Genomic DNA, 72089 nt, shown 5'->3' on the forward strand with positions numbered 1-72089 from the left:
TTTAAAACAATATCCAAATTTGAAAAATGGGTCATTTTATACCTTGTTAATATTGAAGACAATGTGTTCAAACGGAAAACGAGCCATATTTCAGGAAATAAACTTGTTTGATTCTATTGAGAGACTTCCAGCTGACAGCGGGGTCCGTGAGCATCACTGGCCGGCCGGCGAGCAGGCGATCCTGGCCGTCCCCAGCTGGCTGTCACGTCAGACTGGAGCTTCTCGAGTCTGACAACATCAAAGAGAAAATGTGAAATTGGGCCATCAGTTTTTGTAAAACTGCCCTACACATACTCTACACATAGTCAATTTTTTGCATGAAAAAGTCTCAGAAGTGATTTTAGTGGTGAAATTGTAAGACGAAAATTGTAACAAAAAAAAAAAAAAAAAAAGCCATCGATTCTAGAATCTACATTGGGATTTTTCTGGAGTAGCAGCAGCCAACAACTGCAAACTTTTTACAATTTTTCTAAGGTTTTTTTTCACAGCTCTGTGTCCTCTGATAACAGCTGACAGTAGGTTGATGAGAAGAGATGGAGAAGCAGGAGAGAGAGAAAGAGAACAATGGAGGAAACGGCATCGATGATCTGGATCGTTAAGAGAGAAGAAAAGAGAAGACCACAGTATTTACACCACTACGTTTCCCCCTCTCATTCCCCCTGCTCTAGTGGTTCCCCCTCTCATTTCTCTTGCTCTAGTGGTTCCCCCTGTCATTTCTCTTGCTCTGGTATTCCCCCCTCTCATTTCTCTTGCTCTAGTGGTTCCCCCTCTCATTTCTCTTGCTCTGGTATTCCCCCCTCTCATTTCTCTTGCTCTAGTGGTTCCCCCTCTCATTTCTCTTGCTCTGGTATTCCCCCCTCTCATTTCTCTTGCTCTAGTGGTTCCCCCTCTCATTTCTCTTGCTCTAGTGGTTCCCCCTCTCATTTCTCTTGCTCTGGTATTCCCCCCTCTCATTTCTCTTGCTCTAGTGGTTCCCCCTCTCATTTCTCTTGCTCTAGTATTCCCCCCTCTCATTTCTCTTGCTCTAGTGGTTCCCCCTCTCATTTCTCTTGCTCTAGTGGTTCCCCCTCTCATTTCTCTTGCTCTGGTGTTTCCCCCTCTCATTCCCCCTGCTCTGGTGTGTCCCCCTCTCATTCCCCCTGCTCTGGTGTTTCCCCCTCTCATTCCCCCTGCTCTGGTTGTGTTTCCCCTCTCATTCCCCTGCTCTGGTGTTTCCCCTCTCATTCCCCATTCCCCTGCTCTGCTGTGTCCCCCTCATTCCCCTGCTCTGGTGTGTCCCCCCTCTCATTCCCCCTGCTCTGGTGTTCCCCCCTCTCATTCCCCCTGCTCTGGTGTTCCCCCCTCTCATTCCCCCTGCTCTGGTGTGTCCCCCTCTCATTCCCCCTGCTCTGGTGTTCCCCCCTCTCATTCCCCTGCTCTGGTGTGTCCCCTCTCATTCCCCTGCTCTGGCATTTCCCCCTCTCATTCCCCCTGCTCTGGTGTTCCCCCCTCTCATTCCCCCTGCTCTGGTGTTTCCCCCTCTCATTCTACAGTAATGTAGGTTTGTAGCATGGTTGTCCTGTAGAACCATGTATCTGTTTTCAGCTTTGTGACAATGCATTTGACAGCTTATCCAAGAGGATTTTTTAAGACTTTATTTATGTTATTTAGGATAAGTTTCTCAACACATAAAGGAATACACTGAATCCTTCAGTTCATCACAAACATTCAACATCAAGACTCCCGGGGGTCTCTAAGCAGCCAGTGTTTGTGGCAAAGTCTTGATAAGTTGCATAGCTTGTAAATACTCAAAGTATAAGTACCTTGAATGTGTATTTTAGTAGCTAAGTTCACACGTTCACATTCCCCGTGGTGTAGAGGCAGTAAACATAACCTTTTTGCAGACACAACAGAAGAATACTTCTATAGTTCTCTTTTATACTTCTATGGTTCTCTTCTATATTTCTATAGTTCTCTTCTATACTTCTTTAGTTCTATACTTCTATAGTTCTCTTCTATACTTCTATAGTTCTATACTTCTATACTTCTATACATTTATAATTCTATAGTTATCTTCTATACTTCTATATTTCTATAGTTTTATACTTCTATAGTTCTCTTCTATACTTCTATAGTTCTATACTTCTATAGTTCTCTTCTATACTTCTATAGTTCTATACTTCTATACTTCTATACTTCTATAGTTCTCTTTTATAGTTCTATACTTCTATAGTTCTATTCTATAGTTCTATACTTCTATAGTTCTCTTCTATAGTTCTCTTCTATACTTCTATACTTCTCTTCTATAGTTCTGTTCTATACTTCTATAGTTCTATAGTTCTATAGTTCTCTTCTATACTTCTATACTTCTCTTCTATAGTTCTGTTCTATACTTCTATAGTTCTCTTCTATACTTCTATACTATAGTTCTCTTCTATACTTCTATACTTCTCTTCTATAGTTCTGTTATATAGTTCTATAGTTCTCTTCTATACTTCTATACTTCTCTTCTATAGTTCTGTTATATAGTTCTATAGTTCTCTTCTATACTTCTATACAATAGTTCTCTTCTATACTTATATAGTTCTCTTCTATACTTATATACTATAGTTCTCTTATTCTCTTCTATAGTTCTCTTCTATACTTCTATAGTTCTCTTCTATACTTCTATACTATAGTTCTCTTCTATATTTCTATACTTCTCTTCTATAGTTCTCTTCTATACTTCTATAGTTATATAGTTCACTTCTATACTTCTATAGTTCTATAGTTCTCTTCTATACTTCTATTCTTCTATACATCTATACTTCTATAACTCTATAGTTCTCTCTATACTTATATAGTTCTATACTTCTCTTCTATACTTCTATAGTTCTATAGTTATCTTCTATACTTCTATACTTCTATAGTTCTCTTCTATACTTCTATACTTCTCTTCTATAGTTCTCTTCTATACTTCTATAGTTATATAGTTCACTTCTATACTTCTATAGTTCTATAGTTCTCTTCTATACTTCTATACTTCTCTTCTATAGTTCTCTTCTATACTTCTATAGTTATATAGTTCACTTCTATACTTCTATAGTTCTCTTCTATACTTCTATTCTATACGGCTATACTTCTATAACTCTATACTTCTCTTCTATGCTTCTATAGTTCTATAGTTCTCTTCTATACTTCTATACTTCTCTTCTATACTTCTATACTTCTATAGTTCTCTTCTATAGTTCTCTTCTATACTTCTATAGCTCTATTATAGAGAACTATAGAACTATACTTCTGTAGTTATATAGTTCTATAATTCTCTTCTATACATCTATAGCTCTATAGTTCTCTTCTATAGCTATATTATAGAGAACTATAGAACTATACTTCTATACTTCTATAGTTCTATAGTTCTCTTCTATACTTTTATAGCTCTATTATAGACAGAACTATAGAACTATACTTCTATACTTCTCTTCTATACTTCTATAGCTCTATTATAGAGAGAACTATAGAACTATACTTTTATACTTCTATAGTTCTATAGTTCTCTTCTATACTTCTATAGTTCTATAGGTCTCTTCTATACTTCTATAGTTTGTTCTGTGGATAACTGACATTAACGCTGAACATGTAATGCACTTTGTTATTTTAACTACATCTTTGGGAAATTACAGGATTTTAACTTTAAATACATTTCTGTATTTTAACATTTGCAGTTTTTGAAATAAATTATCATATTTTGCAATAAGTGTGTGTGTCTGGATTACAGATTAATACTTATGTAGGATATAAGTGAAATACATTTTTATAAAATCTTTATGGTTTGGTAATATAAAGTAAAGTATTATAAAAAATAGATTAACTGTATTATTACCATCAGTAATTATTATTATGAATAAATAGTGTTAAAGTGATTCTTTGTTTGCTGTTTTGTGTAAAGCTCTTTGTGACTGTTGTTAAAAGAAACTAGTTTTATTTATTATTAAAATTAAAAAGAGACACAGGTAAAGGTAATTTCTGTTTAAATAAACTCATTAAATACCTAATATAATACATATAATATATATTTTTAAACAGCATTACTTAAAATATGTTTTATTCATATTATTAATGAGATTAGGAATCGTTTTGAAATCCTTTTCATTAAACTTTGCCTCACCTGTAGATCGCCCCGCCCCCTCTGGGTTTCCGTAAGTCTCCTTTATATAGCCCCGCCCCTTCCTCCTGCTGTAACTTCAGAGCCGCGAAGCCAAACGGCCATGCTGCAGCACGCATCATTCTCCCTCCCTAAATTACCGTTTTTTTCAGACCAAACGGAGCCGCTGCCCGCTGGAACTGTGGACACACTAACGGAGATGTGTCGGTGTTACTGTGGAGGCAGAAACGGAGACGTTTCGGGTGAGTTTTCTTTGTTTGTGTCGACTTCAAACAAAGTTAGATTTCCCTGCTGAGTGAGCAGGTGATTTCAATCAGCAGTCATGAAGTTCCAGTTCCTCTACAGAAAGGAGAAACTGGTCCTCCTCCATCTTAACTTCACTTACCAATACTTTATTAGGCTATATATTTCAATTTGTTATAAATAATTTACACTTTATTTTTAAATTTAGTATGGCCTATTCTGATTGGCTATTGCTTTTTTTAAACGTAATGATGCAAAATATTTCGTTGACGTATGGCCTTAGTTCCTTTTCAATCTAATGATGCAAGGTGTTTCCGGTGACGTACCCCCTTATAACCGTTAGTATGGCCTATTCTGATTGTCTGTTGGCTTTTTTTTTAATGTAATGATGCAAGGTATTTCAGTGAGGTATGCCGTTAGTGCCTTTTTTAAATATAATGATGCAAGGTGTTTCGGTGACGTAGGCCTATCCCCTTATAGCCGTTAGAGCCGTTAAAGCCGTAACGTCTCTCCAGCCAAACCTGGAGGCCTGAACCGTCCTCCGCCTCTCTGCTCCATCGGTACTGGTAGGTCTACCTCCTGTTTTAAAAAAAGAACTTAAAGTTCCAAAAGTTTTTTTTAAAAAACAAAAGAAATTCTTGTTAGTATTGTCTGTGTTTGTGTGTCTGTGTGTGTGTGAGTGTGTGTGTGTTAGAACACACACATGGTTATTGTGCTACTTAAACCCTTAAGAAGTGAGTATTTTTGTCTTGCGTTCTGAATGACATGCGCACATCCGCCCCCCCTGAAGCCAGTCAGGGAGTCAAGTCGTGTGCATATCATCCGCTCGAATTTAAAAACTCAGCGCGAGTAAAGATGGCAGCAGCGTTTGGTGAGCAAAAAAAGGCAAAACCATCTCAGTTGCCTGGGAATGGGATGATATTTTGGCCCAATGTTTAGTAATGACAGTAGTAGTGGTCATAGTGAGTGAACATGTGATGATATTTTGGCCCAATGTTTAGTAATGACAGTAGTAGTGGTCATAGTGAGTGAACATGTGATGATATTTTGGTCCAATGTTTAGTAATGACAGTAGTAGTGGTCATAGTGAGTGAACATGTGATGATATTTTGGCCCAATGTTTAGTAATGACAGTTAGGGCTGGGCGATATGGACCAAAAGTCATATCCCGATATATTTTGGCTGAATATCGATATACGATATATATCCCGATATTTTTTTCCGCAAAGTGAGAGCAAATGTTCAGTCAAAGCCAAAATCAAATATGACATGTCACAAGTAGTTTCATAGAGACAGTTGCAAAATCAAATAAATAATAAACCGGTTTCTTCACCTGGTTCATGATTAAATGCTCAGCTGTTCAAATAACAATAAAATGTAAACCTAAATACTGTATAACAGGAGTACCTTTTTTGAAATCAAAGCTCCATATTTGTGATTCGTTTTAAAGGTCAATTAAGCTTTTGATATTAATATAATCTACTTTGTTCAAAATGTAATGCCTCATGCCTGTAAGCCTAGGTTTATAGTCCCATTCTTCCACTTGATACTGCTTCCACTTAAGTAAACTAAAAGATGAACTATCGACTACAAAACAAAGAAACTAATTAATGTGTTAATACAAAGAATATTTATTATGATCGGTTCACAGATCTGAGTCCAAACGGAAACTTCACCCTTCTGAACTAAGAGTTTCTGCTTCAAGGTGAAGTTTAAAACAGACTGAAATGTCCAGGCTCATTCCTCCACTATTTATTTCTGTATGTATTTATGCGTTACGTGTCATTTTAACGGGCACTGAGCTCCAGATCCTGGAGCCGCAGACGGTCTCTGCTGCCCCGCTGTAGCTTCTCTCCGTCCGCCTGCCGCCGCAAACTTAGTGGAACTTTCCGCCCGATATCGACATACAGGTCGTCCTGGACTACGTGTAAGATCCTACCGATCACCACTCTGTCTTTGGCTGGTCCGATCTGGATCAGCAGGGACCCGGCGCAGCAGCGAGGCGGCCGTGTTTTTCCCGGGAAGAGACGCTGCGGCCGGCCACGGAGCTCTCCGCCTCCCGCTGCCGCCGAGCTCAGGTTGCTGGTCGAAGGCGGCATACATAATCATAAAACTCATTGTCACCTGTTAAATGTTATTTATTGCTGTTTGTTCTTTTCATTTCCTCTATCGAACATAATTAAGCAGTACAAAAGTCCGGCATCTTTAGCGTTGATCTGAATGCTTCGGACCCCTGTTCCAAGATGGCGGCGGTTTTGACGTATGTTTAGAACCTCAAGGCGACATCTGTGTATATATCTATGGGAGCAAGGATCACATTTGAACTATATCGATATATGCGATATGGTCTAATTCCATATCTCATTTAAAAATATATCGATATATTTTTAATATCGATATATCGCCCAGCCCTAATGCCAGTAGTAGTGGTCATAGTGAGTGAACATGTGATGATATTTTGGCCCAATGTTTAGTAATGACAGTAGTAGTGGTCATAGTGAGTGAACATGTGATGATATTTTGGCCCAATGTTTAGTAATGCCAGTAGTAGTGGTCATAGTGAGTGAACATGTGATGATATTTTGGCCCAATGTTTAGTAATGCCAGTAGTAGTGGTCATAGTGAGTGAACATGTGATGATATTTTGGCCCAATGTTTAGTAATGACAGTAGTAGATGTGATATTTTCAGATATTCCATAAAAAGCGCATCTGCGTTCCCATTGTCTTTACCCGCTCTGTAAAGGATCACATACTCGTATGCTCTTAGTAAGACAGCCCATCTCATTATCCTCTGTGATGCCATCTGTGGCACAGCTTTCATCTCATGGAATAAGCTTATCAATGGTTTGTGATCTGTTTAGATCACAAGTCTCCTTCCATACAAATACTTGTGAAAATACTGTACTCCAAAAATGACAGCTAATCCCTCTTTATCTAGCTGGGAATAGTTCTTTTCTGCAGCTGAAAGCGTTCTTGATGCGAACCCTATGGGTTTCTCCTCTCCGTCTGCCATACGGTGAGCTAGCACCGCTCCCACCCCGTATGGAGATGCATCACATGACAGAATCAGTTCCTGTGTTGCGTCACAGGCTACATGTATTTTTGCTGTGAAGCCCTTTAACATCCCTAGTTCATCCTTAAACACTGTTTCATATTTTGAAAGCACCTCCTGTAGTGAGTCCTCACTTTCCTCCATTTGGTTTACAGGTTGCCAATCTAGCTTTTATCCACCCTCGCCCTACTAAACTAGTCCCTGAACCTTTGACCACCACTACTGCTAACATCTTGGTGATGCCTTCGCATTCCACTTTAACCTTAGCTGCTCCCATCACTGGCACTCTATGGCCACCATATGTTCTGAGTTTTATCTTACACTTGGATAGCTTGGGTTTGCCGATGTCACTAAATAACCTATAAAATGCCCTCTTTGACATAATGGTATATCCACAACCTGTATCTGCCTCAAATGTTACATGTTGGCCATTTACTTTTAGCTCTTTTTTAATAGGCTCTTCTCTGGGGATGACTATCTCTTCATCTATGCTGTACATGGTCATGTTACTAGCCTTGATGTGGTATACCGTCAAAACCTCTTCAGTTTCACTATCTTCCCCTTGTATGAAATTAGCTCATCATATCACATCCATACAGGGATAGTAGTATACAGCTGTTATACATCATATCACATCCATACAGGGATAGTAGTATACAGCTGTTATACATCATATCACATCCATACAGGGATAGTAGTATACAGCTGTTATACATCATATCACGTCCATACAGGGATAGTAGTATACAGCTGTTATACATCATATCATCATACAGAGATAGTAGTATACAGCTGTTATATATCACATCCATACAGAGATAGTAGTATACAGCTGTTATACATCATATCACATCCATACAGGGATAGTAGTATACAGCTGTTATACATCATATCACATCCATACAGGGATAGTAGTATACAGCTGTTATACATCATATCACGTCCATACAGGGATAGTAGTATACAGCTGTTATACATCATATCACATCCATACAGAGATAGTAGTATACAGCTGTTATACATCATATCACATCCATACAGGGATAGTAGTATACAGCTGTTATACATCATATCACATCCATACAGAGATAGTAGTATACAGCTGTTATATATCACATCCATACAGAGATAGTAGTATACAGCTGTTATACATAATATCACATCCATACAGGGATAGTAGTATACAGCTGTTATACATCATATCACATCCATACAGGGATAGTAGTATACAGCTGTTATACATCATATCACATCCATACAGGGATAGTAGTATACAGCTGTTATATATCATATCACATCCATACAGGGATAGTAGTATACAGCTGTTATACATCATATCATCATACAGAGATAGTAGTATACAGCTGTTATACATCATATCACATCCATACAGGGATAGTAGTATACAGTTGTTAAAACATAATAAATTATGACACACTGGTATCAGATCAGTACTCTGTATCGGCTGATACGCAAGGTCAGGTATGAGAATTGGTATTGGGAAGCAAAAAATATCGGGCCATCTCTAGTCACAATCAGTTTATTACCTTCTGTTTACTAAGATAACAGTTTCTATCGATCTATCTATCTAGCTATCTATCTATCAGCTGTGTTCACTTCTGTTTATGTATTGAATGTGTTTGTTGTTGAATCCCACAGAAGGAGCTCCAGAAGAAGATGAACACTAAACCTGTCTGATAGAAGAAGTTCACCAGACAGCAGGATGACCTTCTTTAATCCCCCCATCAGGTAAGAAGACCTCAGCTGCTCAGTAATGCTGCTCATATTTCTGGTTATTAATGACATCAGCTGCTCAGTAATGCTGCTCATATTTCTGGTTATTAATGACATCAGCTGCTCAGTAATGCTGCTCATATTTCTGGTTATTAATGACATCAGCTGCTCAGTAATGCTGCTCATATTTCTGGTTATTAATGACATCAGCTGCTCAGTAATACTGCTCATATTTCTGGTTATTAATGACATCAGCTGCTCAGTAATGCTGCTCATATTTCTGGTTATTAATGACATCAGCTGCTCAGTAATGCTGCTCATATTTCTGGTTATTAATGACATCAGCTGCTCAGTAATGCTGCTCATATTTCTGGTTATTAATGACATCAGCTGCTCAGTAATGCTGCTCATATTTCTGGTTATTAAAGTGCCCATATTATGTCTGTTTCAACAAGTTAAAATAGGTCTCTGAGTTCTTACCTCCCTCTGTTACCCTCTGTTTTAGTCCCTTTCAGAGTGTGCAGTTTCTACTGCTCATTACATATTCATGAGCTGCTGCTCATTTGCCCACGCCCCACTCATTAACTGTTACTGTGGTAACGGGGAGAGTGTAGAGTAACTGTTGGTACCCGATCTGTGCTACCTGCACAATCCATCATGTGCAGATGATAATCCTGTTTTTTACGTGGATTTACGACACTGTACGATCATAGTTGTAGCAGTCTCCCGTTAGCCTCCACCGGGAAGCTAACGTTATTTTAGCTAACAGCTAATTTGGATAACCGCTAGCTGAGACAGCATGTAATAACTTTAAAAGACATTAAATTACATTACATGTCATTAAGCTGACACTTTTATCCAAAGCAACTTACAATTACTACCTATGTCAGAGGTAACACACCTCTGGAGCAACTAGGGGTTAAGTGCCTTGCTCAGGGACACATTGACATATGTGAGAATCAAACCAAGCTCATCCACACCAAAGACATGTGTCATATCTACTGCCATCACCAGCCCTAAATACACTCAAAACCTGAAAATAAAATACATAAAAGCTGTTACATCAGTTCTACTTTAGTTGTGCTCAATTTAAAATCAATCAATAGTTCAAGTTCAAAGAGTTTATTGTCATATGCACAGACAGAAAGCATGTTTCCCTGCACAATTAAATTCTTACTTTTCCGTCAACACTAAATGTCATACAATAAATACAATATCATACAAAAAATAAGGCAATAAAGTTAAAATTGAAATTTTCTTAATAAAAGCAATACAAAGTGAGGTAGTGCAGTTCTAAATAAGGCAATAAAATTAAACGGTTATGTTCCTGGTTGCAAGCTCCTATTGGCTGTTTAGGAGTCTGATGGCAGAGGGGGAAAAAAGAGTTTTATAATCTTGAGGTCCTGCATTTCACACTTCTGTACCTCCGTCCTGAGGGTAGAAGTGTAAACAGTCCGTGCTGGGGGTGGGAGGGGTCTTTGAGGATGGAAGCAGCTCTCCTGTGGACTCTGCAATGGTAGATGTTCTGTAGAGAGGGCAGTGGAGTCCTGGTGGTCTTCTGTGTAGTCTTCACCACTCTCTGCAGGCGTTGGCGGTCCATGGCAGTAGTGCTGCCGTACCACACAGTAATGCAATTGGTCAGTACACTCTCGATAACGCAGCTGTAGAAGTTGTTGAGGATCTTAGGCGACATGCCAAACCTCCTCAGCCTCCTCAGAAAATACAGCCGCCGTTGGGCCTTCTTGACCAGCTGTGTGACGTTAGGTGTCCCAGTGGGGTCTTCACTGATGTGGACACCCAGGTATTTAAAATTGCTTACCCTCTCCACTTCAAGCTCCCAGATGAACAGTGGCTGATGCGTTCTCCTCTCCTTTCTCATGTTCACTATCATTTCCTTCGTCTTGTCCGTGTTGAGGATGAGATTATTGTCTCTGCACCGTGACACAGGGCTCGAGAGTGCCACCAATTTGGTCGCAAATGCAACCAAAATTTGTAAGGGTGCGACTAAGATTTTTCCTAGGTCGCACCGGTGCACCTAAAGCCTGGTTCAGACGGCAGGATAATTATGCCGATTTTAGCCCCGATTCACCCCTCCCGACAATCCTAAGGATTACGATTATCGTAAAATAATGTGATCAGATATTCCTGCCGTGTGTGGTGTGTTAAGACTGCTCTCGTCTGCTCGGAAGGACCTCGGGACCTCTCCCATCTCAAACCGGGGATATCCAACATGTTGGATTTTTTTGGCCCGATTTCTCCTCGTGTGTGGTGTCCCCCGGAGACAAACAAGCACGCAGCCTGTGTGAAATAAATAAAGTTGATGGGCACAACTGCAGTCCACCAGAGTACATGGAAACGAATATATGAATGTTTATTTCAACGGTAATTAATCTGTGTAATACGTAACAACATTTCTATGTCCATGCTCGCGTTGTCTTCTTTGTCCATCGCCTTTTAACTACAAACTATCGCCACTGCATCCTCTTCGTCCGCCATGATGGTTTACTCTGAAGTCACGTTTGATCTCGAGGGATTTTTTTGAGATTTCCCGTCTGACCCGGGAATGCTCGGGAGTCAAATCAGTTTGCGTGTGATGTGTTGATTTTGCGGTGTGCTGCGCACCACACACTGTACCACCAAAACTGTACGACCCGTGATTTTTCATCACCGTGTGTGGGGTCTCTCAGGATTGGAAAATCGGCCGACAATTTTAAAATCGTTCCGTGTGAAGCAGGCTTAACGTCCTCGCATCCGCCGCCTCTCCACTAACAAAGTAATGTCGTTCATATCGATGTGGTTTAATGTTGCGTTACATGACCCATTCCTTCGGTAAAGCCGTGCCTGTGTTTGGATCTCTCCTCCGCACAGCCCCCCCCCTTCACTCACACACTACTCCCCTGCAACATGGAGAGACGTAGCGCCTACGGTCCAAACTCCCAACATTTGTCTACAGTTTTAATTATTATTAACACAGCTGTATATTGTTAAGGCTGAGAGGAAACCTGTGTTATTAACACAGCTGTATATTGTTAGATATGAGAGGAAACCTGTATTATTAACACAGCTGTATATTGTTAGATATGAGAGGAAACCTGTATTATTAATACAGCTGTATATTGTTAGATATGAGAGGAAACCTGTATTATTAATACAGCTGTATATTGTTAGATATGAGAGGAAACCTGTATTATTAATACAGCTGTATATTGTTAGATATGAGAGAGAAACCTGTATTAACACAGCTGTATATTGTTAGATATGAGAGGAAACCTGTATTATTAACACAGCTGTATATTGTTAGATATGAGAGGAAACCTGTATTATTAACACAGCTGTATATTGTTAGATATGAGAGGAAACCTGTATTATTAACACAGCTGTATATTGTTAGATATGAGAGGAAACCTGTATTATTAACACAGCTGTATATTATTAAGGATGAGAGAAACCTGTATTGGTACCAGTGTTTCCGCTAGTAACTCTGTTACTGCGGCCGCCACGGCGAAAAACACATTAGAAGTTATTAAATGCGACTAACTTCAGTTGGTTGAGTAATAGCGTGTAAGACGGAGCCGGCTGGATCATAGTTCATAAAAATGCAGCGCAGTGATGATACAGACATTTCATAACCTACACTAGACAGGTGTAACGCTGCTGATGAGTCAGCCGTCACTCTGAATAGCATATGCTTCAGTCCATCGCACTTCCTCTGTCTTTTGGTCGTTATATATATATATATATATTTTTATTTTTATATATCCTAGGCTATTTATTTTAGATAACTTTCATTTACATGTGTTGCAGCTGTATATTTTCAAACTGGTAAAGGAAACCCTGTCTTTGCATTTTATTTTAATCACAATTTGTTTTAATAAAAGAGCTTGTGAAAAGTGGCTTTGACTTAATACTGAACATTTAGTAAAAAAATCCAGAGCTATATATCGTGTTTCGCCATTCAGCGTTAACGGCGATGCGAGGAAAAATTTGGGTGCACCTAAATTTTGTGCTGGTGCACCTAAATAAAAAAAGTTAGGCGCACCAGTGCAACCAAGGCAAAAAGTTAGTGTGGAGCCCTGTGACACCAGACTGGCCACCTCCCTCCTGTAGGCTGCCTCATCACCACCAGCGATACGTCCTATCACTGTGGTGTCGTCAGTAAACTTCAGGATGATGTCCTTGTGGGAGGCGACACAGTTGTAGGTGAACAGGGTGTAGAGGATGGGGCTGAGTACACAGCCCTGTGGAGTGCCAATGTTTGTGGTGATACTGGCTGATGTCCTATTACCAATCCTGACAGACTGAGGCCTGCCAGTCAGGAAGTCTAGGAGCCAGTCACAGAGTGTGGGGTGCAGACCAAGTGTGGACCGTTTGAGTGAGTTTATGGGGGATGACCGTGTTGAAGGCGGAGCTGTAGTCGATGAAAAGTATCCTTAGGTATGAGTCCTTATTTTCCAGATGAGCGAGGGAATAGTGGATGACAGCAGCAATGGCATCCGAAGTGGACCTACTTGTCCTATACTTGTCTTTATTGTTATTACTGTAAAGTCTTAATTTAGCTGTAGCCTGCTTTTCCCAGTGTTTAGTTTGACTTAATGTTATTTTAGACTGAATCAAGCTGTCAGCTTGAAAACCTGTTTCATATACACAGCCACAAACTTAAAGACAGACAAACCAATTTAATGCATTTGTTTTTTAGAATGCCAATCTCTAATATAGCAAATAATCTATTCATCTCTCTCCATCTCCTCCTCCTCATCGCTCCATCTCCTCCTCATCTCTCCCTCTCCTCCCCATCTCTCCCTCTCCTCTTCCTTACCTCTCCCTCTCCTCCTCATCTCTCCCTCTCCTCATCATCTCTCCTCCCCCTTATCTCACACTCCTCCTCATCTCTCCCTCTCCTCATCGCTCACACTCCTCCTCATCTCTCCCTCTCTTCCTCATCTCTCACTCTCCTCCCCATCTCTCTCTCTCCTCCTCCCCATCTCTCTCTTCTCCTCCCCATCTCTCCCTCTCCTCCCTATCTCTCCCTCTCCTCCCCATCTCTCCCTCTCCTCCTCATCTCTCCCTCTCCCCCTCATCTCTCCCTCTCCTCCTCATCTCTCTCTCTCCTCCTCATCTCTCCCTCTCCTCCTCCTCATCTCTCCCTTCTGGGGAAAAAGATGTTTACCGTAATATATATATATTTATTTATTAATCTCTAGGCCTTTATTTCGACAGGACAGATGAAGACATGAAAGGGGGGAGGGAGGGGGGGAATGACATGCAGCAAAGGGCCGTAGGCCGCTGCGTCGAGGAGTAAACCTCTATATATGTGGGCGCGCTCTACCAACTGAGCTAACCTGGCCTGAAATAAATACATATAAATATGTAAATACATGAATAAATAAATAAATATGCCTTTGAAATACATAATGAAATAAATGCATAAATGATTAAATAAATTTAATAATTTCATGGTACTTTTATTTCATAAGTCCACATTTATTTATTTCAAGAGACTTATTTTCCTAATGCCACATTTATTTAATTCACTCTCTATTTATTTCAAGTTCTTATATGCAAATCAGGGGGCGTGGCTATCTCTCACATTCAGAACAAGGTGAATGGGACTTCTTTGGCAGACCAACAACAGGACAATTTTAACAATTTTCACCATCTTATTCATCACTAAATTCACTTCTGAGAACATTTTAGGCGAGAAATTAACGGTTTAGATTTTGAATATAGGCAGTCTTGTGAAAATCGTTGCCGAATTGACAATGTGCTTAAAAGTTTTCGGAGTTGAGAAGCTCCATATAGTGACGCGACAGCCAGCTAGCGTCTGCCGGGGCTGCTAGCTCGTCACTCGGAGAACCAAATGTAAGCTGGAGGTCTGTCTCTCTCTCTCTCTCACACACACACACACACACACACACACACACACACACACACACAAAGCGCAGCAGGCACAAGCGGGGGAGAGAGATACCTGTTTCTCTTCGAGAAAAGGTATGGTCGTCTAGTTACCCCAGAATAGGTGACTGTGGGCTCTGTTCTGAATGTGAGAAATAGCCACGCCCCCTGATTTGCATATACAAACTTGAAATAGAGAGTGAAATAAATAAATGTGGCATTAGGAAAATAAGTCTCTTGAAATAAATAAATGTAGACTTATGAAATAAAAGTACCATGAAATAATTCAATTTATTTATGTATTTATTGCCTCATTTATTTATTTCATGATGTATTTCAAAGGCATATTTATGTATTCATGTATTTATGTATTTATTAATTATGCATTTATTCATTTATTTAATTGTGAATCAAACGGCATTCCATACGGTTGTGGGTCGAAATATTGAAATTAGTTCTGTCAAACGTTTAAAATATTTAATCACAATTAATCGCACATTTCTATATATTCTAAAACGTCCCTTGATTTCATTTTGTCACATTATTTATTTACTCATTTTAATGCTCTTATCAACTAGGGGTGCACCGATCCGATATTTGGATCGGGTATTGGCCCCGATATTGACAAAATAGCTGGATCGGTGCATCGGAAAAATTAACAGATCCATGGGCCGATCCAGTTATTTATTTATTTTTTTTCACTCTTTCGCAGCACTGGGACCCCTGTTAACTGTATACCCTTCTCACTCACGGTAGTAACTTCATAACACAATTAATAACACACAACTAACTCTCTTTAAAAGGATAAAACCCCAAAGCATATAACAATTTGAGACTTAAACAGTTTCTAACATTACTAATTTTACATTTACAAATGTAGCTACACCGCCGAATGGCATGCTGGGTAACGTTACAGCTGCTAGCCTAGCTAGCCAGGTAGCATAACAGTCTGTTAAGCTGGGAGAGGCTCCGGTCGCTACTGCACATTCAAGAACCGAGAAGAGAGTTAGCTAGAGGATGAAGAGAGTTAGCTAGAGGATGAAGAGAGTTAGCTAGAGGATGAAGAGAGTTAGCTAGAGGATGAAGAGAGTTAGCTAGAGGATGAAGAGAGTTAGCTAGAGGATGAAGAGAGTTAGCTAGAGGATGAAGAGAGTTAGCTAGAGGATGAAGAGAGTTAGCTAGAGGATGAAGAGAGTTAGCTAGAGGATGAAGAGAGTTAGCTAGAGGATGAAGAGAGTTAGCTAGAGGATGAAGAGAGTTAGCTAGAGGATGAAGAGTGTTAGCTAGAGGATGAAGAGAGTTAGCTAGAAAATGAAGAGTTAGCTAGAGGATGAAGAAAGTTAGCTAAAGGATGAAGAGAGTTAGCTAGAGGATGAAGAGAGTTAGCTAAAGGATGAAGAGAGTTAGCTCGAGGATGAAGAAAGACCGGAGATACACCAGAACAACGTGTGCTCAAGAGAGGAGCCGTCTGTTGTTCCCAAGTTTTTTGTTTCTAACAAATTGGACATAATTTAGCCACTGTTGTTGCCCGTCGCTCTAACGTTACTCGGCCGTGCTAACGTTAGACCTGTCACTTCAAGCATGCAGCGGAGCAACATTATGAACGCAATCCACCTCCGGTCCCTCTACAGACCGCTGAGAAAGACGGGTTCAGAGCAATGATTAAAACTCTGGATTAAAGATGTCTCGCCTCGCTGAAATACGTCCGCCAACCTGCTGACATTATTCAAACAGAGAAGGAGGCTGACAACAGAACTACGTTCAGCCGCCCACTACAACCACACTACAACCTAACTTACCTGTGGCCAAGGTAGTGGTTATACAACTAGCTTACAACTATTTTGTTTTAAAAGGGAAACAATGTTAAAGTTGTTTGTATTATGTGTATTCATTAGTTCATTAGTTTATTTGACTACTTTGCAGTTTGTACAATACAAATAGTTTAGCTTCTATAACTGTTTGATGGATTCTCCTTCATATAAAGTTATTGGTGGAGCCAAACCCTTTAGGAATAAAAGCTTTTAGTAAACATGGTGACATTGACATGTTTTTGAGATATTCTATGTACTCCTGACAGTAGAATAAGCCATTATAAACCTATATAAAGGTGGCCCATTATTATTTATTTAAATTTATTTTAAGAAGTTTGATTACATTATATTTTCGATTTGAATGCACAGTTTTTTAAATAACAAATAAATAAGAATTCAATACATCTGTTATTTTGTCTGAGTTAGGAAAGTAATGTTTAGTTAGGAAGGTCTGGTGCCTTTAGTCTCTTCCATATGGTGGAAGGAAGGTATAAGGTGGAAGGTATACAGTTTATTATTAATTCAGCAACGGTATCGGGTATCGACAGATACACAAAGCCCTGGCATCGGTATCGGGACTGAAAAAGTCGGATCTGTGCATCCCTATTATCAACATGGAAAAGTGGATCGGCTTGCTTTGTGCAAATGTTTTTTTATTGAAAACATTAGTATATACTTTAGTGTTCAATTTCACACCAACATTCTCACTTGGAGCAAATAATCTCTCACAATGTACCCTGTCCATCAATAAAAGGGTGAAAAAAATACTTTGTCACACAAACAGCCCCTTCAACAGCCCTTTATAATGGATCAAAACAGGGCGATATAAAATAACAAAGTGCACATGTAAGGTAAACTGTTTTTCTCAAGTTTGCTGTGAACATAGCAGTCAGGCTACTGCTCTTTATTCACCAGAGGCTCATCAACCCAGCCTCTTATTTCAGAAAGAATGAACAGTAACGGTTACCAATAAAAGGTAAGCCTACTACTTCTTTGCTTTGTGCCAGTTACTCAAACCGAGAAGCCTGTTGACATTTTCAGACAACAGGGAAGCTCGCTTCTTTTGTACAATGTGCCCAGGCAGTGAAAACAACCTTTCAGAAGGTACTAATGTGGCCGGTGTTGCTAAGTACTTGCGTGCAAGGCGGGCCATTTGACAGGCTTTGACGACGGGGCGGAGAATTCACATCAGCTGTGTGCTTGGCCATCAGCTGTGTGCTGTGTGTAGTTTCTGTAACGTTACTAGTTGTTGCAACAGCATGTGAAAAAACTACAAAGTTTGCTAGGCCAAAGAGAACGTTAATCTCGCGATAAAAAAATTGACACCGTTAAAATGGGTTTGCCTTAACGCCGTTAAAGGGGTGGTAGAATGATTATATAGGGTATTTCACACTGTTCCTTAGGGTCTCCTAATGGGGTATGTAACAGGGCTCCAGACTAACTTTTTTCACTAGGAGCGCAGTGGCCCCCAACTGAAAATTTTAAGGGCACAACCAGAAAATTTAGGGGCACACACCGTAAATCAACATGCTGACCAAATATTCACATTTCTACTAATTTCCACTGTTTTACTAATAAATACTTTGATAATAGATGCAGAAATTACAATTTGCTGTTTCAAATTCAGTGTCACTTTTGAAGATGCAACATAGAAGGCACCATTGCTGTCATGACAGTAAACAAAATATTTAAAAAAATATACCAACTCTAGTCTACAATTACAATGAATTCACCATAACATTAAACATGCATTGTTTAGGCTACTTCCCTTAGGGTTGGGTACCTTTCGCATCTGAACCAATATTGGTACAAATACCTGAAATGATGTTCCAGTACCCAACGGTACATTTTTTCGGTACTTTCCCTCTGTATTTACAAAACGATTATTTCAGTTGTAAAATAATTCCAAACCTATTTATCCTATGTAGTTAGAACATTATGTTATTTTATTAGAATATGTAACACTCTAAAGAAATTAAACAAAAATAAAAATAAAACCCCTCCCTCTCTCCTCCCAAACCCGTCCCTACAACCTATTAAATTGAATAATTGTTCATTTCTTACTCACTGTAACTTTTTTAGCCCGTTGTATTTTCATCGTGACAGTTTTTAATTGCTCTTTAATGTTTCATGTAAACCACTTTGAGTTGCCTTGTTGCTGAAAGCTGCTGTAGAAATAAAGTTGCCTTGCCTTAAAGCCTCAGCCTGTCAGTCAGTCACCAGGGCACAGTTGCACACTGTTGAGCCTGCTGCTTGTCTCAGAGGAAGTGTAACTTCAACAGCACCGTGACTGTTTTTAATATCATATAGCAGCAAACGCTGTCTGCGTGAAGTTTTTAAAAACTGTAACCATACTTGAAACCACTTTATCGGCATCACTCACTGTGACTTCAACAAAACGGACAATGTAGTTTGCGCCGATCGCAACTCTGCGAGTGTGTGTGTTTTGTTTTTCAGAGAGGACAGATAAGCTTGCGTTTACGCGTTCAGGTACCTACGTTTCGACATTTAACATGTAAAAAGAGGGGGCAAATTTACTGGTTGCACATGTGCGACTGGATGTAAAATTCAGTTGCACACTCAAATTTTGGTCGCAGTCTGGAGCCCTGTGTAACATTGGTTGGGCTGAAAATGGCCTGGTTGATATTTTATTGGCCCTTATGCATCCCTGTGTTTTTCTATTTGTAACTAGAGCTTTTTTTCCAAATATGGTATGCTCATGAATATTTAGATGAGATGCGTGCTGATTGGTTGAGCGAATTGCCATATGCACACATTAGAGACGCGCGCTGATTGGTTGAGCGAATCCCTAATACACACACATTAGAGACGCAACAGAATCTCATATTTCAGACACTGCAATGTTTCGTTACCAAATTCACTTCTGAGACTTTTTTTATGCGAGAAATCAACTATATAAAGCTCAAATATGGGCCGTTTTATGAAAATTGATGGCTAATTGCAAATTTGGTAAGATTGTGTGTCGGAGTTCAGTGACCGTTGCTGCCTGTGTTGCTGCCTCGCCGACCAGCCTGCTTTCCTTCACAGACCCCGGCCTGCTGTGAGCTCGATTGAGCTCCGTTACGGCACTCCATACCCGTGCAAAGTCACCGTTTTGTGGGCTAATGGACTACTAAATGCCGCTGCTCTGACAGAGCTCCATGTCCTGCAGCTCCCCTCTTCCTGCTAGCTAAATGGCCTGTTGTGTGAGAGTGATAGCGCGGTCAGCGAGCTTGTTACACCAGCAATCTCTTACCACATGTTACACACATGTCACGCCACTTATACAACATCTACCTAAATGTCTTATAAAGCTAACAACGGTGTCCGATTTCAAGTTTATGAACATTTGTGAAGATTAGAGGTTTCGTTAGCTGCGACTGTCCTTTCAATCCTAACTAAGTGTAGCTACAAATCACGTATAGTTAGCTTCATTTTCGGCGTAATTCGAGTATATTTACAGTTTGAATTTCGCCACGCCACTTATACAACATCTAACTAAATGTATTATAAAGCTAATAAAGGTGTCTGATTTCAAGTTAATAATTTTTTTTGAATTTCAGAGGAATTCTAAGAGGAGGCTAGCTAGCTCTCATTGATAGAGCTACATCCAGCTGCAGGTTCTATCAATGAGACTCGCGGACAAGAGGCGTATATTTCACCGACCATTTGTTTAAATAACTCAACACATTATAATTACACACATTATAAGATTAACTGGAACCTGTGGTAACAGATTGCTGGCGTAACAAGCTCGCTGACTGCGCTCTCACTCACATACACCTGGCATTAGGAAGAGGGGAGCTGCAGGCCCTGGAGCTCTGTCCAGGCAGCGGTGTTTGGTAGTCCATTAGCCCACAAAACGGCGACTTTGCGCTGGTATGAAGTGCCGTGGGCTCCCAGCCGTAACGGAGCTCAATTGAGCTCACAGCAGGCCGGGGTCTGTGAAGGAAGGCAGGCCGGGCGACGAGGCAGTAACCCAGGCAGCACTGGCCGCTGAAGTCCGACACACAGTCGGACAAAATTTACAATTAGACGTACATTTTTGCAAAACGGCCCATATTTGAGCTTTACGTAGTTGATTTCTCACATAAAAAAGTTTCAGAAGTGGATTTTAGTAATGTAATAGAGATCTGCGTGACCTAGATTCAGAAGACTACCTGATCTCAGGTCAGTTGTGTAGCCTATATAAATGTTGGGGCGTGACCGTTCTCTTAATACACCCATGGGCTGACAAAGGTTCAGGTTTTGAGATGCTTATGTAAGCAAGTAACTTTGTTGAGATTTGCCCGTTTTCAGCGGCAGTTTCAAAATATGAGATTTTCATAGTAAAGGGGTATCAATGGGATTTTGAGCTTCTATGTATGTCCTATTTACCCACCGAACTGTTGTTATTCAACTATGACAGGGTAAAATCGGTTTTGCATTCTATCACCCCTTTAATAACTCGTTTAACTAACATTAAACCTGAAATGTTTGGGCCGATGACTTAGACGGCCCTGCCGATTCGGACCTGCTCACCTGGAGACTGAAGGCAGGATACATTCAGAAACCGTATCTCACTCTAAACAGCATGGATGGATTTTTTCATAATATGGGCACTTCAATGAAATGATTTTGTGTCAAACCAAACGTGAAACCATATCTGAACATGTCTCATCTTGTTAATTTCAGGTAGATCTACAAAAGTAAGTTTTTATTTTCTTTGTCTGTCGTTTTCTGAGTTGGCCACCGTTCTATATCTATCTCTCTCTATCTAGGCTGCTATGTGTTACATTAACGTATCTTTTGGATGTTACATCTCTACATTGCACACACTCTTTCTACTTCAGACTGACAACTTTTGCTCATTCCTGCAGAAGCTGTAGTTTTCTCTCCTCTAAAAACATGATCTCTTATTTTATTCTGTGTTGGGCTTTTGGCCGCCGTGCCTTCCTATCCGTGTCATCATTACTATCATCTATCGGTTTATCAGCTTGGATCAATGTTGGTGCTATAATGTTTTATTTTTCAGGTAGATCTACTAACAGTAAGTGCTATTTTTATTGTCTTCATGTATTTGTGTTCTTGGCTGCCGTGCTGCAACTATCACGGCCACAGCGCCACATGTATCACTCGGAGTCTTTCATGGCTGCTTGTTTTATTTTAGATGAAAATGTCATAATCATTAACTATAAAAAATACCACATAACTTATCATAACCACTCTATGTGCTCACTATTTCATCTATATACAGTGAGAGGAAAAAGTATTTGATCCCCTGCTGATTTTGTACATATGCCAACTGACAAAGAAATGGATCAGTCTATAATTTTAATGGTAGGTTAATTTAACTAGTGTGAGACAGAATAACAACAAATAAATCCAGATAAATACATGTCAAACACGTTATGAATTGATTTGCATGTTAATAAGAGAAATAAGTATTTGACCCCTCTGCAAAACATGACTTAGTACTTGGTGGCAACACCCCTTTTGGCCATCACAGAGGTCAGATGTTTCTTGTAGTTGGCCACCAGGTTTGCACACATCTCAGGAGGGATTTTGTCCCACTGTTCTTTGCAAAGTTCTCCAAGTCATTAAGGTTTCAACGCTGACGTTTGGCAACTCAAACCTTCAGCTCCCCCCACAGATTTTCTATGGGATTAAGGTCTGGAGACAGGCTTGGCCACTCCAGGACCTAAATGTGCTTCTTCTTGAGCCACTCCTTTGTTTTCTTGGCTGTGTGTTTTGGGTCATTGTCATGCTGGACTACCCATCCACAACCCATTTTTAATGCACTGGCTGAGGGAAGGAGGTTCTTACGCAAGATTTGACGGTACATGGCCCCCCTATCGTCCCTTTGATGCGGTGAGGTTTTCCTGTCCCCTTAGCAGAAAAACACCTCCAAAGCAAAATGTTTCCACCTCCATATTTGATGGTGGGTATGGTGTTCTTGGGGCCATAGGAATCATTTCTCCTCCTCCAAACACTGCGATTTGAGTTGATGCCAAATAGCTTGACTTTGGTCTCATCTGACCACAACACTTTCACCCAGTTTTTCTTCTGAATCATTCAGATCTATAATGGCTAACTTCAGACGGGCCTGTACATGTGCTTTCTTGAGCAGGGCGACCTTGCGGGCGCTGCAGGATTTCAGCCCTTCACAGTGTAGTGTGTGACCAATTGTTTTCTTGGGGACTATGGTCCCAGCTGCCTTGAGATCATTGACAAGATCCTCCCCTGTTGTTCTGGACTGATTCCTCACTGTTCTCATGATCATTGCAATTCCACAAGGTGAGATCTAGTATGGAGCCCCAGACCAAGGGAGAGTGACCGTTCTTTTGTGTTTCTTCCATCTACGAATAATCACACCAACTGTTGTCACCTTCTCAGCAAGCTGCTTGGCGATGGTCTTGTAGCCCGTTCCAGCCTGTTGTAGTTCTACAATCTTGCCTAATCTCAGCTTTTTACCTGTAGAAAAGACACCTGGGAGCCAGAAATCTTTCTGATTGAGAGGGGTCAAATACTTATTTCTCTGATTAAAATGCGAATCAATTTATTACGTGTTTGAAATGCGTGTGTTTTGGATTTTTTTGTTCTTTCTCTCACTAGTTAAATGAACCTACCATTAAAATTATAGACTGATCATTTCTTTGTCAGTGGGCATACACACAAAATCAGCAGGGAATCAAATACTTTATTCTCTCACTGTATCTATCGATCTATCTCTCTTTATCTCTCTATCTCTCTCTCTCTCTCTTTATCTCTCGCTCTATAGAGGCTGCTGTGTGTTACATTAACACATCTTTTGGATGTTACATCTCAACATTGCACACACTCTTTCTACTTCAGACTGACAACTTTTGCTCATTCCTGCAGAAGCTGTAGTTTTCTCTCCTCTAAAAACATGATCTCTTATTTTATTCTGTGTTGTGTTTCTGGCTGCCGTGCTTTCCTATCTTTGATTATCTCTCTCATGGCCGCCGTGTCATCATTACTATCATCTATCTGTTCATCAGCTTGGATCAATGTTGGTGCTGTAATGTTTTTTTCAGGTAAATCTACTAAAAGTAAGTGCCATTTTTATTGTCTTTAAGTATTTGTTTTCTGGGCCGCCGTGCCGCAACTATCCTGGCCGCCGCGCTACATGTATCACTCAGTCTTTCATGGCTGGTTGTTTTATTTTAGATGAAAATGTCATAATTATTAACTATAAAAAAATACCACATACTTTATCATAACCACTCTATGTGCTCACCTTCTCTGCATTAATCAAGGTTTACAGCAAATAATTGCTAACATTAGCTAAGGTGCTAAGGCTTGTGACTGATGGTAATTTTTGATTTTGTTTAGATGTGCCAAATTGTAATTATATAAGTGATTATTGGTCAGATTGTCGAGCTAAAGTTATGCTTTTTGTTGGTTGTTGGGATCTGTCCCTTTACACATTCATAGCAACAAAAATAAGGTTAGGGTTAAGTGCTTAAGTCGGATGTCCGTAGGGGTACCGATGGCTGTTCAGAGTGCCAACAGGGCATCCCTATATATTATACTATGGTTTTCACTTTGTATTTACACCCCTCTACACGTACTACTCCGCAGCAGTGCAAAATACATTTTTTAAAATGGTGTTTTTTTGGCATATTCTGATAGCTGAGATCATGACGAACACGGGAATGTATAATACTTACTGTTTAATTGCTGAGAAATAAGCAGTTTTGTTAGAAACAATGCTAGCGCAAAGTATGGTGTGAAATGAGGCAACTTTTGAGCTGTATCTTTAGAGCAGAAGGCCGTCGAGACTTAAAAAAAAGTCAGGCCCCCCCATTATCTACGGGCTTTCTAACGGTACCAGCCCAGATTCTGTAGGACTTGCAGAGATTGGAGATAAGCTCCCTATTTTTGCATAAATTTGCTGTATCTCAAGAACGGAAGGTCATAGTGACTCAGGACCAAGACTTGCGTGTTCACCGCCCTTGAAAACCATGGTACAGATGATGGTTGCATGTTGCTCCTGTAACGACGCTCAGTTGCACTGGCTGGTTTGAGCAACCCCTCGACTCTGCGTTGTGTGTAGAATGACAAATGTTGAGCGGGAGACTCGTTGATCTTTATGACGCGATGGGCCCATTTTATTATCTGAATAGGAACAGATTATGTACTGGTCAGTCATACAGTTGGCTCACAGTAGATTACACTACACACTCAGGGCTTAAAGTATTCCGGCATCGTGCCGGATCTCCGGCGTGCGGCCGTGAGGAAAAAACTAATTTGGGAACTTACATGCGTTTTATTATTTTTGAGTCAATTGATTTCACCTACAAATCATATGAGAGGAACGCTGCTGTAACTAATGCAGGGCTTAAGTACTCGGGTCTGGTGCCTGATTTCTGGCATTTGACTATTTTAGAAAAATAAATACATTAAAAAGTCCACATGGGATTTGTTTTGATGTGCTGGATTTAACCAATCATCGAACTTCCACCTACCAATGAAAATAGTTCTAGCCAATCAAATGCAAAGTAGGGCGGGCCGAAATGTGAGAGTGCAGTGCCGGTGTGCACCAAGCACGTAAATCCCAGGGGGTCAGGACCCCCATCTAAGGGTTGTCCCCCCCCCCTAGAAAACCATGCGGTGTATTGTAAATAACCTTAAGATTTATACTTAAAATATTTTTAAGTAGTAAAACAACACAAACCCCAAAAAATGCTTTTTAAGTTTAATAATAATAATAATAATAATAATGCATTTTATTTATAGGCGCCTTTCTAAACACTCAAGGTCACCTTACAAAATCAGCGATAAAACACTCAATACATTAAACAAGCAATCAGAGAAACAAGCAATAAAAATAACATGATAATACTATTAATAAAAGAATTCAAGAGAGTAAGCCTGTCTGAAAAGATGAGTTTTTAGGTAAGATTTAAAAGTGGTTATGGACGTGGAGTGTTGAATGTAGTGGGGCAGAGAGTTCCAGAGGTGGGGGGCTGAATGACTGAAAGCTCTATACCCCATGGTGACCAGACGAGCAGGTGGGAGGATGAGCTGGATGGAGGAAGATGACCTGAGAGAACGGGTGGGTGTCTTGATATGGAGGAGCTCGATGAGATACCGAGGGGCAAGATTGTTGATAGCTTTAAATGTAAGGAGGAGGATCTTGTAAATGATGCGGTATTTCATGGGGAGCCAATGAAGTTGCTGCAGGACATGTGTTATGTGACTGATGTAGGGGGTTCTGGTAATGATGCGGGCAGCAGAGTTTTCGACTAGTTGTAGTTTATGGATGGATTTGTCAGGTAAACCATAGAGGAGAGAGTTGCAATAATCTAGTTGGGAGGTGACCAGGGTGTGAACCAGAATTTCAGCACTGTTGGGGGAGAGAGAGACGTGCGCAGGCGAGAGATATTACGTAAATGGAAATATGCTGACTGAGTGATGTTATTGATATGGGACTGGAATGACAGAGTGCTATCTAGGATGACACCCAGACTCTTAACTAAGGGGGAGGGGGACACAGATGAATTGTCGATGAAGATAGAGAAGTTATTTATTTTTGAGAGGATTGATTTGGTGCCAATAAGGAGGAGTTCAGTTTTTTCACTGTTGAGCTTGAGAAAGTTTAGGGAGAACCAGGATCTGATTTCCTGGAGACAATTTGATAGAGAGGTGGGAGGGAGGGATGTGGTGGGTTTAGTGGATAGGTAAAGCTGGGTGTCATCTGCATAGCAATGGAACTGAATGTTATGTTTACGGAAAATATGGCCAAGAGGGAGAAGGTAGATAATGAACAGAAGGGGTCCAAGGACAGAACCTTGGGGAACACCAGAGGAGAGGGGGGAAGAGTGGGATCTGAAAGTTTTGAGTTGGACAAACTGAGTACGGCCAGAAAGATATGATTTAAACCAGTGCAGGGGTGTATCAGATAATCCAATGGAGGCTAGTCGGTCGATGAGGATGGTGTGGGAAATTATATCAAAAGCCGCACTTAGGTCCAGAAGGATGAGGATTGTTAAGAATCCAGAGTCCGCAGGCGTGAGGAGGTCATTGGTTATTTTAACAAGAGCTGTTTCGGTGCTATGTAGGGGACGGAAACCTGATTGGAACTGTTCATAGAGATTATTTTGGGAGAGGTGGTCATGAATCCGAGAGGCAACAGTTTTTTCAAGGATTTTTGAAAGGAAGGGGAGGTTGGAAATTGGGCGGAGATTGTTGAAGTTGCTGGGGTCAGCTCCAGGTTTCTTGTGAACGGGGGTTATTGCAGCTGATTTGAGGGATGACGGAATAATACCAGTGATAAGATAGGAATGGATAATTGCAGTTATAAGAGGGGTCAGGGAGTGAATACAAGCTTTAACCAGTGTAGTCGGGAGAGGATCTAATTGGCAGGTTGATGGTTTAGATTTGCAAACAAGGTTGGTTATTTCAGCAACAGAGGGAAGGGTGAAGTCAGAAAAAGGATAACCAGAAGATATTTGAAAATCAGAGGATGTTTTGAGGGTTGAGATCTCCGGGGCTAACTGTTCATGAATACGGTAAATTTTAGTATTAAAAAAATGTCACTAGAACTGCAAACAGTTATGAACGTGGCCCAATCCTCCGACGCCACTCGCCTCCGACGCCACTCGCCTCCGACGCCACTCGCCTCCGACGCCACTCGCCTCCGACGCCACTCGCCTCAGACGCCAGTCGTCCGCAACGCCCCGGGGAGCCGCGCCAGTCGCCCCCGATGACCCGCGAAGCTGCACCAATGCGGGACCCGATGCATTACGTAGGGGGGAGAAATGTCGGTGAATATCGAGAGGTTTGATGCACGAGGTCTGGGGTACTCTGCCTTTGCAAATGTAGTGGTTAACAGTGCCTCTCCATGCATATACAGAGTAGCTTTAACAATTCTCTACCATAAACAAACTTCTTAACCCCCCTGACCACAGGGGACAGCAGATAGAATTGAGAGAGTGACTGAGAGGGTGGGGAGGGGAGGCAGGTGTGGTGTTTGAAAGAGCAGGGGAGGTGGTCAGGTTGTTGTAAATGGTGTCGTAGGCGCCGATTGATGTTTTCCTCTGAGGGTGCTCACAGTCGCACGTCGTTTAAAAAAAATAAAGAAGTCAAAAGTTGTTTGCATTTCAGAACCTTAGGAAATGGACAGCGGTCGACACGAACACACGCACCTTTTAAGTCTATAATAAAGCCGTAAAGCAGGCTTTCAACTCAGGACAGAGCCACTTCTCACAAATACAGATAGGACTGGAGATCAGGGCCATTTGTAATTTGCAACATAGCGGTTAGACACATTTCAAATACAACATTTATTCATTACTGACTACTGACTTGGTTTCATCTCACTATTTGTTTGTTTGGTTAATATAATTTGATTAATAAATTCATATTTTTGTTAAAGTCCAACCTTTCGACTCCCTCTTTTGTTGTGGTCTCACCTTTAGGTAAAAAACTGATATGGCCCTTGATGTTAAAAAGGTTCCCCACCTGGGATTTAGGCCTTTAATTAATGTGTGTTTGTTTTCTGTCTAAGAATCATAACATTTGTAGTTATGGTTTAATTTGATACAAAGTTTTACCGCAATTTGTCACACAGTATGATGCTATGTTTGGGACAACAGCCCCAACTTTAATCAATACAGTACAATTTTAAAGTCAACAGTGTTTTCTGAAAATTAAACATAAACATATAAAATCCTTTATAAATTAAAAAAATAAAATAAAAACATAAACCTATAAAATCATTTATAAATTAAAAAAATAAAATAAAAAACCTAAGTTCTGATTTATTGCTGCTCTGTCCCGGGATGTCCATCAGTAACATCTGCAGAAAAGATAAAATACATACATTGTGACTTTGCCTTTTTTATTACAATAATTTTCTTATAACCCTATCAAGAAATCATTATATTTGACTTGTCCATATTGCTGTCCCAAATGACACACTACATGTGCTAAATTGTGGGTGAATTGTAAGAGAGAGTTAGTTTTGTTTATCTATCTATAATTTGAGGAACGTCTGGGTGTTAAGCGCATATCTGTTGAACTGTTGGTCTGATGGAACTTGACAGGTGTCTTGCTATGGGCACGAGTAAGTGCAGTGGCAAGTTTGTTGTTTGGATTAGAAATGCAAAAGATATTGTTAAATATATAGGTAAAAGAAGCACACATTGTTTTTTGCCGCTCTAGCTGCTGGCCACTCCCCCTCTCACACTGAGGACACAGAGAGCAGCGGACCTTTCGCAACTATAATGTGACATACACCTCAGACCCACAAAAATGTGCAAAGTAGCACTACTTTGGACTGTCTTTGACTTTGAATAAACAAACGACAATTTCCGAATTTAAGGATGTATCTGAATCCCACACATGCAAGGTGCAATCACACAACAAATGTGACCCTAACCCAAGTGCTTGATCCCACTTATAGGCAGGCTATCTATCTTATAAAGCGAGACGTATTTGTGTGTGTCCGTGTTTGGGGAGGGGGGGGGAGGTAACCTACACATCAGCAGACGCCACTTTCAGAACGCTTTAGAACAGCGGGGGGACTTTTTTCTTGCTGTTGTATTAAATTGCTGTGAGCTGACAGAATATAACGTAGCCTAATCTTGGAGATTATTCCTTCACATAGCGGTGCAATGCGATAAAATGTCAGAGTTGAACCAGGCATATGCATCAATTTTCATCAGACTCACCCTGGGTCGGGTTAATAAGTCGCCAAAATAATTCCACGAATCAAATCCCTTACTTCCCTGTTAACCGTCAAGCCAATAAACCTGTATGGAAATGAACACCTCTACTGAAATGTTAAATTCGTTAACGATCCAACAAAAGACAACACTGTCTCTCTCTCTCTCTCTCTCTGTCTGTGCACACACACGGTCTGGTTCTGGTGGTTAATGAACCAGATATGTGCTGTTTAGTGCTTATAACGGGCTGGGTGGGTAGCGCACTGCCATGAGTCCATGACGCTAATGTCTTATTACTATCTGATAGTTTGTGATTACATTCTGCTGAATCTGCAGCGTTCTCTCTCAGGTAAATGTAGTAGTACAATGTCTTCCTCTGATGTAGAAGTAGCCTACACTGTAAGTCAGTAGTAGGTTATAGAGTGGAGTTGCATATTAAGTGGTTTGGGGTCCTTTTGTAAGTCATTTTGGGGTACAATTTGTTTTTTATGAATTCTACAAGCAGCAATACCGCAGACCAAGCAATTATTGGTTCCAAACGGGCACTGCACTAGTAATGTGAATTCCAGGATGGTAAATTAATTTTCACCTCTCTGTACTGTATTTTCCTCCTCTTCTCTCTGCTCCGCCCCAGTCTGGGCAACATCTGCAAGAAAGATACAAAGTATGCCTTTTATAATCACTATAATCTTATAATAACCCTATCAAGAAACCATTATATTTCACACACTACATGTGCTAAATTGTGGGTGAATTGTAAGAGAGAGTCAGTTATGTTTATAAATGTGAATTCCAGCATGGTAAATCAATTTTCACCTCTCTGTACTGTATCTTCCTGCTCCTGTTCTTTCTGCTCTGCCTCAGTCTGGGAAATGTCTGCAAGGAAAATAAAAATATGCCTTTTTTAATCACTATAATCTTATAATAACCTTATCAAGAAACCATTATATTTCAAACATGTGTTTTAACCCTGTGTTCGATGTGTGTCTATGTTACTCTTGCAGCAATTTCTCTCTGTCCAAAACAAATTTCTCCTTTGGGAGACTAATAAAGAGACTTTGACTTTGACTTTGACTAAATTGTGGGTGAATTTTTACAGAGATAGTTGTGTTCATAATGTCAATTCCTGAACAGAAAATCTTTATTTTCACTGGTCTTTGTTGCTGCTAGTAATATTTGTTGTTAAGCTGGTTTTGATGCAAATTAACCCCTTGATGCCTGAATTTATTTACAATTATATAAAATGTAATATGTGTGTTTCTGGCTCCAAGCTGATGCTAAATTAAGTTGAGATTGTTAATTTGTCCATAGCATATAGAATAGATATAAATTTAGGTATGATGCAAATTAACGACAACAGGCATTTATGGTAAAATCTTTTACAAAATGGTAAAATTAATAAAACACATTTTCCCATCTCAGATAGGTAGATTTTATTCAGCAAGAAAGAAAAATACTACTCCTACTACTCCCTAACATTGAAAGTAGTTTTTATACATTCCATGTTACATTCTGTTTAACTCTTTCCTTGTTTCTCCAGTGCATAAGTGAACAAGAAAACACACTATAATAAGAATAACACTCTGTCAGTTTAACTCTGTCCTTGTTTCTCCAGTGCATAGTGAACAAGAAAACACACTATAATAAGAATAAAACTCTGTCAGTTTAACTCTGTCCTTGTTTCTCCAGTGCATAGTGAACAAGAAAACACACTATAATAAGAATAAAACTCTGTCAGTTTAACTCTGTCCTTGTTTCTCCAGTGCATAGTGTACAAGAAAACACACTATAATAAGAATAACACTCTGTCAGTTTAACTCTGTCCTTGTTTCTTTAGTGCATAGTGTACAAGAAAACACACTATAATAAGAATAACACTCTGTCAGTTTAACTCTGTCCTTGTTTCTTTAGTGCATAGTGAACAAGAAAACACACTATAATAAGAATAAAACTCTGTCAGTTTAACTCTGTCCTTGTTTCTCCAGTGCATAGTGAACAAAAGAACACACTATAATATGTAAATTAACAGGTCTGGAGAGAGGGTGGATTGCCTAATGTGCTTATTGTGAGATTGATTTGTTTAGCAGATACATGAAACAGTTAGTGTGCATGAGTCACTTGGGCAGGGTTTCTCAAACTTTACTGGCCTGCTTTTAGATTTCAAAGTTCTCAGGATAAAAACAATTACTGAACTTTTCATCTGTCATGTGAAACTGGGTCATGTGTAAAGTGACCATGTCACTTGAAGTGTCTTTGCGTAAAACAGTCTTACTTGTGGAATTCACGAAAGCAGTCCTTGTTTTTGTTGAGGCACAGGTGAATGGTGCACTTTGCACATTTAATTACAGTCTGGCCCTTGCAATGTGGGAGTTTGCAGCGTTGTCGCTCACTTTCAACCACTGGCCAGTGACCCACACCATCTGAACGGACTTCCTGTGTCGGCATAACCGTAGCTGGACCTCGATGTTTCTTCTTCTCAAGCTCCCTTTCAACATCCATTGAAGGCCGCCCCCTCTTCTTCTTTGACAGATCCTTCCCTTGCATGCGGAGTGCCTGTGCAATAGATGTTCTGAAAGCAAGCAAATCCTTCTGCTTCTTTCTTGGGACTGTCAGTGACTCGCAATCCCGCCGATACAACAACCAGCTGTTGACAATGACCATGTCCACAAAGTGAAAAAATAGTCTATGGTAGTACTTTTTTGACCTTATGTGGATGCGATAATATGCAATCAGTGCATCAAGAGCATCAACGCCGCCCATGAACTTGTTGTACAGGCTGATGATACTTGGGCATTCCACAGTCACTTTCTGTTTCAGATTTTTATCCCATCTTTCAATGTTGGAAACAGGCTGTGCACTGGCAAAAGTGCTTGCAACGATCACCCCTCTGTTGTCAAACCATTTGACTGCTCTTATTTCCACATTGTCAACAACAACCTGTTGCTCTTCAAGTGTGCCTCTTCCCTTCTTCTTCATTTCTGCGTCTGCACTGAAACTGCACCCTCGCAGGCGACACTGCCGTACAGTCCCAAGAGCTGGTATCCCATTGTTTGCAAGAGCAACAAACAAATCCAAGGAGGAAAACCAGTTGTCAAAGTACACCAGATGATTGACAGCACCATGGATAACTTGTGCAAGCTTTAGCACAATGTTTTCACTTGCCCCAATGTCTGGTAGTCCTGGTACAGGCTCAATTTTCCCTGTAAAGATGTCAAATGATTGCACCAGGCCTGTTGTGTCACAAAGCACAAAGATCTTGTATCCCCATTTGTATGGCTTATTGGGGATATATTGCTTGAGACTCGATTTTCCTTTGAATGGCACCATTTGTTCATCAATCGATAACATTTGGTCTTGAGGGAGAGCCTGAAATTTGGGGAGGAGTGAATCAATAAGAGGCCTGACTTTGAAAAGTTTATCACTGTTGTTGGGTGCCATGTTGTCATTGAAATGAAGGAAATGTTTTATTTCTTCCCATCTGTCTCGGGACATCACATCAGCAACATGCGGTACTTTTCATGCACTGGACCAGTACATTCTTGACCTTGGTAAATGGAAAACACTCATGTACACTACAGTGCCAATAAACTGCTCCAGTTCATTCTTATCCAATTTGAGAGCACCATTTGGATTTTGTTGTGTGCAATAAAGATTGCTTTGTTCCACAATAGTATCCAAAAGATCAGAATCAACAAAGTCTCTGAAGTATTGAATGGGCAGTCTGATTGCATCAGCATCTGGAAGAGCACCTTGCCAAACTGGAATGTCTTTTGCAGACTTATTTTGCTTGACTGTCTTCCATACTACCTTTTGTCTTTTTGTAGTGGTAGCTGATTTCCCTCTTCCCGCAGTAGCACTGGTGGTAGGATGTACATCATGATTTCCTTCGGAGTCTTCATCATTGTTGCTGTTGTCAGTACTCTCACCATCGCTGCTTTCATTGTTGCTTTCATCAACTGGTGTAGGAGTGTAGTCTTCATCAATATCCCCACTGTCACTGAGACAGCTGTCATCACTTTCGACTGATGGAATCCTGATTTTAAGTCCACCTGGTCGCTTCCCATAGAACGTTGTTGTATTCATTATATCTGTGTTAAAGGACAGGAATTGCTTTTATATCCTGACATGCAATTTTTATATACTTTTATATCCTAACATGCTATTTTTATATACTTTTATATCCTAACATGAAATAATCTGCCTAAATAAAATGCATGTGAGTGCTGAAAGCGATCTAAATACAGCATTATTATAGGTAGCCATTATAGCCGAATCCAGACGTTATGGACGAATGATGCGAATTTGCTACAAACATAAATCTACAAAGTACGTAAAAAAATATTCGTCACATGAAGTCTATTTGAATAACATAGCTATAGAAGCGATCAATAAGCTGGTACATATTTTTATCTTAGCTCAACTTACCTCATTTTGGGCAATTTCTCCACAATTGCGGCCTTGATATGCGGATTTTGCTAACCAAAACGTTAGCTTCCCTGAACCGGATGTAGTTCCCACTCCGACCAGTCCTACGAGAAACCACTGCGTGCAAAAGGTTCCTAGGTATGGATCGAATGTAAACAAACCGGCATTGGGGGAATACACGCGCTATCTGGCCTGCAGTCGGAATGGAAGGGGTTTGATGCAAATTAGCGACAGTCGGCGTTAAGGGGTTAAGGACTGCTTTATGTTAATAGCCTATCCTTTTAAAAGAGTAACAACCAAGTAACATGAGCTATTACTTGAGAATATGCTGTACTATGCATATTTATTCATGTATTACAGACCACAATTTGCATATACTGTATTTTGACTTTACTATATCTCAGCAGTGATAGAGATTGTCTATTCATGTCTGTGTTATTACTTTATCACTTTCACATATCCTGTGACTTACTTACACTTCACTTTGCGTTGACCTTGTAATGTCGACTTAATTCGCATTTTATGTAGCCTTTTGTATTCTGTATTGTATTGAATGTGAAACTGTGTTGTCTTCCACGTTTGTTTTTCTAGGTTGCTTTTACAAATGACAACCTGATCTCAATGGTCTAACTGGTTAAATAAAGGTTAAATAAAAAAAGTTATCATAATACTTCATGTATAATTTTCTTATGTCTACTTTTATGTGCATTTTTCTTATTTTGATGTGGATACATTTATTTTGAGTTGCTGTAACAAAGGAATTTGCTCAGTGTGGAATTAATAAAATCTATCTCATCTTATGGTTATTGGTCTGGCCACCCAGTTACCTGACTCTAGTCAAAACTTTTTTTCTTTTTTTAACAGGTAGTATTACACAGTCATACCATCAGTCATAGCTGTGACATTATGCGGCATAACTAAACCCTTACCGTCGTTATTAAAAGCTGCTGTCAAGTGGAACAGCTCAAGCTCCTGCTTGAGCTGTTCCACTTGCTCACGTAATGCGTCTCTCTCCCGTCGACGGGCCTCCCGCTCCTGCTTCAATGTTCGCCGGAGCCATCTTTCACGGGATTCAACAGCCCTCCTGAGACTATGCTCCCGGCACACCACATTCATTATGCCAGTGATGGCAGCCATCACTTGGGGGAACAAGGTGTGCCGGGGTGTGGCAGGGTCTCTGCAAGCATACTGCAATTACAAAAGAAACACTGTCATACAACTGAATGATCAAACACTTTACACAATTGATAGAGACATGGAACAATTTATTGAATGAATTATATTTTTCATTGTTGGATGTGTTTGTTTTATGGTTTAATCAGATTTAATATCATATTTCATTATCAAAGCTGAGAGGGGGGGGATACAGTTTCAGAGAAACACCTTTTTATTATAATAAAGAGGCGTGGTTTATGTCATAGGCTGTGTACCTGTGTTATTACATTAGTGTTACATGACAGTGATATAACCAAAAGATATACCCTGGAATTCATTGAAAACTTTTAATTTGCTTGAAAAACTCCTAAATAAAGTTGACTGAAAGAGACTATGAAATGTAAATGGTAATTATTTCTGACACAATTTATTGTACAGCTGAATATTGAGTTGTTGGTATTATGCATGTGTCATGCAGGCAGTTTGCATGCTCTAACTTGTTAATATGGAAGCCGAAATAAAAACTGACAGTTAACACGTTCATGACATGCAGACATTAATCCAAACACAAAAACACTATTTAGCCTACCGCAAAGAGCTGTAAGGCTTGTCGAGCCCTCTCTATGTCGTCATCTGCAACTCCTGGGATTTGCATTGGTGAAGCCATCTGAAGAAATAGAGGCAAAAATATCATGTATTTTAGCCATTATGCTAACCTGCCATGTGCTTTTTGGATTAGTCAACCTTGATCTAATGGGCTTTCAGAAAGTCTGCAATTAGGTTACACACAGTGGAACAATACAAGGCTAAGCCGTATGTTTAATAACACAAAGAAAAAAACATAAAACATCTATAAAAAGTGCAATATCTAGACATTTTTACTTACTTTAGTCGCAGTAGTCCAAATGAATGTTAATTGGGGTTTTACGATCCGTATCACCTTTTTTCTGTGAGATGTCACGTGATCAATAGCAGCAGCAGAGAAATGCACGGAATTTTTTATTTTTCTAGGATTTAAAGTTTAACTAGACATACTTAAAATATTTTAGTAAATGGCTTACTTAATTTCTGAAGCAAAATAAAAGAGAATCTTTATAGGAAAGTAAATGGGTATAAAACATTTGTTTGTGGATGGTGAGACCAGTCTTTCTATAGAGGCGTTCCAGTTGGAGACCTCTGGCTTTCAGTTGCCGCTGTTCAGAAGTAAACCAGGGTGCAGACTGGGAGAAGGAAACAGTCCGTGTTTTTAATGGGGCCAGGGTATCGAGGGGATGGTGTAGGCCACAATCTTAGTGACTGAGCAGTTCATCAGGGGTGGATGTGAAGTCGATGTTGGGAAGATTGGCAATACCAGAGTCTAGAGCTGCTGGGTCAATGGACTTAATGTTGCGGAAAGAGATTGTACGTGACAGTTTTGTTTTGAACAGTGTCCCCTTAGCATTAAATGAGATAAGTTTATGGTCAGAGATGGGAAGGTTAAATGCAGTACAATTTAAAAGGAGTGACACCAGAGCAGCAAAGTAGATCCAGCATATGGCCTTTTGAATGGGTAGAGAAATTAATAAACTGCTGCAAATCAAAACCGTCAAGGCATGATATAAAGTCTTTTGTAAGGTAGTTATTGTCTTTATGAATATGAATGTTAGTCACCAAGGAGAATAACATTAGGGGAAAAGGGAGAAATAAGTGTAAGAAAAGTAGAAAATTCATTGATGAATTCTGAATTGGGCTTTGCTGGACGATACACGGTGGCTACAATGATAGGGGATGGACCATTTAGTTTAATGACAAGGCACTCAAATGACTGAGAGTGGCACAGAGACAGGAAAGACTTTCCAGCTCTCGCGATAGATTATCGCGAGACCTCCTCCGTGACCTGTAGCACGGGGTTGACAGCTGTAAACAAACCCTGGGGGAGTTGCTTCGTTCAACTGAGAAAAGTCATTTGGTTGCTGCCAAGTCTCTGTCAGACTAAAGAAGTCATACTTGCGGTAATTTATGAGGTCCTGGAGAAAAAGTCCTTTGCCTGAAAGTGAGCGGATGTTGTATAATCCAAAGTGGAGATCACTAAGATTGTTCTTGTGGGAGACAGAGCTAGCGTTAGCCGACCTGGGTAGACTGGCTAGTACACTATGGTCCACCCTCCTGCTGGATGATCTTGGTTGACGGCGAGATGAGGAGCAGAAGGAGTTGATTGGAGTCATCGATGTTAAAACTCATTTGGGATCCACAGTGAAGATATCTCCGATGAGGTATGCGAACATTTTCCGGGCCAGGGTGCAGCGTCGGCTGCAGAACCGCTGGGGCAGTCAGATTGAAGCGGAGTCTGAGAAGCTCAGCAGCCGAGTATTGGAGCAGTAGAGAGGCAGAAAAACCAAGTGTAGCTGGTATGAACGCAGCAATCTGTGACGGCCAGGGCCTCAGACAGGTGAGCAGCTATAAGCAGGTGAGCAGCTACAAGCAGAGCTAAACTGATAGTATAATGTGATATCAGTACCAGTATATCAGCAGGGCAATAAACGGTTACAAGTTCAGTAAAAGACTAAGTTAAAAAAGCCCAATAAAAATTGGAGAGCAGCCGGAGAGCAGCGGCAGCAAGTCGCGCCATCGTTCACTCATTAGGAACATTTTGAGTTCCCCCTCCTTTGCCTCACAGTGGTTTGGTCCACTGTCTGCTGTACATTAGGAATCGGATCTGCACTCGACTCAGTCACATCGGTAGTGACATAATAAAAAAAAATTATTCATATATAGATATATATAGATAGATATAGATATATAGATATATAGATATAGATAGATAGATAGATAGATATATAGATATATATAGATAGATATATAGATATATATAGATAGATATATAGATAGATAGATAGATAGATAGATAGATATCTATCTATCTATCTATCTATATCGGGTGAGTAGATGATCTTTACCAGTGGCTCACTAATTTACATTATGATCAGCTAATTTAACAAGTGTACAAATCATTGTATTTCTTTTATATGGGGACACGTTTTCAAAATAAGTCATTTAGGGCTGAAACAATTCCTCAAAAAACTCGAATAATTCAATTACAAAAATGACTTGCCTCGAAGCTTCATTAAATCAATGTTACCAACATTGTATGCTGATGGACGGTGTTTCCGCACGGATCATTATTACTGTCGCACACCAGACGCTGCTCAGTCTGCTGCTGGCAACACATGCTAGAGCGTAAATAGCGAGGGGCTAAGAGAAGAGCCAGGCTGGAGAAAACTACAGAAAGTTTTCAAAGTTTGGAATCCGTTCAAACATAATTAAAACAAACTCTGTACGGTATGTCTACAGCAAAATTGAACTAGCTTACCACAATAATAGCACGATGTCAGTGCTTCAGCATCTCAACAGAAAACCTTTAGTCTAACTTCATCCTCCATTCCACAAAGCGGACCCGACAAAAGTAAATAACAGAATCGTGTGGACGATGGAACTACACCAAACACAACTACCAAAACCAAAGACAAGGAAATAGGTAGTGGTGATCACAATTTGATCTAAAGAGCTGACGCATTGACTATCCCTTCGTGAAAACAGCTGATTGTTGCGCACCACTTTCTCTCTCGCTCTCTCTCCATGGAGAAACAGCTGATCAATGACCTACTAGCATAAGTGTAACAGAGCTGTTTAGCATTGTAATCAAATATATAAATGAAAATAGGTTTATTATAACTATTTTACATATAGGCCTATATACAGATCAGTCTCAGGTTGAAACTGGAATTTAAGTTGCACAACTTAATGTAATGTTTATGTATGTTTAATGTATGCCTTAGTTTGAGGTTATTTGGGAAAAAAAAATCTTTAAAAAAAACAATGTAATATGGCACTTGAATGCACTTAATGTTTAGTTTTTTGAGATATGATATTGTAAGCAATGTAGGCAATACAAATTTAGCTTTTTCCGAAAATTTAACCAAACTATTGTTTATTATTGCTCTTCAATAAAACAAAAGTATTTTTTTATCCGATTAATCAATGGAATAATCGGTAGAATACTGGATTACTAAAATAATCGATAGCTGCAGCCCTTATCTTGACCACTCGCCATTACCTTGTTTTCCTGACTGTGTTGATGCGACTTGTACATTACAGCCACTCAAACAGGACAGTGACACGGCAGATATATATATATATATATAAAAAAAATATAATATTATATATAATATATTATATATAATATATATATATAATATATATATAATATATTTTTTTTATTTTTTTTATTTTTGAATACTTAATTAAGGCGGCAGGTGCGTGTTGTTAAGACGGGCCGCCTAAACTGGAAAGTGCTGCGGGAAACACTGCAATGAATATACGGACATAGAGCTGGGCAATATATCGATATTATATCAATATCGTGATATGAGACTAGATATCGTCTTAGATTTTGGATATCGTAATATGGCATTTGTGTTGTCTTTTCCTGATTTTAAAGGCTGCATTACATTAAAGTGATGTCATGTTCTGAACTTACCAGACTTTTGTAACTGTTCTATTATTTGTCTTTACCCACTTAGTCATTATATCCACATTTCTGATGATTATTTATGAAAAATCTCATTGTGTAAATATTTTGTGAAAGCACCAATAGTCAACACTACAATATCGGTGCGGCATCTATCGAGGTATTTGGTCAAACATATCGTGATATTAGATTTTCTCCATATCGCCCAGCCCTATACGGACATAAATACACAATTTGTATTCCGTGCTGCACTAGGCAACTCACCTTGGGCACGTCTCTGACAGTGGAATTTAACTTCTGCAGAGAGGTGGAGCCCTTGAGCCAATAATTCTACATAGATATTAAATAATAATAATGGACAACCAGTAAAACATGTCCTGTTCTCTTTATTTATATATTTTATACTGTCCAACCAGTCAAACAAGTCCCGTTCTCTATGTATTTTATACTGTATAACCAGTAGAACGTGCCCTGTTCTCGTTATTCATTTATTTTACACTGTACAACCAGTAAAACATGTCCTGTTCTCTATATTTATTTATTTTACACCGTACAACCAGTAAAACATGTCCTGTTCTCTATATGTATTTATTTTACACTGTACAACCAGTAAAACATGTCCTGTTCTCTATATTTATTTATTTTACACTACAACCAGTAAAACATGTCCTGTTCTCTATATGTATTTATTTTACACTGTACAACCAGTCAAACATGTCCTGTTCTCTGTATTTATTTATTTTACACTGTACAACCAGTCAAACATGTCCTGTTCTCTGTATTTATTTATTATTTTACACTGTACAACCAGTCAAACATGTCCTGTTCTCTGTATTTATTTATTTTACACTGTACAACCAGTAAAACATGTCCGGTTCTCTGTATTTATTTTATATTGTACAACCAGTGAAACATGTTAAGTTCTGTAGGCATGGTCTATATATATATATATATAAAAAAATAATACTGTACAACCAGTACAGCATGTCCTGTCCTCTTTCTGTCTTTTCTGTATTTATTTTACACTGTACAACCAGCAAAACATGTCCTGTTCTCTTTATTTATGCATTTTATATTTTACAACCGGTAAAATATGTCCTGTTTTCTTTATTTGTATATTTTATACTGTACAACCAGTACAACATGCCCTGTCCTCTTTATGTATTGATTTTACACTGTACAACCAGTAAAACCTGTCCTGTTTTCTTTATTTTATACTCTACAACCAGTAAAAAATGTCCTGTCCTTTATTTATTTTATACTGTCCAACCAGTAAAACATGTCCGGTTCTCTCCATTTATATATTTTATACTGTACAACCAGTACAGCATGTCCTGTCCTCTTTCTGTATTTATTTTACACTGTACAACCAGCAAAACATGTCCTGTTCTCTTCATTCATTTATTTTATACTGTACAACCAGTAAAACATGTCATGTTCTCTTTATTTATGCATTTTATATTGTACAACCAGTCAAACATGTCCTTTTCTCTTTATTCATGTATTTTACACTTTACAACCAGTAAAACATGTCCTGTTCTCTGTATTTATTTATTTTACACTGTACAACCAGTCAAACATGTCCTGTTCTCTGTATTTATTTATTTTACACTGTACAACCAGTCAAACATGTCCTGTTCTCTGTATTTATTTATTATTTTACACTGTACAACCAGTAAAACATGTCCTGTTCTCTGTATTTATTTATTATTTTACACTGTACAACCAGTCAAACATGTCCTGTTCTCTGTATTTATTATTTTACACTGTACAACCAGTCAAACATGTCCGTTTCTCTGTATTTATTTATTATTTTACACTGTACAACCAGTAAAACATGTCCTGTTCTCTGTATTTATTTATTTTACACTGTACAACCAGTCAAACATGTCCGTTTCTCTGTATTTATTTATTATTTTACACTGTACAACCAGTAAAACATGTCCTGTTCTCTGTATTTATTTATTTTACACTTTACAACCAGTAAAATATGTCCTGTTCTTTTTATTTATTTTATACTGTCTAACCAGTGAAACATGTTACGTTCTGTAGACATGGTCCATATATATATATATATATATATATAATACTTTCCAACCAGTAAAACATGTCCTGTTCTTTTTATTTATTTTATATTGTCTAACCATTAAAAAAAACATGTCCTGTCCTCTTTATGTATTGATTTTACACTGTACAACCAGTCAAACATGTCCTGTTCTCCATTTATTTATTTTACACTGTACAACCAGTAAAACCTGTCCTGTTTTCTTTATTTTATACTCTACAACCAGTAAAAAATGTCCTGTCCTTTATTTATTTTATACTGTACAACCAGTACAACATGTCCTTTTCTCCTTATTCATTTATTCACACAGTACAACATGTCCTGTTATTTTTTTATTTATTTATTTTTTGATATTTTATACTGTCCAACCAGTAAAACATGTCCGGTTCTCTCCATTTATATATTTTATTCTGTACAACCAGTACAGCATGTCCTGTCCTCTTTCTGTATTTATTTTACACTGTACAACCAGCAAAACATGTCCTTTTTATTTATTTTACACTGTAAAACCAGTCAAAGATATCCATTTCTCTGTATTCATTTATTTTACACTGTATAACCAGTAAAACATGTTGTGTTCTCTTTATATATTTTAAACTGTACAACCAGTGAAACATGTCCTCTTCTCTTTATTTATTTTCCACTGTACAACCAGTAAGACATGTCCTGTTCTCTTTATTTGTATATTTTATACTGTACAACCAGTAAAACAAGTCCTGTTGCCTTTATTTTATACTGTACAACCAGTAAAACATGTCCTGTTCTCTTTATTTTATACTGTACAACCAGTAAAACATGTTACGTTCAATCAGGCCAATGCAATAACTAAAGCAATTGGTGTTTTTAACAAGAAACAAGCCTACTTTGCAGCTGGTGAACGAAGAGGTTACCTTATACAAGTCTGTGGACTGCATTTCACTGGATTCCAACCCACTTGAATGGTGGAGGACCAATGAGCCCACACATCCTCATATTGCCAATTTAGCAAAGCACTACCTTGCTGTACCTGCTACCTCGGTCCCAGCTGGAAACATTGTAACTGCCAGCAGATCTGCCCTTTCCGTAGACAATGTGGACAAGTTGATTTTGTTTTGACAAAAAACATGAAAGTTGAATGAATCTGAGCAGGCCTTCAGCCTGGAGCTGTTAATGCTGCTGTGATTTTTGCATACCGTTACACCCTTAATATGTATATACACACACAGTACTGTGCCAAAGTCTTAGGCAATTGTGAAAAAATGCTGTAAACTAAGAATGCTTTCAACAATATAAATGTTTTTACAAAATGCAAAGTTAGCGACCAAAAAAAAACATCTAAATCACATCAATATTTGGTCTTACTACCCTTTGCCTTCAAACCAGCATCAATTTTTATATGTACACTTGCAAAACGTCAGGGAAAGTTGAGGTCGTCAGCCAAGGAAACTTGGTGCAGCAGATGAAAAACAAATCAAGCTTATATCCCTTTAACAACTGAAGATTTCCAGCAGTGCCATCAGCTCAGAACTGGCAGAAACCTGTAGGACCCGGTACACCCATCTACTGTCTGGAGAAGTCTGGCCAGAAGTGGTCTTCATGGAAGATTTGCAGCCAAAAAGCCAGACCTCTGACATAGAAACAAGGCCAAGCGACTCAACTATGCCCGAAAACACCGGAACTGGGGTGCAGAAAAATGGCAGCAGGTGCTTTGGACTGATGAGTCAAAATTGGAAATACTTGGCTGTAGCAGAAGGTGTGTTGTTTGCCGAAGGGCTGGAGTGTGGTACAATGAGTGTCTGCAGGCAACAGTGATGCATGGTGGATGTTCCTTGCAAGTTTGGGGCTACATTTCTGCAAATGGAGTTGGAGATTTGGTCAGGATTAATGGTGCCCTCAATGCTGAGAAATACAGCCAGATACTTATCCATCATGCAATACCATCAGGGAGGCGTATGATTGGCCCCAAATGTATTCTGCAGCATGACAATGACCCCAAACCAGTGCCAAGGTCATTAAAAACTATCTTCAGCATAAAGAACAACAAGAACTCCTGGAAGTGATGGCATGGCCCCCACAGAGCCCTGATCTCAGCATCATCAAGTGTGTCGGGGATAACATGAAGAGACAGAAGGATTTAAGGAAGCCTACATCCATAGGTTTGTGGTTAGTTCTCAAAGATGTTTGGAACAACCTACCAGCCGAGTTCCTTCAAAACCTGTGTGCAAGTGTACCTAGATTGATGCTGTCTTGAAGGCAAAGGGTGGTCACACCACATTTTGATTTAGATTGATTTTCTGTTCATTCACTGCTTTTTGTTAATTGATGAAAATAAACTAACACATCCATTTTTGAAAACATTCTTATTTTACAGAATTTTTTCATACCTGTCTAAAACATTTGCACAGTACTGTATATTATAGGAAATAACCCTAATCCAGAGCTCAACTACAATATAATCTTAAATAAAATGCACATTATATTCAAACAAATACAGTTAGCAGTGATTCTTACCGAGTGCAGCAGATATCTTGGCCATGCATGGTGAGTTGCTTTCACCACTGCCTCTGAAAATTGAAATGCAATTTATTATACATGTGTTCTGCCTTTTATGATTTGTCAACAAATAGAGGTGGGCGTTGTCATCTTACACTTACTGGACTTTCTGCTGCGCTGGGCCAGTTGTTGCCCTACCACTGCTCTCGACACGTCCCTCATCCTTGCCCAGAGTAAGGCATTTTTTGGCCTATTTCAACACCTTCTGGAGCCATACTTGAACAATATTTTATGAATGCAACGACTTCTGTCAAGTAGCTCTTAACTGTCGTCAGTTTTAGGTTTTGGTCGGCCAGATCTGCTGTAAATCTTGAAATCCAAAAATATAAATTAGGTCATGCCTTCTACTCTTTTAAACACTGATAATCCTTACAATTTTGTACTTACTTCCGGATTCGTCTGTACTCTTTAAGGAACAGATGGTTAACATGTGGAACAGCTGGCTCAGACATGAATCTCAGGAAGATACGAACGTGGTTAGCTCGCTGCCGGGCATTCTCTTGTATTTTCCGTGTGGAATTGTAACCTTCAGAGTTCTTTCTGAATTGCTCCACCGGTTTTACTAAAAATACAAGAATATACTTTTACAACACACAACTGAATTAAAAATGTAAAATAAATCTCATCTTATTTAATGACACGTAATAAATAAGAAAATATATTTCATTCATTTTTCATCCCTGCTTTATTTTCAATGTCTGGACCTGACACCACAGTTTTACTTTAAGTGCTTTTACTTTGAAGACGTACTAATATTGTCTCTTAGCTCAGGCTTTTTTTGGACAGATTTTGTCCAGAAAACCTCAATGTTTATAAACGCAGGCCCTATTGTATCGGCTGACTCTTTAGCGGCGTTACACCTGTCTAGTGTAGGTTATGAAATGTCTGTATCGTCGCTGCGCTGCATTTTTATGAACTATGATCCAGCCGGCTCCGTCTTACACGCTATTACTCAACCAACTGAAGTTAGTTGCATTTAATAACTTCTAATGTGTTTTTCGCCGTGGCGGCCGCAGTAACAGAGTTACCAGCGGAAACACTGGTACCAATACAGGTTTCCCTCTCATACTTAATATACAGCTGTGTTAATAACAATTAAAACTGTAGACAAATGTCGGGAGTTTGGACCAGCGGCGCTGTGTCTCTCCATGTTGCAGGTGAGCCGGCCGGTGTGTGAGTGAATGGGGGGGGCCTGTGTGGAGGAGAGATCCAAACACAGGCACGGCTTTGCAGAAGGAATGGGTCATGTAACGCAACATTAAACCACATCGATATAAACGACATTGCTGCGTTAGTGGAGAAGCAGTGGTTGCGAGGACGTTAGGTGGACCGGTGCGACCTGGGAAAAATCTTAGTCGCACCCTTACAAATTTTGGTCGCACTTTCGAGCCCTGTTGGCAATAAAACCCTTTTTGATTCTGAATAAGGTTATAAAGTGGCAGCGATCAGCCTCTTTCTAGATTGCAACGAAAGGCAGGATTTCATTCTGAAATCAGGCTGTCAAACGCTTCATTTTTTAATCACGATTTATCGCCAAATTTGTATAGTTAATCACAAGTCATCGCATGTTTTATCACATGAATACAATTCTATTATTTTGCATTTCAAAACTTTTTTTAACTACATATTAACAACGGAAAGCAATTCTTACCAGTGTGTCTCGGTTGGTAATCAAATTCATGCAAAATAAGTTACTTTTTGGACTTCGATTTGTATTTATTTTTTATTTACTGCAAACAAAAAGAAACGTTTGAATCAGTCACTCTTGCACAAGTCCTCCAAGTCCCTAATCTAACTGAGATGTAACACTAAGACTTTGCTTATACAGTACAAACAAAATGGTGCAGGACATTTGTAACACCTGTTTTTCCGAAAAAGTAATGTAACAATTCTCCTGGACGGAAAATGGGGGTGGAGTATGTCCCAAATGACAAAAACAGTCACACAACACAGTCCTAAAACCGCATGATGACAAACAGTCAATATAGTGTGCAGTAACTCTTCAATAGCGTCCTACTCACCGGTGTCCAGTGATCACAGGTTATGAGACACAGCGTTTAAAACACTCTGCAGGACTTCCAGCTGGGCTGCCTTCTCCGTGGAGTACAGGCTGTGTCACGTGTGAAAATACCGCCCCCCCTCCACAACTCTTTAAAAGTAAACTTTCCATTCACAATCTTATTGGCATCCATTTCTGCGACCCGCACTCCGTCGTCCATTTGTAACGTAACGTTAGTTAGTCTTGGCTGGCACAGTAGTTTTTCTAACAAGTTTGTAGTTTTTCTTCAAAAAAAGCCACAAAGTTTGCTAGGCCAAAAAGAACGTTAATCTCGCGATAAAAAACTTGACGCTGTTAACAACGCGTTTAACGGACAGCACTAATATATACATACAAATAATAATAATACCAAGACGTGTCCTGTAAAAAATGAGCCTTTGCATCAGACGCGTCGCAGTTAAGATCCCTCCCATTCAACATCAATAATAAAAAAAAAAGTTCATATATAACGTCACCGTGTTGTCGATTCGGAACCCATCAGCTGTTAGATCAGCATTCTTTTCTGGTTTTATGACCGAGTTTAGAAATTACATGAATTCAATTAAAAACGCTAAGGCCGTGAGATCTCTGGATCTATATGAGTTGCGTGTGACTTCAAATACTTATTAATAAGGTTTTATTATTCTACGTATTTATTTCTCTGCCTACCAGCTTGTCCACTCAGGCCTTGTGACTGTGGCTGCACCCCTGTACACTGATGTAATGTTGTATGTTATTTGTATTTTGAACTGTATCTGTCGGTATTGTTCTGTATGTATGTGTAAATAAATTAATTAATCAATAATACGCTACCTGCGTCTCAAACCTGCGGCCGCTTGGCTCTCGTGAGATTGTCGTTGCCTACGCGTGCGTGATGTCAGAGCAACGCTCCAACTCCATTCAAGTCTACCTGCTTTTTAATCAGACAATACTGCCAACGTAAGCTACGTCACAAGGAATGGCTGTTGGTGCAAACATTGACAAGCAAACCCAGTGAACGTTATTATCAAATAAACAAAGTAACAGGAATACACAATATCCTTGTCCTTGGAACCTTTTTATTTTATTAATAACTAACTAGGAAAAAGGTAGCAGTAAAGTTTTGTGTAAGAAAACAAAAACTGAAGTACAGCTACTATTTAGAAGAGACATGCCACTTCCTCAATCCTCAATACAACTATATAAGGAAAACCCGTAACGGCAAAGATGGCGGTTGTATGCACATGTCCCGCCCCTCCCGCTGGAAAGCCAATCATCTGCTTTTTAACAGTCAAGCCGGGAAACATTTAAGCCTATCGTCTGGTTCCACTGACGCATGCGCACAGTTGGTTTTGCGACAGCGGAGACAATTTGGCCACAGCGAGTTGTGGCGTGTCACGCCGCCTTCACACTGGCAGTTGAAATCAGCTCCGATACGGCCGGAAGTCATTCATTTCCTCTGGAGATTCGCAGAGCGCATGCAAATGGGTCCAAACCGGGTCCGAACGAGTGCAGTGCGAAAAAAAATGACATGTCAACATCCTGGGCAACTTTACTCCACGCAGCAGCCTTTCTATTTATATCTGTATAAGAGAGGTCCGAGAGAATCGGACATTCAGACACTTATCAGTCCTTCTAGTTGTTCTGCCATTTTTGTAAATCGCTTCCGAAGCTCTTCAACGGTGTAGTACGAGGTCCGCTGGGGGCGTATTACGGAGCTGATTTCAACTGCCAGTGTGAAGGCGGGTGTGTGCAAGATCAGATGGAAGAGGACGATAACAACGCCAAGGCACCGGACTACCATGGTAGTTAAAGCACAACACCGGCATTCTGGATAGAGACGTAAATGAAGTTGGTGTCGTGAACCCTTGCGCATGCGTATTAACAGTATAACCTGTGGGGAAAAAAGCGTTATTTTGAGGCAAAGTCATCAAACTTTTCCAGCGATTTTTATCATTCTACTGCTGTTTCTATACATGTAGTTTTTATGTCCCGATGACCAGTAAAAGTGCAGTTTTGACTCTCTGCCCATTCATTTAGATAGGAGTCCGAAATAGCTGGCCGGAGGCGTTGCCAAGATGGCGGCCGAGTGGCATGACTTGCCTAAAAGGACTTTGGCCAAACCAATGTTTGACAGTGTGCAATGTTAATTCATTTACACAAAGTCTGATAGAGGCTGTGTGAAATGTTTGACAGTAAATCTGCATTTGCAAGTGTAATCGTTAGTGGGTGTAACAATCCAAATAACTGCAGACCAAAGTGCTGTGGCTTACCCCCCGCTGCTTTTTCAGAGAAGTCTGCAGCTGCAAGAAAAAAATATCGGGTATGAGAAGTTGACCCCATACTGTGATGTGCACCAAGTTACTCTTTGCATAGACCCTGACCAGTTGTTCTGCATCCTCAGCTGTCAACCCTTCTTCGGACTCGCTGCTGCTGTCCAACTCGTCTGGCGGGTCAGTCTTTTCCGTGTCCTCCACCTTGCTTAAATCTCCCCCACTTGGTGGCGGCGGCGAGTCCTCCAGTGGTGGTGGTGGCTGCGGCTGCGTTGTCATTGGCTGCGTTGTCATTTGCTGGGACCCATGTGGTGATGGTGTTAATTGGGGGTTGCCGGCGCCATGGTACTGATATAGCCTCCTTGGCTGAAATAAAGTTACACGAGAGAGGTTGTAAAGGGTTTAAAATGCCGGCAGCCCATAACCACTAAACTGGTTTCAGAAAACATGAAATAGAATAAGTTAATCCAATTTGTAATTTGAGTTTGATAGAGAGTATGTGAAATGCTTGACAGTGTCTAATGTACAATCGATTATAATAAGTCTGATGATGATTGTGGGACGTGTGTAATTTGGCTACATTTTTTAAAATATATTATGCCACAGCTATAGACTTTGTATAAAACTCCACGTAAAAATATAGAAAAAGTGTTACGGCTTACCCTCAGCGACATCTTAAGGGGACGCTTTACCTGCAAGTAAAAAATGAGGTAAGCAAAGTTTATTTTTGAAAGTTTTTTTATTTTTTTATTTATTTTTTGTTTTTTTTATTTAGTGAGATGCTAAGTTATGCTGTGCATTGGTGCTTACGGCTTTTTGGTCATCTTCCTCCGACTCGCTGCTGTTCATCTCCTGTAAGGTACTGCATGGTGTGTCTTCATAGACCAGCAACTGTGGCTCAAGTGTCCGTGGCGGTGCAGGTGAACCAGTCTCTGTTGAATCCATGGCAACGCCGGACTGGTCATCGGTATCGGACGGTTCAGACGCGCTGTAGTCTGACTGGTCATCACCCTCCGGCGTCCACGACACGCTGTTGTCCGAGTTGTCGTCTGCGCTATCCTCCGAGGCCGGTGTGGTTGACGCTCCGCCGGCAAACTCATTTGATTGAACCTGAACCTGAAGCCAGGTGGTGTGTCCCGGGCTGCTGTGGGAGGGTGGAGAGCTCCTGTTTCAGCAACCTGTCTTCGATAGAAACACGAGGTGTGATGGCGGGGCGCTCCCCACACCCCACATGTGTCGTACAAAACGCCTGAAGCGTTTCCCAGTCCTCCTAAGTTGGAGTTTATCCCTCTTGAGGTTACGTTTTTCGAACATCGCTATCAGGTACTCTGTAAACAAGAGAAGAAGAAAGAGCAGAGTGTTACAGAAATGTCGGGCCATGCAGGCTGAGTAATGAATAATAATGCATTACTACTCAACAAACCAAAGTCTTTTTGGTGCTTCTTTGGGGCGCGGGGCTGGCTGGCCGAACCTGCTTGTTGTTTTGTTTCCCTGAGGGCAGACAGTTGTGAAGCTATTTCTTTCCTTCTGGAGTCCTCCAGGATCAATTTGATGTCCTCTTTCTGTGGAGACAGAACATTAGTTGGGACAGTGATCATTATTACACAATACATTATTGACCACTCAATTCATAGATACCAGGTCTGGACCCCACCGCTCTGAAATGACAGCAAAACAATAACATCTGTTTTTACAAAAGTGCAAGATGCATAACGTCATATCGTGAAGAGCTTTTAAATGCCGGTCGAGACGGATGTATTTTTGTCCATGGCATGGTGTCGCTGGGCAGCCTAGTGGGACTGCATATCTAAATAAACAGAGTCATACATTTTAAGCACAATAATCAGCAGCCTGTGTTTGTGTGTGAGTGCCATTTAACTTACCTTCCAGAAGCCATTCCCAGCAGGAGCCTGCGTTCTGTGCCATCAGTCACACAGTGAAAATCCCAGAGATGCTGCGGTCTATTGGCGTAGCTGTCTCTGCACAACGGGCAAGGTTTCATTGTTTCCTTTTGTTTTCTGTGGAGATATAAGTCAACAGGTGAAGCTCATGATAGAAACTGTAACAAGTAGAGATTAGATTAGATAACACTTTATTTATCCTACCATGGTGAAATTGACTTGTAACAGCAGGAGAACATAACATACACAAAATAGAAAAGGCAAGTAGATGTAATATGCCATTAAATAACAGCATAAGTAATTCACACACATTCAAAGTCTGTATTTCTTTGCAATAATTTTACAACTCTATTAGTATGACGAGTGTATAATAAAAGACACTCACCAGCGATCCAAAGTATAATGAGAACAAGTTGTTTGCCGCGTCTACTCCTCTCTTCAGCGTCCAATCTCCTCCGGGACTGTAGTTGTTGAGTTGCAGGGCCATTTATGTGAAGACACAGGCAGCCTATGAAAATGGAGGGCACATCCCACTTTGGAAGGCCCGCCTACATGTTGTGAATACGTCTTGAAGCAGCATATTGGGAAGACGGTTTGATGAGCATGCTTTGGAAAGGATGTAACCAGACTGATTCAGACGTCCTTACCAAGACGCCATGGACTCGGCGTTCAGAAGCATCAAATCCCTGCAAATTTACGGTATGTTTACAACTATGTGTTTTACTACTTGAAAACAGAAAATGGAACCAATACATTTGATACAAACAAACCATTTATTCAATATTTGAAATTACCTACATACACAACTATACAAATAAAATATTAAAAAAGATATAAACAAATATAAACATATAAACAAAGGACACAATATCACATCAGCCAGGAAAAATCTGGAATGCTGTCATCATCCCACTGGATGTCAGATGACAACAGCTGCAAGGAAGAAATAAAAGCTAAGAGACGTTGGTCCCCATACTGTGAGATGTTAAAGTTTTGCTGTGCACCTGTGCTCACCAGTTCCAGATCATCCTGGGGGTAAACCTGAGCCAACCGACTGCTGCAGCCCTCACTCGGGTATGGTGGCGGACAGCCAGCAGGTGAGGGAGAGCCAGCAGTCGGTGGTGACCCGGCTACCTGAGGTGGTTGTGGTGTAGCTACAGAGGCAGCTTCTCCACGGACAGAAGGACCTGCCTCCTCTTTCCCAGCTTCTGAGAGACGGAGGTGTGTATACAGTTACTCTAATCTGACCACTTTTTTCAGTAACGAGTAATCTAACGTGTTACTACTTCCAAACCAGTAATCGGATTAAAGTCACTGTGCGTTACTATTTGTCATTTTCCTTAGTAAAAATATATATTTTTGCTTTCTTCTTGCTCTTGGGGAGTGAAGTCACGTATGCGACAAGTCACGTTTTCAGCATATGGACAGTTCACGTGTACCACGCAGCGACACAAAAACGTAAACAACAATGGAGGGAGGAGAGAGATGTGCGTTTTCTAGCTGGAAATACAGTCACTATTTAGAGTTTGTGTCAGCTAAAGACGGCAATATTAAGGTTGGTTGTACACTCTGTGCTGGTGGCGACTACGTCAAATTTGTAGAAACATTTGGAGTCTCAGCGCTGCAGTCAAACTTACAGAGCAAGTCCCAGCAGGTGGTGCGAAGCAGAGAGAAGGAGGTCCCCCACCACCCAAACAACAAAAGCTGGACTTTTGTGCAAAACCAGTAAGTGGGGGAGAGTTGAAGAAGTTGGTCGGGCAGTAGGCCTATGTTGTAGCGGAAATGCTGCCCTTAAACAGGGTTGACTCGCTCTCTTTCGTGCCATAATAAACCAGATCCCTACTACTGGCAACGTTGAGCTGCCTCACAGTAAACCGTTTTTATGTTGAGGCTGTAGGGGTGTTGTCGGCAGCTGCTGCATGTAGCTAATAAAGTAACTTGTAATCTAACTTTGTTACTTTGAAAATCAAGTAATCTGTAAAGTAACTAAACTACGTTTAAAATCAAGTAATCTGTAAAGTAACTAAACTACTTTTAAAATCAAGTAATCTGTAAAGTAACTAAGTTACTTTTTCAAAGTAACTGTGGCAACACTGTGTATAAACATATGCATCTTTTCACCGCAATGCACGACACAGATCCGGAAAGATGTACCTCTGTTACCCAATCAGTACGGACAAAGTTACACTGAGCTTGTGAAGCTGTAAGTAGACAATCAGCTATTAGAGCCACTACTGGAATGAGAGGCAGATCCGCTCTGGTAAGTATTCATTAATAGGTATGAATTAGTGTGACAGCAAACATTACAGCAAGGATTTTGAAGTTCAAACTCACCATGGAGTTCCTCGCCGATGGACAGCAGCAATTGCTGAATCAGCTGTATTTCTTTTTTTTCAATTTTGATTTTTAGAAGCCTTTCATTCACTGCAACCTTTCGCTGGCTCAGCAATACAGCCGTCCTCGCCTCCTTCTGTGAACACAGAACATAAGCTGAGACGCTGATCCACAGCTGATAAATTACGGACCACTCACTCAAATGTCAATGTATACCAGGTCACCAAAATGAAAGCAAAGAAATACCATATGTTCATTATAAAAAGAGCAAAAGCCTACTGCCATGTTGTGCACGTTGACCAGGTGGCAGTCCAACCGCAAGAATGTGAATCCGTGGCACTTCACGTCTGGGCATCTCAGTCGGCCTCCATATCTGCACACACACCATATTGCCACACACAATATTGTTACACATTGCCAGGACATCATCAGCACCAGTAATCAGCTGTGTGTGTGTGTGTGTGTGTGTGTGTGTGTGTGGGGGGGATACACTGACCTTCCTGATGCCAGGCCTAGCATCAGCCTCGTCTCCTCCCAGTCCGTGACACCATGCACATTTCTTAACCCTTATGTAAACAAAAGTACGTAACCCTTGTTTTGTCCTTTGGGTCACTGGGACCCAAAGGACAAAACAAGGGTTACGTACTTTTGTTTACTTTGTTGAGAATTGATCTCTAAACCCTGTCTCTTGTAAAGTAAGTAAAGTTTATTTCTAGAGCACATTTAAACACAGTTTAAGCTGACCAAAATGCTGTACAAACAAGCACTAAGGTTCTGTATTAACCCTTGTGTTGTCCTTTGGGTCACCAAGACACAAAGGACCACACAAGGGTTAAGTGCCCGGACAAGTTGGCATATGGGCCCTTGCACTCCGGGCACTGTTTTTGTGTCATTTTCTGTGTGTGCAATGTAAAAGCAAACATCAAACATGTGGAGAAATAAGTCAACAGCTGAAATACAAGATTGAACTATTAACAAGGGTTAGGTTTGTAGAAAAAAATGTAACCAGTAGATGGCAGAATTGTAAAGCACTTTGTAGACCATGGCTGGACAAATCTTAGGGCAACAATATTAGAATCCAATCCAAATTGGTCTATAAAACAGAGAAGAAAGATAGAGAGAGGTTGGATTACTAAACTAGGAACTTCATGGCCTGGGGGACTTAATGAGAGATGAGGGGGGCTGTGCTTGACTCATGCTCATTGTTTATGCCTTACCAAAGGTATATGCATGTTTTTCTGTTTAAGGATGTTATATCTGTGTTGTGTGAATCTAGTGAGGAGTGTATTTCCAGATTCACCCACATATTGGACATGGCACTGTAAACATTTAATCAAATAAATACAGTTTCTCATATGGACTCCTGTGTTGTTTTGTGTCCGAAACACTTCTTTGTTATGCTGATTTTGTACAAATCTGTACTGCCTAAAATATTCTGCCTGGACCCTAGTCCTAGGTATAGTCAAAGGTTTTAATTTAGCCTTAACTAAGATATCACCTAAATTGGGATTTTTTCTAAAGGCAGCTATTAATTTGTGGTCCTTTAAAAATATATCATTACCCCCAGAAAAGAGGAAGTTATTTTTTAGTTCTCTTAACAAAATCCAAATTGGTATGCGAATAAGTGACTATAATCGGAATAATAGGGTCCAGACAGATAGGTCTAGGGACAGAGAAAGTACGGAGTGCTTGCAGTAGCATGGTGTGGGTATAACCTCTATCCTTTAAAGCTGAAAACAATATTTGGGTTGCCTCTTCAAAATCCTCCTGGTTGGAACATATCCTCTTAAACCTTAGTAACTGTGACTTAATTAGTCCAGCAAAGGTATGTCTCGGGTGGTGACTAGTCCTGAATAACAGAGCATGAGTGTCAGTTTCCTTAAAGAAAACTTTGACTTGTAGTCTGTGTCCCTCATCAAAATCTTTCCCTTTATAAGTCATAGTATCTAGAAAGTCAATAGAGGAAGGGTTAATTGTGTTAATTGTTTTTACATTTGAGGATATTATATCTATGCTGGGTGAAACGGGTGAGAAGGCTATTGCCTGATTCACCCACATATTGGAGGGAGCATTGATGGCATCTGATAAGGTACACACAGTTTTTGGTCTGGGCATCAAGTCCCTCTTGAGGTTTAAAAACTTCTTTTGTAGTCTGATTTTGAACAAATCGATAGTGTCTAAAAAAATTCATCCAGTCTCTTACTCTTGGGTGGATTAAGGAGTTTTAATTTGGATTTAACCAAAATGTCCTGAAGGTTTCTGTTTCTTCTGTAGGCCGCTATTAGTTTATGTTCAGGGAGAAAAATGCTACCTCCTGAGCAAGAAAAATTGTTTTAGTTTTTGGACAAATTGAACATTGTAGTTCGAATATTGAACAATGATAGGAAGGATGGAGTCTAGACAAATAGGCTTGACTTTTTCAAATGTTCTTAAGGCTTCCCGTAGCATAGTATAAGTGTAGCCTCTATGTACGAGGGAAGAAAAAAGAATTTTAACAGCTTGTTTAAAATCTTCCTGTCTAGTACAAATCCTTTTGAATCGTATGAGTTGTGATTTGACTAGACCTTTAAACGTATGTTTCGGATGGAAACTAGTTTTGTAGAGTAAGGAATGACTGTCGGTTTCCTTAAAGAATACTTTAGTGTCAAGCATATTTGTATTTTTAAACTGGGGACCCTTATAAGTAGTTGTGTCTAAGAAATCAATACTGTCATAACTGAGTATAGCTGTAAGTTGAATAGACTTATTATATTTGTTCATTTGGTCCAAAAACTGGTAAAATTCATCCCTAGAATGTTCCCAAATGCCCCATATATCATCGAGGTATCTGTAATAGTGAAGGGGCATTTTTACACAAGAGGCCAGAGCTCCCGTTTCCCATTCTGACATAAAGATGTCAGCGTAACTGGGAGCAAAGGAGCATCCCATAGCTGTGCCTTTAATCTGTAAGTAATATTGGCCTTCAAATTCAATATCATTTTTTGTTAGGTTAATCTCTAGGAATTGCAAAATCTCTTTGTCAGGCCTCTTGCTATCAGGGTGTTTAAAAAAAAAAATTTTGACAGCAGACATGCCTTGAGATGTCTCAATATTGGTGTAAAGACTGGCAACATCCATAGAGAATAAAAAGGCGGGATTTCTAATGTCCTAATTGTGTCAACAAATTGGTAAGTGTTTTTAATATAGCTGTCATGTTTAGTTGATAATGGGTTCAGATAAAAATCAACATATCTGGCCATATGGTAGGTTTCAATATTATAGTTGGAAACAATTGGTCTACTAGGTGGGACCTTGAAGGAATAGACCATTTTTCAGCTGCTTTATGTATCTTAGGAAGCATGTAAAACCTTCTAGGTCTAGCTATTCTGTTGCTGAGGAGGTAGCCTCTTTGTTTATTATTGATACATTTTTTATTATACAGAGAAGTAACAATTTCTTCGATTAGAGGGACCGTGTCTGTATAAATAGGATGATCTAATTTTGTATAGTAATTTGTGTCACTTAATTGTCTCAATCCTTCTGAAACATAGTCTTGCCTGTCCATGATGACAACCGCACTGCCTTTGTCGTCGGCTTTAAGTACGATGTTATCATTACTGAGCTGCTTTAAAGCCTCGGTCTCAAAATTGGAAAGATTAGGTTTAGTAGAACTGATTTTGTACTCTTTTTCTTTTTCTTTTTTTTTTTTTTTTTTTTTTTTTTTAAAGAATTTAGTTCCAATTGGATTAAGTCTGAGACTTCTGGTGGAAGCTGGGCCAGAGCAGGAGACCAGGTAGATTTTGGCATAAAAGGTAACATTATTGTATCTGGTTTGTTTTTATAGTACACTGCCAGTTTTAATTGCCTGTGATAGGTTTGAATATCAAATCTCATCATGTCTCTGATTTCTTTCTTTGTTTGTTTAGAGCTTGAAGGAATAAAGGTAAGACCTTTGTTAAGTAAACTCTGTTGAGCTATTGTTAGTCTAAAAGTGCAGGAGAGATTCACTACTGGGTTAGGGTTAGGGGAAAATAAAAAAAAGTAGGGTTAGGGATAAGGGTGATAGCCACGATCATCAAGTGATGATCCTCAACCGTGTGTTGGCCGACATTGTAAATCCGTCTTAACGGTGAAACGGTATGTAACAGATTCAAAGTGTGAAAATGTGTTTCATTGCAAAGCCGGATTCGCAATCTCATCTAGCAAAGCCGGCTTCGCAAGGAGTGTGTTTTTGACACTTTGAAAATGTACGTCAACCTGGGAACGAGGGTAAGGGGGTGATAGCCACGATCATCAAGTGATGATCCTCAACCGTGTGTTGGCCGACATTGTAAATCCGTCTTCGTAAGGGTGAAACGGAATGCAACAGATAGATTCAAAGTGTGAAAATGTGTTTCATTGCAAAGCCGGATTCGCAATCTCATCTAGCAAAGCCGGCTTCGCAAGGAGTGTGTTTTTGACACTTTGAAAATGTACGTCAACCTGGGAACATGGGTAAGGGGGTGATAGCCACGATCATCAAGTGATAATCCTCAACCGGGTGTTGGCCGACATTGTAAATCCGTCCTCGCAATTTCACCTCGCCATTGTAAAGCCGTCCTCGCAATATCTCCTCGCCATTGTAAAGCCGTCCTCGCAATTTCACCTCGCCATTGTAAAGCCGGCTTCGCAATAGGGTTAGGAGTTAAATACAAAGAGGCCTGTCGCCGGAGGCGGCGGGTCTCTGATTGCACTCGCTTCAAGTGAGGGCTGGTCTCCACCCACCCCACCCTCCCATGGGAAGGGGGCACCTGGCACAAAAGTGCATTAAACTAATCCCTAATGGTTAGTTTAATGCAGTTTAATGCAGTTTAATCCTACGGCAGCAGGATTGAAGCACGAACCATGGACTTTAGACTAATTCCCCCCTATCCTATCTCTCATTTAGGCCGTTGGGCAGGTGTGTGCCCAGCTTTTGGATCCAAGACCTCTCCATTCTCCTACGTTGCTGGACCGACCATGCTGGATTGGACTCCAGAATGGTGGCCCTGAGGTTGGTCCAGCCGTGGTCCACAAAATGTTGGACTAAGGGGATGTGTAGATTTTTTTGTCTGTTGATATTGTACCTGTGCTGGGTAAATCTGGTCAATAAAGAGTTACCTGATTCCCCCACATATTGCTTGGAACATTGTGAGCATCTAATTAAGTAAATATTTTTCTGATGTACAGTTGTATTATTTTGGGTTAAGAAAACCTCTTTTGAGCTTTGATTCTGTACAGTTTTGTAACTCCTGTAGAAATCCCCCTGTGCCCTGGTCCTCTGGGCTTGTAAAGGCCTGAGTTTGGCCTTAACTAAAATGTCCCTCAAATTTTTGTTTTTTCTGAAGGCTGCAATGAGCCTGTGGTCCTTCAGAAAAACGCTGTTACCTCCAGAGGAAATAAAATTATTTTTTAATTTTTTGACCAATTTCACATTTTCTGCAGAATATGTTACAATAATGGGCAGGAGTGGGTCCAGACAAATTGGTTTAGGCTGAGTGAAAGTCCTCAAAGCCTGCCGTAGCATGGTGCGGGAGTACACCCTAGTGGCCAATGCGGAGAATAGAATTTTAGTTGCTGATTTAAAATCTGTCATTCTGGTGCATATTCTTTTGAATCTCAATAGTTGAGACTTTATCAGACCAGCAAAGGTATGGCGTGGGTGGTGACTGGACCTGAACAACAGCGCATGCGTGTCTGTCTTTTTGAAAAAAACTTTGACATCCAGTCTGTGTGTTGAGGAGAAGTCATCCCCTTTGAAGGCCGTCGTGTCCAGGAAGTCAATTGAGTCCTGATTAATGTTTGAAGTTAATTTAATGGGTTAGGGTTAGGGGTAGGGTTTTGCCATACACAATGAATGGGGAATGTCGAAATTCCATAATTCCAAGACTTATTTTCATCTATTAGACGGGAATGTGGAATGTGGAATGACGCCTTCCACATTCCATGATTCCATCTTTTGAAATTCAAAATGTGGAATCTTGGAATCAGTTCACGAATTGACCATAAGATGGCGCCATCAGACCATTTATTAACCAGATTCCAAATTTTGATTTCACCTTCCATTTTTCACCATTCCATATTTCCTTCTACCACATTCCATATAAATGACACTCAGTCCATATTTCCATCTGTTACCATTGTTAAATGTCAAAAGTATTTCAACCAGAGAAGGGGAAGAAGCGGTTACGGCTCAACCGCTTAGGGTTAGGGGGGTTAGGGGAAAATAAAGAAAGTCTCGTCGCCAGAGGGTTAGGGTTAGGGGTCAGGGTTAGGGTTAGGAATGATAAATTTATCACGATGAAACCCCCCGCTTCGTCCGACGACTGAGCAGTTCGATAGGGAATCAAAGGCAAGGGCACGGGCCGGCGCACGTCAGTGATAAGTTCTCAATTCCAGCAATATCCAATAAGGTTTTTTCATTTGATTCACAATCTCGTGTTTCTGTTATTGTCAAATCTGGTACGGATGTTCCAAGGTGCCAAGGAGGAGGGGTCTGGCATTGTGCTTAATTTTTGGGAACTTTGGTAACGGTCATGTCGTTTTATCTGCGATAGAGAAGGTCTGGCATTGTATGTAATTCTTAAGGAATTTTAGTACCTGCCACGGTCGCTTTATCTAAGGTACAGAAGGTCTGGCATTGTGCGTAATCTTAAGAAATGTTGGTACCTGTCATGGTCTTCTCTTTTTTTTTCCTTTTCTTTCCCCACTTTCTTTATCACTGCACTGGTTGCTATATCTGCGATAAAGGAGGTCTGGCATTATGTGTGATTCGAAGGAATTTTGTTACCTGCCACGGTCGCTTTATCTAAGGTGCCGAAGGTCTGGCATTGTGCGTAGTCTTTGTAATTTGAAGGAATTTTGCTACCTGCCATGGTTGCATAATTTTAAAGAACGTTGGTACCTGCCATGGTCGTCCCTCTTGCTTTCTTTTCTTTCTTCTTTATCTGCTCTGGTCGCTATATCTGCGATAAGGGAAGTCTGGCATTGTGTGTAATTCTAAGGAATTTTGGTATCTGCCATGGTTGTTCTACCTGCAGTAAAGAAGAATAGAAAGAGCGGGGAGGAGAGTTGGTTGTTAAAAGGTTGAATAGTTGTTTTAAGTGAGAAGGGTTATTATATTGTTTAGAGGTTAAATTGTTGTATTAATTGAATAAAAGTAAGTCTATTTTAGAAGCTAAATTTCAGGACACATCATCAGTAGTGTACCTCAGCATCATTGAGTGTTTCGGCCATTATCACTAGACACTCTCCGCCAAGGACGGCCCACCGGGGTTGATCAAGTCCCGGCGTGTGTCCCTTGTCCAATTAAGTAAGTTTAAACAGTTCAAGAGTTAAGATGAATATAATAGTATCAATAATATTATAGTCTTTCAATCAATACATTAAGATTTTTAAGGTCCATGATCCAGGTTAAGCCTAAAAGTTATTTTTGCTGCAGCATTGTTGTTGTAATTTAACAAAGTTGTTGAGTTATAATAATATGAGACAAGATAGAGACCTGTAAAGTAAAAGGCAGTTAAGGGTATGTATAATAGTTTAAAATTAAACTTACCACCTGAATGACAAGGGTGTCTGTTAACAGCGCAAGCTAGAACCACCCAGGTCAAACAGGACCGAGGGTCCTGGAGTCCAGGTCAGTCTTTTCAATTCCTTCCTGTGTTCCATACATCGCACAACTACAGGAGGCGCAATCAAAATCCAATCGGATTGGTAATTTGCGCCCCTGTAGTCTTCCTTCGTAACAGTCGGTTGCATTATGGTTAGGGTTAGAAAATTTTAAACAAGGTATTTCAGCGATTAAAAAACACTAGGAAGGAAGGGCAGGAATCCCGAGTAAAATTATCTAAGTTTTGTTAATGTAGGACCACGGGAAGCGGGTGAGAATTAGTTTTAAAGGCGAAAATAGTTAATTATGCGAAAATGGGCGTGGCTAAGGCTTTTTGCGCTATAACTTCGCTTCTGAAGGTCCTAAAGCCTTGGGAATTAGTTTGATAAGCGTCTTTAAGTCTTCTGTTCAAATTAGTGTGGGTCACACATCCGTGGGCAAACCGGAAGTAGGCGGAATTTCACTTCCTGGTTGAGTTTTTTGTTTTTTCTTCATGTTTAAAGGTCCCAAACATTTGGAATCTAGTCTACTTTAAATTATATAATTTTTACGACGAGTTAATATCGATACAGTGTCCGTGGTTAAAGGTCTATTTTCTAAGCTTCAAATTCAAATTAAATCTAATTAGGGATAGGTTTAAGAGTTAGGGTTAGGGGGTTAGGGTTAGGGTTAGGGGGTTAGGGGTTAGGGGTTAGGGTTAGGGTTAGGGGTTAGGGTTAGGGTTAGGGTTAGGGTTAGGGGTTAGGGTTAGGGTTAGGGTTAGGGTTAGGAATGATAAATTTATCACGATGAAACCCCCCGCTTCGTCCGACGACTGAGCAGTTCGATAGGGAATCAAAGGCAAGGGCACGGGCCGGCGCACGTCAGTGATAAGTTCTCAATTCCAGCAATATCCAATAAGGTTTTTTCATTTGATTCACAATCTCGTGTTTCTGTTATTGTCAAATCTGGTACGGATGTTCCAAGGTGCCAAGGAGGAGGGGTCTGGCATTGTGCTTAATTTTTGGGAACTTTGGTAACGGTCATGTCGTTTTATCTGCGATAGAGAAGGTCTGGCATTGTATGTAATTCTTAAGGAATTTTAGTACCTGCCACGGTCGCTTTATCTAAGGTACAGAAGGTCTGGTATTGTGCGTAATCTTAAGAAATGTTGGTACCTGTCATGGTCTTCTCTCTTTTTTTTCTTTTCTTTCCCCTTTTCTTTATCACTGCACTGGTTGCTATATTTGCGATAAAGGAGGTCTGGCATTATGTGTGATTCGAAGGAATTTTGTTACCTGCCACGGTCGCTTTATCTAAGGTGCCGAAGGTCTGGCATTGTGCGTAAGAGTGTTGGTACCTGTCAGGGTCTTCTTTTTTTTTCTTTCCTTTCTTTATCTGCACTGGTCGCTATATCTGCGATAAAGGAGGTCTGGCATTATGTGTGATTCGAAGAAATTTTGGTACCTGCCACGGTCGCTAATCTAAGTTGCCAAGGTCTGGCATTGTGCGTAGTCTTAAGGAGTGTTGGTATCTGTCATTGTCTTCTCTCTTTATTTCTTTTGGTCGCTATATCTGCGATAAAGGAGGTCTGGCATTGTGTGTAATTTGAAGGAATTTTGCTACCTGCCATGGTTGCATAATTTTAAAGAACGTTGGTACCTGCCATGGTCGTCCCTCTTTCTTTCTTTTCTTTCTTCTTTATCTGCTCTGGTCGCTATATCTGCGATAAGGGAAGTCTGGCATTGTGTGTAATTCTAAGGAATTTTGGTATCTGCCATGGTTGTTCTACCACCTGAATGACAAGGGTTAGGGTTAGGGTTAGGGGTTAGGGTTAGGGGTTAGGGTTAGGGTTAGGGTTAGGGGTTAGGGTTAGGGTTAGGGTTAGGGTTAGGGTTAGGGTTTATTAGGGTTAGGGTTAGGGTTAGGGGGTTAGGGTTAGGGTTAGGGTTAGGGTTAGGGTTAGGGGTTAGGGTTAGGGTTAAATACAAAGAGGCCCGTCGCCGAAGGCGGCGGGTCTCTGATTGCACTCGCTTCAAGTGAGGGCTGGTCTCCACCCACCCCACCCCCAGGGAAGGGGGGCACTTGGCACAAAAGTGCATCAAACTAATCCCTATTGGTTAGGGTTAGGACTAAAGAGACTAGGGTTATAAAATCCAATTTAGGGGTCCAGATTAAAGGTTAGAAACCCCGGTTGTGGTTAGGGATCCCATTAGAGGTCTTGGTTAAGGTTAGGACCTTTGGTCAGGGTTTGGGAGCCCAATAAAGGGTCCTAATCTAAGATTAGGGGCCCGGGTTAAGGTCAGGCACCAGGTCTGTGACCTTAGGATTAGGCACCAGAGCAGGGAGAGGTTAAGTTTAGGGTTAAAATTGTCTAGGTCAGGGGATAGACTCGACTATTTTTCGTTGAGGCCCTTAGGGACCAGTGTCCATAATTTAGAGATCCAATTCCGTTCGGTTTTACGTCCTGACCTGTACCGTCCAACTAGGATTCGCCTCTAAAATCGTCCGCCCTTAAACTCTGCCACTCGTGCTCAATAAAATGGCTCACCAGAGGATTATTTATATTCCTATGGTTGACAACATTGTATCTATGCTGTGTAAAGCGTGTTAACAATGTGTTCCCAGTTTCCCCGACATATTGTAAAGTACATTTAACACACCTGATTAAGTAAACACAATTTCTGGTGTGCACATTAGTGCCTGTCTGAGTCCTGAAGACTTCTTTTGTTGTGTTGTTTTGAACTGTCCTATACTGTCTGTAGAAACTGTCCAACTTTTTGGATTTGGGCTGGTTCAAAGGCCGTAATTTGGACCTGACCAAAAAATCTCTTTAGGTTTTTGTTCTTTCTGTATGCGGCAATAAGCCGATGGTCCTTTAAGTTATTTTTCCCCTGAGCGATTAAAATTATCCTTGAGTTTTCGGACAAATGCGACATTAGCCTCTGAATATGTAACAACAATTGCCAGGGTGGCGTCAACGCAGATAGGTTTGACCTCCTTAAACGTCTTAAGGGTACCCCGTAGGAGACTGGACGTGTATCCTCTGCTTCGCAAAGCTGTAAAAAGGATTTTGACTGCAGCTTTAAAGTCAGTTTGTTGTGTACAGATCCTGTCAAACCTCAACAACTGGGACTTCACTAGGCCCGCAAAAGTGTGGCGGGGATGGTAACTGGACCTGTACAGAAGCGAGTGACTGTCAGTTTCTTTGAAAAACACTTTTATGTCCAACTGAAGTGTTTCTGTGAACTGTGGACCTTTAAATGTTGTTGTATCCAGAAAGTCAATCGTGTTTGGGCTCAATGTTGCAGTTAAGGAAATGGAGTCACTAAATTGATTTAATTTGTCCAAAAACTCATAGAATTCTGCCTCGGAGTGAGTCCAGACCCCCCATATGTCGTCCAAAAATCTAAAATAATGGAGGGGCTGGAGAGGGCAGGAAGCCAGAGCTCCCTCCTCCCAGCGCGACATAAAAATGTTTGCATACGCAGGGGCGTAAACACGCCCCATCGCAGTGCCGCGGACCTGTAAGTAGTGATGGTCGTCGAACTCGAAATCGTTCCTGGTTAAGCTGAGCTCGAGCAGCTGAAGGAGCTCTTTATCGGGCCTTTTAACATTTGGATGTTTTTGGAAGGTTTCTTTAACCGCCGCCAAGCCGTCTGGAGTGCTGATGTTGGTATACAGCGCCTCAACATCCATCGAGAAAAGGAAGGCCGAGGCGGAATCTTCAAGGCCTTAACCGTTTCCACAAAATGATACGTGTCTTTTATATAAGCTTTATGTAAAATCGACAGCGGGTTCAGATAGTAGTCGATAAATCGGGCAGTGTGGTAAGTTTCACTACTGCAATCTGAGACTATTGGTCTCCCTGGAGGGACTTTAAAGGGCACGGACCATTTCTCACCTGCTTTATGGATTTTTGGGAGGAGGTAAAATCTTGAGCTCTGGGCTCCTTATCGCTCAGGAGGAAATTCTTCTGCTTGGTGTTAATGAACTTTTTGGCATGTAAAGTGTTCACAATCTTGTCAACCATAGGAATAGTTTGTTTAAAGATGGGTCCATCTAGTTTCTTATAATAATAAGTGTTATTTAGCTGCCTAAAACCCTCTTGGAGGTAATCCTCCCTGTCCAATATGACCACAGCGCTTCCCTTGTCCGCTGGTTTAATCACCAGATTATTATTAGAGCTAAGTTGGTCAAGAGCTTCTAATTCATAGCGTGACAAGTTAGATTTAGTCCAACCGACTCTATAGTCATTTTGGAGAGCAGTCATGTCGAGTTGGATTAAATGGGAAACCTCTGAAGGAAGATGGGCTAAGGCAGGAGACCAATTAGACTTTGGTAAAAAAGGTAGCTGTATCGAATCTCTTCTGTCCTGGTAATACACAGCTAACTTGAGATGTCTATGATAGCTCTGTAAATCAGCCCTAAGAATATCCCTCACCTCTTTGTTGGTTTGCCTCTGGATGGACGGGACAAAGGTCAGGCCTCTGTCCAACAGAGAACTCTGTGCTGCTGTTAAAACAAAAGACTTAGAGAGGTTAACAATAGTTTTTAAACCCACAGCCTTTATGGCCTTCACTGGGTTAGGGCGTTTAAACAAGACAACCAATGTTGGAACATGTGTTGTGCAGTAGAGTCAGTCCAATGGATCTTGTCTGCTCTGGTGATGAAAAGTGTTCTCGATAGCTGAGGAATATGGTCAGGATATGTGACCAAACAGTCATTAATTTCCCGCAGCTGTTCCTGTTCCTGGACAGACAGCTGACGTGAAAAATTAATAATCGGGATCAAAATCCGTGCCTCAGGAAAAGCTTTAGAAGCCATCTGAACAGTTCTCTCAATACATGGAATGGTTACAGTTTCTGCATGTTTTTTCCTATCATTAATGCCAAATGAGAGAATGAGTTTCTCAACCTCGTGCGAGACAGGAGTGCGGGCCAATAGAGCTTCCGCGTGTTCAAATCTAGCTCCCGGATAGCTCTCAATCTGTATGTGTGTTTCTTTGTAAGGGGCAAACGACTTAAATTTGAATCGCCCAAATAGACCCATTTTTTCCTAGCTATCAGAGACCACTCGTGTAGTTTATCATCAGAGCTCACATGCCTATAGGGTGAACAGAGTGTTTCAACAGTAGGTGGGTCAAAGGTCAGCCTAGTTTGAATGCGTGCAGTGTTGAGTGGCTTGAGGCTCATGGAGCGTGAGATACCTTCTGTGATGATCTGTCCACGAGAGGGCTGCACAGTAGCTCTACGTGGGGTCTCAACATCTGAGATCGTGATGCTGAGAGGGTCAAGGGCCTCCAAGCCCGGATCGGGAATCTCAGTGGCCACCACCTCACCAGTGGTAGAGCGTAGCACCTCGAGTCGAGCTCTCATGTTCCCCAGAACGTCAGCTTCAGTTAACCCATCGGTGTCGAGGTCAGGTTGCGGCTCAGCTTGTGCCGCGGCGGGTTGGTGAGGCGGGGGGGTGGGAGGGACAAAGGAGAAGGTGGAATCCTCAGAGGCATGGGGGGAGGTGGTGGTGGGGGGAGGAGCAGGAGAAGACTGAGCCAAAGGTCGAGGAGGGGGCCCCCCCAGCTCACCTTGTTCCTCCGGCCCTGCTGTTTCCCTCCGATGTCCTTGGTTTCCAGCATCGCGGTGCACATCTGCCGTCACTGTCACAGGTCCCGACGCCTGAGCAGGTCTCCCAACGTGGTTAAAAACCCTCGGGCGCGTTGGGGAAGTTGTTGTAGAGCTGGAGTTTCCTCTGGATCCTCCACAATCACTTCATTCCAGTTCTGTTGTAGCCTCGTCCGAGTCGGCTGTGCGGCTCTGCCTCTTTCTCCCCGTAGATTCGCCACTTCATTCTGGATTCCAGGTATGTTGAGTGTACGCAATCGGGTAGCAGGTCGTGTAGCGGGCTCAGGGCGAGCTGGCAGGGTCTCCAGGATTTTAGCATACACCGTATCGAGCGTGTCCTGTGACAATCTGCGTCTAAAATGGCTCTTTGGCCCACGCTGCCGCTATGTCAAAGTTTGTTTGCCAATCATCTAGCTGTAACTGCACCAAGGATCGTAAGTTGACTTTGATAGACTCAACATAGTGTCTTTGTAGGATTAACAGAGTGGATTCTTGCCATATTTCTGCATTTTCCCTAATCAAAGCATCTGTCTCAGTCGTAGGATCCGCCGGTTTTATCGACCCGGCAATTAGCTTGGTGAGCTTAGCAATACCCTGCGGAGGGTCCTCGGCAGAGGCGTTAGAAAGATGATGTGCAGATTTAATAATCTTGTGAATGGTGCAGGTTACAACAGTGAAGTTAGGATCAGAATGGCGTTGCGCACCGCGCTGGGGCTGCTGTCTAGTATTTCTGTTATTATTTGCCCACCTTTGATTGTTGTAGTTGTTGCTCCGTTGGCGTGGCTGCTGTGGCTGCTGCTGGCCTCTCTGCCCGGACCTGCCACGGGATCGCGAGCCACTTTGCCAGCGGGCTCCGCCGTTATTGTTGTTGGATCGGCCGCGCGGCGATTATAACTATTATTCCGGCGTCCGTTTCTGCCTCTCCAGCCTCCGTTACCCTGCCAGTTATTATTAGCTCGGTAGCTGTTAGCTCGACGGTAGTCGGGGGCTCGTTGTTGGGGGCCGTTAAAGCCAGCAGGTGTCTGACGGGGGAGATCGTTGCGTCTAACCGGGCACGTTGTGTCGGGCCGTTGTAGCCAGCGGGGGGGCCGTTGTTGCGGTCCGTAGTAAACATCGGACCTGGCTACGTCCGCATAAGTAGCTTGGGATGGACGTTGCTAACTTCGTCAGCATAGTGCTGCGTGGGTCCGTTATCGTAAAAGCTACGTTGGTAATCGTTAGCAGGCTTGCTAACGGGGTAGCGTTGGTTATAGGTTGAAGCATTAGCTGAATAGTTAGCTCTTTTAGCATTCACAAACACTGGTTCACTGCTATCTGGGTAGCTAGGCCGCTGATGACGTTCGAACGAGGGCCGACGGGGCTCGGGGGTCCGGCCGTAATCTCTAGTAACTAGCCGACCTCTCCGATAACGTACCGTGTTCCAGGGAGGCTCTTCCTCGTAGTCATCCTCAAAGTAGTCCTCATAGAAATCCTCCATGTTGCAGCGGACCACAGGCAGTGAAGCAGGAGAAAAAAAAAAGCGTTTAGCTCACTAAACTTAGCACAGCTAAAATAGTTGAAAAATCTTGTAGACGTGATGGTGTTGTTGTCAAATATGTTTATTGTAATTAAACAACAAACAGGCAACGACGCGTTTCGGCATTAAAGCCTTCTTCAGGTTGCAAAACAGACAACAATGTACAGAGTTTACATCCACAGTGTGTCAAGGCTACGCTAAAGGCGGGTAGATTGCCGTTACCTGAAGCGCCTTCCTGTATACGCCCGTGTTGTGTTCAAGGAAATCCGAATTCGGAACATCTTATACTTTTCTCTCCAAAAATCATCATTATACATACAGTAAAATAGGTAATTACAATAGAATATTCTGTGTGGATAAATCAACACACATACATATGTACACACCATCATGTAATGAAGAACAAAGAACGCCTTTTTTAAGCTGTAAAAAATACATTATCAGTTCCTCATGAATTGCACTTAGCGAGAATGTAAAAAACATGGCATGAACGTCTCACCAAAATGTCAGATATCATTAATGGCATGATGAAAAATCATGAATGAAACGTGAGAATCATGAATGAAACGTGAGACCCATCGTGGAACAATAAGCACTTGAATAATCCACGAAGCTGAAAAGTCCCACAAACAATGCACAAGCACTTCATCAGTCAAAAGAGTTGCATTTTTAACTTCTTTCAACATTTTTAACTCCCAGGAAAAACACACAAAAAAAAAAACGACCCACAACAGTGGTGATATACTTTTTAAATATATTAATTAAAGTACTGCTAAAAATAGCTTTTAAATAGAAAAGAGAGTTCTATTTGTACGTTTCTTATGGGAGAAAAAAAAGGTTAAAAAAAGGCATAATATGTGTACAGTTTAATCATAAAGAGAGATTGCAAAAATATTCATATATGGAGAGAAAACAGCAACAACAGGACGTAAAGGAGGAGGCCAACCTGTAGAAAATGATTATTCCTAAATTGAAAGGTTTTTACCTGGACTTGCTCCACTGTGGAAAACATCATCAAAATACACCATCACGTAAACAATTAACTATTGACAGGAAGTCATATATTACAGTCTTTATTCAATGTCCTTTTAAAATAAAAAGGTGAAATAAGGTGTTCCCCAGTGAGGAAAAAATAGTTCTTTCAGATCAGGGACTGTCCATTCGATTCCAGCAAAAAGGAAGAAAAACTCAGGGGAACAAAAAACACCTCAAAAGGAGGGATACAGTCCGAAAAAGGGTCTTCAGTATCAAACGTTCTCATGCTGGTGCGGTGAGAAATCTCACCCCAGCTTTGCAAACTAGTTGCTGCATTTTTAGTCCTGTGTTGTGTGTCCAAAGTCTCCGCAACAAGCTAGTGACCACACACAGTAGTTCAGTCTCTTGAATTAGTGTGGTAAAATAATAATCACCAATGTAAGGCAAGCTGGTCTTTAGTGGGTTCAGGCCTTCATTGAGTGTAGTTTGTGTTCTAAAACAAGGCTCCAATGACCCACCAGTGTGTTGCCTAGCAGTATGTCAGTCGTTATAAAACATAAAGGGTCTTAGTCTTATGTAATCACAAATGTATGTATGAGATCAAAAGTTCAGTCTAAAAATAGGTTCCAAAGAAAAAGGTCAAAATCAAACAGACATAACCTCAGGTCAAAGGTCAGTCTGGATATGGCCCCTATCCCGTCCATCCAGAGGCATTCAGGACCTAAAAAGCTAATAAAATCAACCCAAAAGGGGATTCTTTGCACACATACATGTTTTGTAAAATCCTCAAGTTTTCCCAAATAAGGTTGTTAGAAAAATATTAGTAAAAAATACTCTGTATGGAGAACCACATCTAAGCAGGATGTGGAGAATAAGATTAAAAGGAAGGGACGAGCAGATGAGTGGGCTCAATCAAGTGAACCTCCCCCAGGGAGGGAGGAGGGGTAGAGAGGCCCTCACAAGAGCACTGGCTGGATTAGGAGTTAAATACAAAGAGGCCCGTCGCCGAAGGCGGCGGGTCTCTGATTGCACTAAGCTTCAAGTGAGGGCTGGTCTCCACCCACCCCCCCCCCCCCAGGGAAGGGGGGGTTATAAAATCACTTGGCACAAAAGTGCATCAAACTAATCCCTATTGGTTAGGGTTAGGACTAAAGAGACTAGGGTTATAAAATCCAATTTAGGGGTCCAGATTAAAGGTTAGAAACCCCGGTTGTGGTTAGGGATCCCATTAGAGGTCTTGGTTAAGGTTAGGACCTTTGGTCAGGGTTTGGGAGCCCAATAAAGGGTCCTAATCTAAGATTAGGGGCCCGGGTTAAGGTCAGGCACCAGGTCTGTGACCTTAGGATTAGGCACCAGAGCAGGGAGAGGTTAAGTTTAGGGTTAAAATTGTCTAGGTCAGGGGATAGACTCGACTATTTTTCGTTGAGGCCCTTAGGGACCAGTGTCCATAATTTAGAGATCCAATTCCGTTCGGTTTTACGTCTGACCTGTACCGTCCAACTAGGATTCGCCTCTAAAATCGTCGCCCTTAAACTCTGCCACTCGTGCTCAATAAAATGGCTCACCAGAGGATTATTTATATTCCTATGGTTGACAACATTGTATCTATGCTGTGTAAAGCGTGTTAACAATGTGTTCCCAGTTTCCCCGACATATTGTAAAGTACATTTAACACACCTGATTAAGTAAACACAATTTCTGGTGTGCACATTAGTGCCTGTCTGAGTCCTGAAGACTTCTTTTGTTGTGTTGTTTTGAACTGTCCTATACTGTCTGTAGAAACTGTCCAACTTTTTGGATTTGGGCTGGTTCAAAGGCCGTAATTTGGACCTGACCAAAAAATCTCTTAGGTTTTTGTTCTTTCTGTATGCGGCAATAAGCCGATGGTCCTTTAAGAAGTTATTTCCCCCTGAGCGATTAAAATTATCCTTGAGTTTTCGGACAAATGCGACATTAGCCTCTGAATATGTAACAACAATTGCCAGGGTGGCGTCAACGCAGATAGGTTTGACCTCCTTAAACGTCTTAAGGGTACCCCGTAGGAGACTGGACGTGTATCCTCTGCTTCGCAAAGCTGTAAAAAGGATTTTGACTGCAGCTTTAAAGTCAGTTTGTTGTGTACAGATCCTGTCAAACCTCAACAACTGGGACTTCACTAGGCCCGCAAAAGTGTGGCGGGGATGGTAACTGGACCTGTACAGAAGCGAGTGACTGTCAGTTTCTTTGAAAAACACTTTTATGTCCAACTGAAGTGTTTCTGTGAACTGTGGACCTTTAAATGTTGTTGTATCCAGAAAGTCAATCGTGTTTGGGCTCAATGTTGCAGTTAAGGAAATGGAGTCACTAAATTGATTTAATTTGTCCAAAAACTCATAGAATTCTGCCTCGGAGTGAGTCCAGACCCCCCATATGTCGTCCAAAAATCTAAAATAATGGAGGGGCTGGAGAGGGCAGGAAGCCAGAGCTCCCTCCTCCCAGCGCGACATAAAAATGTTTGCATACGCAGGGGCGTAAACACGCCCCATCGCAGTGCCGCGGACCTGTAAGTAGTGATGGTCGTCGAACTCGAAATCGTTCCTGGTTAAGCTGAGCTCGAGCAGCTGAAGGAGCTCTTTATCGGGCCTTTTAACATTTGGATGTTTTTGGAAGGTTTCTTTAACCGCCGCCAAGCCGTCTGGAGTGCTGATGTTGGTATACAGCGCCTCAACATCCATCGAGAAAAGGAAGGCCGAGGCGGGAATCTTCAAGGCCTTAACCGTTTCCACAAAATGATACGTGTCTTTTATATAAGCTTTATGTAAAATCGACAGCGGGTTCAGATAGTAGTCGATAAATCGGGCAGTGTGGTAAGTTTCACTACTGCAATCTGAGACTATTGGTCTCCCTGGAGGGACTTTAAAGGGCACGGACCATTTCTCACCTGCTTTATGGATTTTTGGGAGGAGGTAAAATCTTGAGCTCTGGGCTCCTTATCGCTCAGGAGGAAATTCTTCTGCTTGGTGTTAATGAACTTTTTGGCATGTAAAGTGTTCACAATCTTGTCAACCATAGGAATAGTTTGTTTAAAGATGGGTCCATCTAGTTTCTTATAATAATAAGTGTTATTTAGCTGCCTAAAACCCTCTTGGAGGTAATCCTCCCTGTCCAATATGACCACAGCGCTTCCCTTGTCCGCTGGTTTAATCACCAGATTATTATTAGAGCTAAGTTGGTCAAGAGCTTCTAATTCATAGCGTGACAAGTTAGATTTAGTCCAACCGACTCTATAGTCATTTTGGAGAGCAGTCATGTCGAGTTGGATTAAATGGGAAACCTCTGAAGGAAGATGGGCTAAGGCAGGAGACCAATTAGACTTTGGTAAAAAGGTAGCTGTATCGAATCTCTTCTGTCCTGGTAATACACAGCTAACTTGAGATGTCTATGATAGCTCTGTAAATCAGCCCTAAGAATATCCCTCACCTCTTTGTTGGTTTGCCTCTGGATGGACGGGACAAAGGTCAGGCCTCTGTCCAACAGAGAACTCTGTGCTGCTGTTAAAACAAAAGACTTAGAGAGGTTAACAATAGTTTTTAAACCCACAGCCTTTATGGCCTTCACTGGGTTAGGGCGTTTAAACAAGACAACCAATGTTGGAACATGTGTTGTGCAGTAGA

At 40.8% G+C, this 72089-nt stretch overlaps 2 protein-coding genes and 1 long non-coding RNA gene across 3 annotated transcripts; all 3 read right to left on the minus strand.

Annotated features, from left to right (window-relative positions):
• Positions 1–44153: 44153 nt before the first annotated feature.
• On the minus strand, positions 44154–44782 carry LOC114552177 (uncharacterized). The gene is made up of 3 exons (XR_003692147.1): positions 44602–44782; positions 44316–44523; positions 44154–44225 (listed from the first exon to the last, which is right to left on the minus strand). It is a non-coding gene; the product is annotated as an uncharacterized LOC114552177 (long non-coding RNA).
• A 2847-nt stretch (positions 44783–47629) lies between these two features.
• On the minus strand, positions 47630–50231 carry LOC114552176 (DENN domain-containing protein 2A). Its single transcript, XM_028572809.1, has 5 exons — positions 49928–50231; positions 49315–49832; positions 49167–49196; positions 48616–48870; positions 47630–48534 (listed from the first exon to the last, which is right to left on the minus strand). The coding sequence occupies exons 2-5, from the start codon at positions 49447–49449 to the stop codon at positions 48454–48456; spliced, it is 501 nt and encodes a 166-aa protein (XP_028428610.1). The 5' UTR covers positions 49450–49832; positions 49928–50231; the 3' UTR covers positions 47630–48453.
• A 156-nt stretch (positions 50232–50387) lies between these two features.
• On the minus strand, positions 50388–53258 carry LOC114552173 (uncharacterized). The gene is made up of 7 exons (XM_028572807.1): positions 53236–53258; positions 53019–53112; positions 52740–52875; positions 51420–51613; positions 51053–51091; positions 50791–50938; positions 50388–50483 (listed from the first exon to the last, which is right to left on the minus strand). The coding sequence occupies exons 1-7, from the start codon at positions 53256–53258 to the stop codon at positions 50434–50436; spliced, it is 684 nt and encodes a 227-aa protein (XP_028428608.1). The 3' UTR covers positions 50388–50433.
• Between the last annotated feature and the right edge of the window lie 18831 nt (positions 53259–72089).

Source organism: Perca flavescens, unplaced genomic scaffold (genome assembly GCF_004354835.1).
Source record: "Perca flavescens isolate YP-PL-M2 unplaced genomic scaffold, PFLA_1.0 EPR50_1.1_unplaced_scaf_9, whole genome shotgun sequence".
NCBI classification, from domain to species: domain Eukaryota; kingdom Metazoa; phylum Chordata; class Actinopteri; order Perciformes; family Percidae; genus Perca; species Perca flavescens.

Excerpts from the sequence above, each read along its gene's own strand:
- LOC114552176 (XM_028572809.1), bottom strand. The coding sequence starts at position 49,449 with ATGGATTCAACAGAGACTGGTTCACCTGCACCGCCACGGACACTTGAG. Across the intron at positions 49,197-49,314 it reads AGGAAGATGACCAAAAAGCC|GTAAAGCGTCCCCTTAAGAT; the intron begins GTAAGCACCAAT and ends TTTTACTTGCAG. Across the intron at positions 48,535-48,615 it reads CTGAGGATGCAGAACAACTG|CTGCAGACTTCTCTGAAAAA; the intron begins GTCAGGGTCTAT and ends TTTTTCTTGCAG.
- LOC114552173 (XM_028572807.1), bottom strand. The coding sequence starts at position 53,258 with ATGCTAGGCCTGGCATCAGGAAG. Across the intron at positions 52,876-53,018 it reads TCAACGTGCACAACATGGCA|AAGGAGGCGAGGACGGCTGT; the intron begins GTAGGCTTTTGC and ends CTGTGTTCACAG. Across the intron at positions 50,939-51,052 it reads GCCGAGTCCATGGCGTCTTG|TGGGATGTGCCCTCCATTTT; the intron begins GTAAGGACGTCT and ends GGCCTTCCAAAG.